General features: G+C 45.9%; 1 protein-coding gene across 3 annotated transcripts; it reads right to left on the bottom strand.

Moving 5' to 3' along the window:
- Window positions 1–4,049: 4,049 nt before the first annotated feature.
- On the bottom strand, window positions 4,050–45,539 carry LOC121544994 (fibronectin type III domain-containing protein 5-like). Of its 3 annotated transcripts, none has more exons than XM_041855299.1 (6): window positions 45,283–45,539; window positions 15,731–15,846; window positions 14,950–15,151; window positions 6,200–6,307; window positions 5,695–5,828; window positions 4,050–5,065 (listed from the first exon to the last, which is right to left on the bottom strand). In XM_041855299.1, exons 3-6 carry the CDS (start codon window positions 15,134–15,136, stop codon window positions 5,006–5,008), a joined length of 489 nt encoding a protein of 162 aa, XP_041711233.1. In that variant the 5' UTR covers window positions 15,137–15,151; window positions 15,731–15,846; window positions 45,283–45,539; the 3' UTR covers window positions 4,050–5,005. The 3 variants fall into 3 exon arrangements, with proteins under 3 accessions (XP_041711233.1, XP_041711234.1, XP_041711235.1); XM_041855300.1 differs by having other exon boundaries at window positions 6,224–6,307; XM_041855301.1 differs by lacking the exon at window positions 4,050–5,065 and having other exon boundaries at window positions 5,689–5,828; window positions 6,224–6,307.
- Between the last annotated feature and the right edge of the window lie 15,409 nt (window positions 45,540–60,948).

The following is a 60,948-nucleotide window of genomic DNA, read 5'->3' as shown; positions in this document are numbered from 1 at the left end:
AGTGGGTAAAATAATATGAACTGGGTGGTTCGAGCCCAGAATGCTGATTGGCTGAAAGCCGTGGTATATCAGACTGTATACCATGGGTATGACAAAACATTTATTTTTACTGCTCTAATTATTTTGGAAAACAGTTTATTTTTTTATTAGCAATAAGGCACCTCTGGGATTTGTGCTATATGGCCAATATACGTGATGCGTCGTGCATAAGAACAGTCCTTAGCCGTGGTATATTGGCTATATACCACACCCCCTCGTGCCTTATTGCTTAAATATTCCCCATGATTTAACTTCTAAGTAGTCTGTTTGTGAAATCAGGAAATGGTGTAGGAATGCGGCATAGCTACATGGTTCTCGTCACCTGAGATGGGGGAGAATGCGCTTATCGCATTTCATGATGGTTTTAAAACAATTACCTGCACTCCAGATCGCCGAATCAGCCAATAAATGGTATGGGCATACTAGTCTAGAACACATCCATCTGTTTATATCGTCATGACAAAGTATAGATTTCGCTTAGATGTGCTCAATCTAAACAGTGTACCAAATTATTAAACTCAGTTTCTCCTTCAAGTACCATCTCGCAATAGAACTCGCCAGCTTTTAGTCCTAAAAACCGGAAATGAGTTACCCCTGGTTCGTTTAGCCATTCCTATAGACAGGTTGGTTGTTTAGCAACAAAACTGACGCGTGCGCAACTATGGGGCAAAACAGACAGGGTTTGCTTAGATTGTTGATAAAATGTAAGCTATATTTCGTTTCCAATGTTTATTGAAAACATTAATACATTTGCACAATGAGCACTTGTTGTCTCTCAAATACATTGTTACAGTTGTTGGTTAGCTAGCTAGCCATATTAGCATTGACATTAAATCAGTCAAAACACCTCAAAACAAGACATGGTATCAAGAACAAGATGAAACGAGCCAGTTACGATTCCCCACATGGCAGTTTCTTGTCATTCTTGCTAGCAATCTGGCCATCCAGAATCGCAACAACATGCTGCCTTCTGCCCCATGGAGGCAAGCACATCGTGACGTTGTCAGCTAACCCATCTATGGGGAAAATGAATGGGGAAAGAATAGGGTTTTGGGATAAACGGCAAAAATAAGGTCTGAGGTTAACACAGGCTTAGGAGATCTTATACGTTTTTGTTACGTGAATTATTTAACAAACTATTTCAGTGTCTCTGTGCGTCTCCCAAAAGGTTGTAAGTCTTTTGGGATTTAAGTAACGGACAGAGTCTCGATCTGCATAGTCAGAGATTTATTCATTGAGAATTCTGCCATCACAATTTCAGAGTCCATCTTTTATACTCATACGTCATACAAAAAAATCCCTCCCCTCTATAGGCAGGCTGTAGTTTTCCACTCTAAAACCGCTCTCCTGACCATCAGTTCACACACACAAGCCTAACAGTTTCTCTACACCCTAAATTCCTCAGTTATCTTGGTTTCTCAGTTGCCTGTAGCCTTTCTCCTTGTCTTTTGTTGTCTGGCCTAACTCTTACTCACATTGCTAAATAGTAACACAATGTCATAATCAATTATGAAGCCTTTTATGTGCTTTTCTTTAATTACATAAATGCTTCAAAATTCTCATAGAACAAAACGTGTAAGATCTCCTAAGCCTGTGTTTATCCAAAACCCCTACAAAAATGCCATTCATTTCCCCATAGGCTTTGTCCAACGAACCATGGTGGAGTTAGTGCCTACAAAAAGACGCCATTAATATTTCTCTCTATGCTCCCTGTGTGTCTGTGGGAAAGGGCCGTTGTTGCCATAGCAACGTACTTGTCTGCACTCGCTTCATTGCAAGTTGAACTCGGTGAGATAGATCCTAAATTGATAGTACCGTTTGTTTAGGCAATTATACAGCTAACTAGCTACTTCACATGCTGATATTGACCTTGGTATTGTTATGTATAGCTATGTTTTCTGGCTAGCTAGCCAGCCAGTCCAGAAAGAGCATTGCATTGTGGGTTTTGTTGCAAGAGATTTCCACAATGATTTTCACATGATTCTACCAACCTTGTTGTAACGACAAAATGAAAAATGTGTTAAGAAAAAGAAATATTCACATATTAGTGTTATTTAACACTGTATAAGACTGTTAATCGTAGGAATTAGTCGTTTGGTGTGGATTATCCCTTTAAAGGCCCAGTGCAGTCAATGTGATTTTCCTGTGTTTTATATACATTGCCTTCGGAAAGTATTCAGACCCCTTTACTTTTTCCACATTTTGTTATGTTTACAGCCTTATTCTAAAATTGATTAAATTGTTTTTTTCCTCATCAATCTACACACAATACCCCATAATGACAAAGCAAAAACAGGTTTTTAGAAATGTTTGCTAATTTATAAAAAATTAAAAACTGAAATATGACATTTACATAAGTATTCAGACCCTTTACTCAGTACTTTGTTGAAGCACCTTTGGCAGCGATTACAGCATCGAGTCTTCTTGGGTATGATGCTATAAGCTTGGCACACCTGTATTTGGGGAGTTTCTCCCATTCTTCTCTGCAGATACTCTCAAGCTCTGTCAGGTTGGATGGGGAGCGTTGCTGCACAGCTATTTTCAGGTCTCTCCAGAGATGTTCGATCAGGTTCAAGTCCGGGCTCTGGCTGGGACACTCAAGGACATTCAGAGACTTGTCCCGAAGCCACTCCTGCATTGTCTTGGCTGTGTGCTTAGAGTTGTTGTCCTGTTGGAAGGTGAACCTTCGCCCCAGTCTGAGGTCCTGAGCGCTCTGGAGCAGGTTTTCATCAAGGATCTCTCTGTACTTTGCTCCGTTCATCTTTCCCTCGATCCTGACTAGTCTCCCAGTCCCTGCCGCTGAAAAACATCCTCATAGCATGGTGCTGCCACCACCATGCTTCACCGTGGAATGGTGCCAGGTTTCCTCCAGACGTGACGCTTGGCATTCAGGCCAAAGAGTTCAATCTTGGTTTCATCAGACTAGAGAATCTTGTTTCTCATGGTCTGAGAGTCTTTAGGTGCCTTTTGGCAAACTCCAAGCGGGCTGTCATGTGCCTTTTACTGAGGAATGGCTTCCGTCTTGCCACTCTACCATAAAGGCCTGATTGGTGGAGTGCTGCAGAGATGGTTGTCCTTCTGGAAGGTTCTCCCATCTCCACAGAGGATCTCTAAAATCTGTCAGAGTGAGCATCGGGTTGCTCTGTTTGGTCGGGCGGCCAGCTTTAGGAAGAGTCTTTGTGGTTCTAAACTTCTTCCATTTAAGAATGATGGAAGCCACTGTGTTCTTGGGGATCTTCAATGCTTCAAACATTTTTTGGTACTCTTCCCCAGATCTGTGCCTCGAGACAATCCTGTCTCGGACTCTACGGACAATTCCTTCGACCTCATGGCTTGGTTTTTGCTCTGACATTCACTGTCAACTGTGGGACCTTTTATATAGACAGGTGTGTGCCTTTCCAAATCATGTCCAATCAATTGAATTTACCACAGGTGGACTCCAATCAAGTTGTAGAAACATCTCAAGGATGATCAATGGAAACAGAATGCACCTGAGCTCAATTTCGAGTCTCATTTCAAAGGGTCTGAATACTTATGTAAATAAGATATTTCTGTTTTTGATTTGTAATACATTTGCAAAAATGTATAAAAACCTGTTTTTGCTTCGTCTTTATGGGGTATTGTGTGTAGATTGCTGAGGATATAAAAAAAAAATCCATTTTAGAATAAGGCTGTAAAGTAACAAAATGTAGAAAAAGTCAAGAGGTCTGAATACTTTCCAAAGGCACTGTATATTTACACACAGGTTAATAATACTGTGTAATTGTGAAAATTATGATAAAGCCCTTTTATTGTAAGAGCTGTTTTGGTGGGATGAAGCTTTGGGCTTTCCATGGTGACATCACCATGCGGTAAGTTAATAGTCCAATAAGAAAGATAGTACCTCTCTGCCAATAACAGACAGTCCTAGCAAAATTCTTGAGAAATTGCTCTTTGCTAAGAAGCTATTTTTGTTTATTTTTGATCATTTAATTGAAAATTGAAAACAATCACAGTAAGGTACTTAATTGTTGCCCAGAAATGATTTGATATTGAGATAAAAATGGCTGCATTGGACCTTTAAAGGAAAATGTTATATTTAAGGTAAATCAATGATAAATGTAGAGACCAGATTTGTTTATCAATGACAACGTTATTTTCTGCTGTCAGAGCTAACAAGCTTTAATTCTCCAGATAAATAGAGAATTCTGCCACACGGTTGTCTTGAGTGCTCTTTTTGATCCTGCTCTGACGTCATAGCCACCAGCTTGCTTCAGAAAGGCCTCCAAAATTAGCCTTGTATTGTCTGGATTCCCTGAGAGGGGAACTAGCTCTCTGATCGAATGAAAACATATCTCAGAGGAGGTTTCAGGGAGTTTAGCCAGAGGGAGATCTATAAAACTGGTACCTCAGCAATAAGAAGTTGTTGTGAATAGATTGATAAAAAATGAAACAGATTTTGATACAGTGATATAGTTTGAATAAGAGGTATAATATGTCAAAGGAGGTAAACAATAGTAAGGAGAGTACAGTATGTGCCTCACAGCAAATGAGCATAATAGGAGGCAAATAAATAAAGTTCATTTTCACACGGTGCTCCAGCCTTGGTTGCAGTACGATGAACAGGGGCCGGGACAGTGTGTTTCAGTTCATTAATAACAAGCTGAGAGAGAGGGTCTCTGGCCCTGGTTATATGCAGTCCCCTGGCCATGTTCATATCTCTACTGTCTCTCAGCTCACAGCTGAATCCATTTGGCAGTAATTAGAGCAGTGACAGCCACAGTCCAGCCACCACATCTAAAGCCTCTCCTCTGTGACCTGGACCCTGGAGTCCTGAGGGCCCAGTTCACACCCAGGCCCCGTGCCAAAGGACTGGGCACGACCCACAGTCCTAGCCTCATCCTAACAAACAGATGGGCATAAAGGGCCCTTTGGTTGCTCTGTTTAGAATGCACTGAATCCTTTGGATTAGAGAGTGTCCTGGCCGTCACACCTCGATGATGTTCACAGATGGCGCCCGGTTGTTGTTGTTGTTGTTTTTGGGGAACTGGAGGGGAAGGGAAACAGCAGTGATGAAAAAGATGAAGGCCAGTCTCTAAACCTGGAATAAAGTATCATTCTGCTATGAGCATGGAGCGCCTGGACAGAATGGGAGGATTATGATGCTTTCTCTCTGGAATGGAGATGGGGAGTATTTGATCATTTTAGTGTCAATTGGTTTAGTTGGCAGAGGGCATCAGCCAGTTGTTGAGGTAGATGGAGAGGAGCGAATGGACATGGGACAATCATGCCAGCGTATGGGCTGTGTATGCATTGATTGAAAGGCTTTGGATTTACAGTGCATTTGGAAAGCATTCAGGCCCCTTCACTTTTTCCACATTTTGTTATGTTACAGCCTTGTAACGTAACAAAATGTGGAAAAAAATCAATGGATCTGAATACTTTCCGAATGCACTGTATAGCACTGTTGTGGCTTATGTTTTGCATTTGAACTGTGTTTTTTTTAGGATGAAGTGCTGTCATAAATGAAGTGCTGTAAATCAATGCATATTCTGTTATGTGGTGGTCGTAGCTCCAATGGTGCTATGGGAGTGGTAACTGCCGGTGAAAGTGGAGGTTTTTAAGTCGCTGGGACGATTCACCCCAGTGGGGAGGAGAAGGGGGGGGGGGTTATACCTTACTGCGCAACAGCCCCCCCGTCGGGTGCTCCGGAGTACTGCACTCTGATGAGGTCTTGGCTTTGTCCTTGCTGGTGTTGGGCTCGTTGTCTTTGATGATGTCATACTGACGGCAGAAGAGAGCGATCACACCTGACAGAGAGAGGAGAAAAAGGCATACACAGAAATATCGTAAATAACAACCACATTACCGCAGTGAAGAGCAGACGGAAATTATTTAGCAAGGACAAATTAGTACAAATTGTGGGCCATATTTGTTTAAATATACCCTTATTTTTTTCTACATTCTTGAGAGTGTATGTGTGTGTGTGGTAGGGTTGCAAAATTCCAGTAACTTTTCACAAATTACCATGTTTTCCAGAAATCCTGATTGGAAGATTCCCGGAATCAGGAGGGAATAAGCAGGAAATCCAGAATCCTACAACCAGGATTTCTGGAAAACCTGGGAATTTGGGGAAACTTACTGGAATTATGCAACCCTAGTGTCTGGGTAGCACTCTGACCTTTTGGAACATTCCACCCCTCACCTGCCCACATGATCAGCACCACCACAATGATGATGAACTCCCCCGCCCTCAGCTGAGCTCCCACTTCCTCCATGGTCACCTCGTCTGGAGGGTCAAGATACAGCAGCACAATCAGTTCATCACCATGGCAACATTATCATCAGAGTTATTATTGGTAACTGGCAGTTTATTAAACCCAGGTTCTCCTGACAGGTCAGTCTAGTGAGGGGGGGGTTAGGGTGAAAGCCATCATCTGCTAAGTGAATATGCCAAGCATAACTTCAGTCCAGTAGACCTCGTCTCTACCACAGGAGGTTGGTGGCACCTTAATTGGGGAGAACGGGCTTGTGGTAATGACTGGAGCGGAATCAGTGGAATGGTATCAAATTAATCAAACACACACTTTCAAGGTGTTTGATGCCATTCCATTTGCTCTGTTCCAGCCATTATTATCAGCCGTTCTCCCCTCAGCAGCCTCCACTGGTCTCTACTGTAACTATATATACACAGGAGTAGGTCTGCTTCATGTCAGCTGGATAGAAGCATTTGCTCCTGACACCCCCTATTGTGTAGACTGATCTCTCTATTCCTCTTCAGTCCCAGGATGGCACCACTCACCACTGGCTTTCTGTCAGTTAGCACTACTTCAAACAGGCCACGTTTTTCATGATTCCAGGTGATTCTGACTCAGCGCTAACAACTCATGCACAGCCTCCACAATTATCTCCTCATTGAAGAGCGCTGCTATGTGGGAACTGCACAGTACATGCCTCAATTTGCCCACTCTGTCTGAGAGAGGCTGATAGCGTCAAAGGATTCAGTAGAAGCTGAGCATGAAGAGAATACATAAGGCTGAGGCAGGGTCGGTGGGGATCCCCACTCTGAAGGGGTTGGAGAGAGACAGTTAATCACAGCAGCTATGATCGATTGAGCTGGGCCTAGATAGAACTCAATAATCATTATTAATGTCCTAAGGACCAAAAAAGATCAGAGAAGTGTGTGTGTGTGTGTAGCTTATGTTTATGTGTGTTCAAGGTCCACTCATACAAAGCAACTGAAAGCAACATCAAATCTTGGACTATGTTTCTGAATTCAGCAGAGAGCTGGCTCAAGTTCAGCACACTGAGTGCCCCCATTTAAAGACCAAACAGAAGTAGGCAGTGACACTGAAATTCTGAGGGCCCTGGGTAGCTTCTCCACGCTCCAGCAGGTTCTCCCAATGACGGATTCAGCCAATCGATACGATTACGTATGTACCTTGGCATTAACCAATCAAATCTGGAAAGCCAGAGGCTCCTGACACCACCGCCAGATGGCCTCCATGTGGCTAATATTGGTCAGCTCTAATGTCACAGACACAGTCTCCAGTCCCAGAGACAGGTTGAGTCCCCTGCAGAGAGAGGCTGTACTGTATGTAGAGGAGGAAGTTTGCAGGTGGGAGCATTCAGGGACATGGTAAACTGTATGCTGTATAGCTGCAGGATTATACGAGTAAAGACATAGTCTTGGAGTGTTATACATCTATTTTACTGCAGCACTGTTTTGCAGACATCCATGAGGGAGTTGTCCCGTTGGTCCAGCTAGAAAACCTCCTTTATCAAGAGTCTTGGTCACAGACCACATACTGGTTCTATATCTATGGTATTGGGAGACAAACACATATCTTGTTATCTAGTTTTTGACTTTCCCATGGGTATCTATTTGGTGTGTGTGTGTCAGAGCAGTCTGTCAGTTATACAAGGGAGAATAATTGTGTTTTGTTTTGAACAGACAGGATTTCTAATTTTTTCTGATCACAGCTTTCTCTGTTTCCTCTCTTTATCTCCTGCTTTTCGATACAGTTACATATCACAATTTTATTTTTGGATGATATTATATCGATATTTAAATCCCAGTATTGGTTTGTAAACTAAATAAATAATAATAATTGTTTGCTACTCTAGGTAGTGTTAGCTAGTGCTAGTCGGCTGTACCTGCGCCCAGTGGCGATTTTAGCATTTCAATCTTGGTGGGGCAAACAAAACAAAAAAATTGGGGATGCATGCCAGCAAACCCACTACACAACACAAAACAATACATTAATTGCACCATAACGGTGACAAATGGTGCCCATAAACTGTTAGGGCCTACATAAAGCTGTCCCAACACCATGGAGTGAATCCTTACCACTGCTACACCTGGCTATCAGCGGAGACTTGTCTGGCAGCGAAACAGTTCATTCAGCCTCATTTACTGCCTTAAAAAAAACATAGCTGATATAATAATATAATATGCCATTTAGCAGACGCTTTTATCCAAAGCGACTTACAGTCATGTGTGCATAAATTTTTACGTATGGGTGGTCCCGGGGATCGAACCCACTACCCTGGCATTACAAGCGCCATGCTCTACCAATTGAGGTACAGAGGACCATATGGCTGACTTGCTTAAACAAATGTGGTTTCTACTGACAATTGAGATGTACAAAATATGGCATAAGGGGACGACGAGCGGATAAGAGGCAATCCGTAATTTCAATGAAGACATTAATGAGTGAGCTAGGACTGACGTAGTCAAGATAACTATTTGTTCAGCACTTTTGAAATGTACAGCGACAGAATTCAGAACATGGACCGTTCTTACAGTATTCTCCCTGTACACCAAGTCAGCAGACAATGAAAGCTCTTATAATATTTAATGATATCTCTAAAACAGGCTATAGGCTACATGTGCACCACCAAGTCAGAACAGTAGGCTAAGTTATGAGAGGGAAAGGGACCAAATTATTAGGGTGAGGCACATGGGCTACTAACAGCTTACTACACAACATACACTTAGTATTACTTTCTTATAGTAGACATATCTCGCTGGCATATTACATCATTTATGCAGCAGCATACAATACATTTTTGGACTCACCTTGTTGTGCTGTCCTCACTTGAACAGGAAGGTGGCGCGGTGGTCCTTCTTGTCGGCAAATTTAGTTATCAAACTTTGTCATCAAAGTCTGGCATTCTCTGGATTTATGGTGCTTTCTAGACAACTGGGAACTCTGAAAAAAATAAGGTTGAATCATGACGTCAGTGATCTTCAGGTCGGAGCTCTAGAATGAGGCCTGATTTCCCGACTTGGAATTCCGAGTCGGATGACCGTTCAAAACGTATTTTCCCAGTCGGAGCTAATTTTTTCCAGAGTTCCCAGTTGTCTTGAACTTACGAAAGTCTGAGATTTCCCAATTCCGAGTTGTTTTGAACGCGGCAGAAGTCATGCTGGATTGACAGCATGGCCAATGTATTCAACCTTTTCTGGCCCATGGTGTTGAATGTTTATCCTTTTAAGCTTGGAAAAGAGACCCTTAAAACCAGACTTGGACCACACACCCACTCCACTGAATATCAGGCTAGTGATTGCTTTGCAAGCTTGCAGTTAGCCACTGATTTCTTCCAAACCACTCATTGTTGAATTTACGATTTCCAAGTTGTTATGTAATGTTTACAGTGCCTTGCAAAAGTATTCATTCCCCTTGGAGTTTTTCCTATTTTGTTGCATTACAACCTGTCATTTAAATTGATTTTATTTGGATTTCATGTAATGGACATACAAAAAATAGTCCAGATTGGTGAAGTGAAATTTAAAAAATAACTAGTTAAAAAAATTATAAGAAATAAATAACGGAAAAGTGGTATGTGCATATACAGTGGGGGAAAAAAGTATTTAGTCAGCCACCAATTGTGCAAGTTCTCCCACTTAAAAATATGAGAGAGGCCTGTAATTTTCATCATAGGTACACGTCAACTATGACAGACAAATTGAGAAGAAAAAAAAGACTTCTTGGCGTGATGGAGGCCTCCGGCCCAGTTAATGGCAATGTCTGTCTGCTGTTTGTTTAGCTTCACAGCTCCAGCTAAAACACAGGGAAAGAGAAGCCAATCAGAGAGCATGAAACTATAGCTATATTCCTGTAATTGACAGCCCCAGAAGAGGACAAGTAAGCCAGAAAAATATTTGAACTTTCCAGGCAAAATGTGCCTCATCCAACGGGGTAGCCTACACATCAGGGTTTCCGCTAAGAAAATGTGGCGCCAGACAATGTGGCCGGGAACGTTTTAATTTGGGTGTCCACTCACGGTGCTCAGAATGACAAATCATACTTAGATGATGGTAATTCATCTTAACAGAACATGCAACTCCTGCCAATAAAATGTCATTTTGAAACATTTACCAAAATGCAATTCGCGGGGAAACACCATTCTAAACACTGCACCTGATGAGAGCAGTTCCATATGTAGATGACAATCTGTTAGAAAATTAGAAAGAGGGTGTATCTAAAGATGCAACAACTAAGATGGGTTGCTAATATGACTAGGATTGTGCCTTTGACTTCTGGACAACGAAAGAAAGTTGATATGAAAACCAATAGAACAGGAGAGAAATGGCATAGTGGTGGGTCCAATAGGGAAGTTAATTGAAATAAACTTGCCAAAATTATATAATTACTCATGTCTATACAGAAATAAATAAAATCATTTGAAATACTTCACCAGAAAGCATGACTTGTGTGGCAATATTCCTAGCTGATTATTGAGTTGCGGCTATCAGTGAAAAGCATCTCAAATGTGTGTGAAGATAATGTGTCTTGAGTATGTTGAGACAAGAAAGGGATGGGTGTGTGGTGAAGATATAGGAGTCTCTCTCCAGAATTCAGCTGTCTCCCGCCAATTCTTGCACATTCATTGATTCATTGTGTGAATTGTTCGCCCTTTGATTGTTTATTTTGATCAATTCTCCATTACATGTCACCAGCAGTAAATGTACCGTTAATCCCAATCATTTGGTTATATTAATTTCTGTAATTTACGATTCTCATTCGCGGAGTGTAAACGTTGTTTGCAGAGTTCACAACCTTCTACACTTGTGAGAAATACTTTTTGGTTCACTTCATAACCATCATTTACAAGATTTGTCAATGTTTTCATTGTCTTTTGTTTGGAGTGCTCTATGTGCACAATGAGCATGTGTCTGGTTTCTGTCTTGATAATGTTGAGGGAGTGTGCGCACCTGAGCACGCATAGAAGTACCCGGCCTGCTGCGCAGAAATGTAGGAAAGTGCCCATTTGGGGATGTCTGATTTCTGATAGTCTTAACTCACCACATCCACCACTAATAAGTGGAGCTTCTAAGTCATTTTCTTCACCTCACACAGTAAGTCCGTATATACAGTGGGGGAAAAAAGCCACCAATTGTGCAAGTTCTCCCACTTAAAAATATGAGAGAGGCCTGTAATTTTCATCATAGGTACACGTCAACTATGACAGACAAATTGAGATTTTTTTTCTCCAGAAAATCACATTGTAGGATTTTTAATGAATTTATTTGCAAATTATGGTGGAAAATAAGTATTTGGTCACCTACAAACAAGCAAGATTTCTGGCTCTCACAGACCTGTAACTTCTTCTTTAAGAGGCTCCTCCTCTCATTGTCATGCTGAAAGACCCAGCCACGTTTCATCTTCAATACCCTTGCTGATGGAAGGAGGTTTTCACTCAAAATCTCACGATACATGGCCCCATTCATTCTTTCCTTTACACGGATCAGTCGTCCTGGTCCCTTTGCAGAAAAACAGCCCCAAAGCATGATGTTTCCACCCCCATGCTTCACAGTAGGTATGGTGTTCTTTGGATGCAACTCAGCATTGTGGTTCTGGGATTTTTGCTCACCGTTCTTGTTATCATTTTGACCCCACGGGGTGAGATCTTGCGTGGAGCCCCAGATCGAGGGAGATTATCAGTGGTCTTGTATGTCTTCCATTTCCTCATAATTGCTCCCACAGTTGATTTCTTCAAACCAAGCTGCTTACCTATTGCAGATTCAGTCTTCCCAGCCTGGTGCAGGTCTACAATTTTGTTTCTGGTGTCCTTTGACAGCTCTTTGGTCTTGGCCATAGTGGAGTTTGGAGTGTGACTGTTTGAGGTTGTGGACAGGTGTCTTTTATACTGATAACAAGTTCAAACAGGTGCCATTAATACAGGTAACGAGTGGAGGACAGAGGAGCCTCTTAAAGAAGAAGTTACAGGTCTGTGAGAGCCAGAAATCTTGCTTGTTTGTAGGTGACCAAATACTTATTTTCCACCATAATTTGCAAATAAATTCATTAAAAACAATGTGATTTTCTGGATTTCTTTTTCTCAATTTGTCTGTCATAGTTGACGTGTACCTATGATGAAAATTACAGGCCTCTCTCATCTTTTTAAGTGGGAGAACTTGCACAATTGGTGGCTGACTAAATACTTTTTTCCCCCACTGTATGTGACACGTATTAATGCCAAAATAACATGCAACGTTTTTTATTATTATATATATACACACACAGTACATTCAGAAAGTAATCAGACCACTTACATTTTTCCACATTATGTTACGTTACAGCCTTATTCTAAAATTGATAAAATTGTTTTTTCCCCCCTCATCAATCTACACACAATACCCCATACTGACAAAGCAAAAACAGGTTTCTAGAAATGTTTGCTAATTTGTATAAAATAAAATGAAATATGACATTTACATAAGTATTCAGACCCTTCACTCAGTACTTTGTTGAAGCATGCTTGGCATTCAGGCGAAATAGTTAAATCTCGGTTTCATCAGACCAGAAAATCTTGTTTCTCATGGTCCGAGAGTTCTTTAGGTGCCTTTTGTCAAACTCCAAGCGGGCTGTCATGTGCCTTTTACTGAGGAGTGGATTCCATCTAGCCACTCTACCATAAAGGCCTGATTGGTGGAGTTCTGCAGAGATGGTTGTTCTTCTGGAAGGTTCTCCCATCTCCACAGAGGAACTCTGGAGCTCTGTCAGAGTGATCATTGGGTTCTTGGTCACCTCCCTGACCAAGGCCCTTCTCCCCCGATTGCTTAGTTTGGCCGGGTGGCCAGCTCTAGGAAGAGTCTTGGTGGTTCCAAACTTCTTCCATTGAAAAATTATGGAGGCCACTGTGTGGCAGAAATGCTGCAGACATTTTTTGGTACCCTTTCCCAGATCTGTGCCTCGACACAATCCTGTTTCTGAGCTCTACGGACAATTCCTTCTACCTCATGGCTTGGTTTTTGATCTGACATGCACTGTCAACTGTGGGACCTTATATAGACAGGCGTGTGCCTTTCCAAATCATGTCCAATCAATTGAATTTACCACAGGTGGACTCCAATCAAGTTGTAGAAACATCTCAAGGATGTTCAATGGAAACAGGATGCACCTGAGCTCAATTTCGAGTCGCATAGCAAAGGGTCTTAATACTTATGCAAATGTTACATTTCAGTTTTTTATGTTTAATACATCGGCTAAAATTTCTAAAAACCTGTTTTTGCTTTGTCATTATGGGGTATTTTGTGTAGATTGTGTGTAGATCGTGAGAAAAAAATATATTTAATCAATTTTGAATTCAGGCTGTAACACAACAAAATGTGGAATAAGTCAAGGGGTGTGATTACGTTTTGGAGGGGGAAAAAGGAAGAAAATGGAGTAAATGTATTTATTTGTTTCTTTTCATTTTCATAAGAGATTAAAATGTAATGAATTGAAGGTTATTTGTTGCTGTAAAAATCTAAATATACCGATTTTAAGGTTGTGTCAGTATATTTATGGTGGGGTTGCGTGAAATTCTTGTTAAAAAATGGGGTCCCAAGAAATTCCGGCTGAAAAAATGGGGTGCCCACTGAAAAAGTTTGAATACCACTGATGTAGAACGATATTTGGAGGCTGTATCATTATGCGACCGGCGCTGAGTCATGCCTCGACACTGCAGCCATTTATCACAGTGGCTGCCTGGCTGTACACAAGGAAACAAACACTTCTCTGAGACACGCACAAATCAGCCTCACATTTATCTCACCTCAGCCCAGCAATCACTCACATACTAACACCACTTTCACTGCACAGGTTCTCGTCTCATCTCATCCACCTATAGTGGTCTAGCTCTGGGTTGGTCTGGGCCTAAGGACTGTAGGTATATATGTGTCTGATGGGGCTGGTTGTAGCATTTTGAATCCTTTGTGCTAGTTTCTCATAGATGAGAATCCTGAGAATATCCCAGCTAAATTACCTGGGAGAAGTGTGTGTGTGTGTTCCCAAAGAGCCTTTGCTCCTGTGACTGAGAAGTGTTCCCAGAACAACAAGCCCCCTGCCTCTGCTTCCTGTGAGTGTCTGTGAGGAGTCAGTGAGTGAAGGAGCGAGGCTGTGAGTGTCTGTGAGTAGTAAAGGAGCGAGGGGGTGAGGGAACGGTGCGAGCCAAAAGCACATCGATTTGCATCGTGCTGCCCTGAATATCTCATCCCCACTTTGACAAACGCATTCCCTCAGCATTACCCCTTACTGTAGGTAGAGCAAAGGGCAGGCTCGGGCGGCAGTTGGGGGTGAAGGCACATCAATACACCACAAAGTATACCCTGAAGGTGTTATATTAATAAAGTGTGGTAAGAGCACTTGATGTTTAACTTAATTTCACGCTTTGTGTCCCCATTTATTTGTATTGGTCCTTACGGAATCAGTGAAAGATTGTCAACAGTCCAACTGCAAGCTTTACTCTCTGCACTGTATGTGTACACACTGCTGTGCACAGGGTTTCCTCTTCATTTTTTGGCACTGTACATGTATTACAGCAAGGTACAGGAACCTGGAGAAGTGCTTTGGACTTTGTTTTCTCCATTGGTACTCTATGTATTAGCTTCAGTCTTATACTAAAGTTGTGTGTGTGTGTGAGGTTTGTTGAGATTTTTACCTTTACTCTTGGAGGCTTGTGTCTCGGCCTCCTTGGTTGTGCGGAAGCGCAGGGGTTCGCTGTGCGGACTCATGGGCCCACTCACGCTGATGGACTGCACGTGCACAATGTAGTCGGTCTCCTCCTCCAAGTCCCATAATGCACAGGAGCGGGTGGTGGTGTTCACTTCCTGGATGAAGCGCAGCATGCGCACGTCCTTCTTCTGTTGGCACATTATCACAGAGGGGCTTTTAGTGAGCAGTGTATCACAAAACTATCCACTGATGTTGAATAGAAGTCTCTTCACTCCCAGTTATCACATACTGTACAGTAATGGTAGACAGAAATAGACTGTGTGGAGGAGCTGTATGTGGAGGAGTGGAGAGAGGGGGCATCAGTCAGGAGATGGGCAGGATCAGGGCTCTTAGCTGGGCCTCTGGGACCAGGAAATCATCTGCCTGATGGGCTAGAATGGAGCCTAACCATTGTGCAGGGTAGAGTGACTGTGTGCAAGTGGGAAATGTTATTGCTTTCCCTCTTTACACAGCTGCCATTGTCCACTGCTGTTGTCGAGGAGACAGGCGCTCTGACGGGATCGTTCCGGCAACACAACGTCCCGTGACACAACGGTTCCGCAAAACAAGCAGCTGGCCGGCAACGCAGGGACGCCATGGAGAGACGGTGGGTAACGATTGGTGAGAAGTACTATTTGATCTCCTGTTGGCGTGAGTGTGTGTGTGTGTGTGTGTGTGTCTGTGCGTGTGGGTCTCCTCCCACCCGCACTGCGCTCCCTCTCTCTCACCTGCTGTGTGATGGCGAAGCCGATGACGAGGTCCCCCTCGGGGATGTCCCATGTCACCACAGCAGAGTTGGCCTTCAGAGCCTTGATGGTCACATTGACAGGAGCCGCCAAGCTGTCTGCAAACACACAGTACAGACAGGGAGAGAGAAGATACACATGAATCAAATTAAGTTTACTGTCTAGTGGGTACTGGGTAGGATACAGTAGGTACAGTAATGGGTACATGTATTATTTACATGGACTCAATATAGTACTTCAGCATGGTCTAGACAGCATGGTCTACAGATTGGCCATCAGACTGTGCAGCCTGGTGCTTACTACAGACAGGGAAGCCTCTGATCATTGCAGCCCTCCACAGCTGGTTTCACTGTTCACTATTACTCACCCAGGGAGAGCTGTGGCCAGACTCATTATTCACATCCATTCAGCATAATTAGGACTCTGCAATACAACTGCAATTAAATCTAGAGTGGAGTGGTTTGTAGGGGTTGAATAGGTTCACATTTATCATCCGTTGAATATTCAGTGAAATTACACTCAACTCAAAATAATATACATGTACACAGAGGGTACAAAACATTAGGAACACCCTCCTGACATTGTGGTGCACCCCTTTTTGCCCTCAGAACAGACTCAATTCGTCTGGGCATGGACTCTACAAGGTGACGAAAGCGTTCCACAGGGATGTTGGCCCATGTTGACTCCAATGTTTCCCACAGTTGTGTCAAGTTGGCTGGATGTCTGTCACGCCCTGGCTCTGGGGACTTTTATATGTTGAGCCAGGGTGTTAGTTTCTATGTGTTAGTTTCTGGGTGTTAGGTTCTATGTTTCGTTTTCTATGTTCTTGTTCTAGTTTATGTGTTTCTATGTTGGCCGGGGTGGTTCCCAATTAGAGACAGCTGTGGCTCGTTGTCTCTGATTGGGAACCATACTTAGACAGCCTGTTGTGCACTTGTCTTTTGTGGGATCTTTTTCCGTGTAGGTTTGTGTTTATGTTATTGTTTTGTTATTGTTAATAGTACTCAGATGTACGCATTTCACGCTGCGCCTTGGTCCACTCATTACGACGATCGTGACAATGTATTTTGGGTGGTGGACCATTCTTGATACACACGGGAAACTGTTGAGCGTGAAAAACACAGCAGCGTTGCAGTTCTTGACACACTCAAACCGGTGTGCCTGGCACCTACTACCATACCCCATTCAAAGGCACTTAAATCGTTTGTCTTGCCCATTCACCCTCATAATGGCACACATACATAATCCATGTCTCAATTGTCTCAAGGCTTAAAAATCCTTCTTTAATCTGTCTCCTCCCCTTTATCTACATTGAAGTGGATTTAACAAGTGACATCAATAAGGGATCATAGTTCACCTGGATTCACCTGGTCAGTCTATATCATGGAAAGAGCAGGTGCTCCTAATGTTTTGTACACTCAGAGTTGGATTACTTTTTGTTATTCAGTGTAATGATAAGTTGTGCGTGCTGCAAACCTTGGCAGTTTAATTAGGGCTCATGGTACATGACTTCAAAGTAATGATTTGTTGCTGTGTAATACATTTACAGTTTTGTGTGTGTGCGTGCGTGCGTGCACATGCTAGGTGTGTGTGTGTGTGTGCATGCACTTGTGTGTGTGTGTATTCAGATGTTTAAACCTGGCGGCATACTTGATCAAATAAGTGAGCATACAAATTAATGAGAGATCCAAACCCTGCTGGAGTAGGGACATAACAACTGTTTTTCAAAGAGGCTTGAATGACATTTTCAATTCATACAATCCATATAGTGAATGGGAGAATCATTATCAGGGCTTACCTGAATGATCAGAGGGGTTTGGTGATGATGACTGATGCGATGGGGGAGTGTCTGCAGAGTAAATGAACATACAATCTTCCATGCTCCTTCACTGTCAGAGGGAGGGCCCCCTGTCTCTTAGCCCCGCCATGTCATACGTACAGTTCAGTATTATAAACAGTCTGAGACATTGAGGTTTGATGGGTTTGTGTGATGAGACACAGGAGGGATGGGAACAGATAAATGGGGCGGAGAGTGGACACTCATAATCATGTTATGTTATTCTGACGCATAAATCTATTTAGTGCTGCAGATGTATTCCGATGAGTTATTGAGCGTGTTAGCGCTCACTGTTGTCTTCAGCTAAGCAGTGTAAATCATGGCCTAGTAATTGTTGTGTTGACTAAAGGCCTGAGACAGAGACACACACCCAGTGGCTTTGTTGGGGATGTACTCCTTGGGGGACAGTTGCGATGACGGGAAGCTCTCATATATCCCCATGACGTGAAGTGTGAGTCAGGACTAATGAAACAGCACACAGATGTCTTCATAAACTCTCTCTCACACACACACACCACACCGCCAGGACCACAGGATGAGAGATCAAATCAAATCAAATTTTATTTGTCACATGCGCCGAATACAACAGGTGTAGACCTTACCGTGAAATGCCGGGGGCCAGTATGGAAATGTATGCACTCACTAACTGTAAGTCGCTCTGGATAAGAGCGTCTGCTAAATGACTAAAATGTAAATGTAAATGCTTACTTACAAGCTCTTAACCAACAATGCAGTTTTAAGAAAAATAAGTGTTAAGAAAAATATTTACTAAATAAACTAAAGTAAAAAATAAAATAAAAGAGCAACAATAAAATAACAATTATGAGGCTATATACAGGGGGTACCGGTACCGAGACAATGTGCGGCGATACAGGTTAGTCGAGGGAATTGAGGTAATATGTACACTACTGGTCAAAAGTTTTAGAACACCTACTCATTCAAAGGTTTTTCTTTATTTTTACTATTTTCTACATTGTAGAATATTAGTGAAGACATCACAACTATGAAATAACACATATGGAATCATGTAGTAACCAAAAAAGTGTTAAATAAATCAACATACATTTTATATTTGAGATTCTTCAAGTAGCCACCCTTTGACTTGATGACAGCTTTGCACACTCTTGGCATTCTCTCAACCAGATTCACCTGGAATGCTTTCCCAACAGTCTTGAAGGAGTTCCCACATATGCTGAGCACTTGTTGGCTGCTTTTCCTTCACTCTGCGGTCCGACTCATCCCAAACCATCTCAATTTGGTTGAGGTCGGGGGATTGTGGAGGCCAGGTCATCTGACGCAGCACTCCATCACTCTCCTTTGTAAAATAGCCCTTACACAGCCTGGAGATGTGTTGGGTCATTGTCCTGTTTAAAACAAATGATAGTCCCACTAAGCCCAAACCAGATGGGATGGCGAATCGCTGCAGAATGCTGTGGTAGCCATGCTGGTTAAGTGTGCCTTGAATTCTAAATAAATCCCAGACAGTGTCAACAGCAAAGCACCCCCACACCATAACACCTCCTCCTCGATGCTTTATGGTGGGAAATACACATGCAGAGATCATACGTTCACCCACACCGCGTCTCACAAAGACGCGGTGGTTGGAACCAAAAATCTCCAATTTGGACTCCAGACCAAAGGACAAATTTCCACCGGTCTAATGTCCATTGCTCGTGTTTCTTGGCCCAAGCAAGTCTCTTCTTCTTATTGGTGTCCTTTAGTTGTGGTTTCTTTGCAGCAATTCGACCATGAAGGCCTGATTCACACAGTCTCCGCTGAACATTTGATGTTGAGACGTGTCTGTTACTTGAACTCTGTGATGCATTTATTTGGGCTGCAATTTCTGAGGCTGGTAACTCTAAGGAACTTATCTGTCACGCCCTGGCTCTGGGGACTCTAAAATGTTGAGCCAGGGTGTGTAGTTTCTATGTTGTGTTTTCTATGTTTAGTTTCTAGATCGTTTAGATCTATGTTGGCCAGGGTGGTTCCCAATAAGAGGCAGCTGTAGCTCGTTGTCTCTGATTGGAGACCATACTTAGGTAGCCTGTTGGCACTAGTGGGTTGTGGGATCTTGTTCCGTGTAAGGTATGTTGTTTGTATGCTACCTTGGACTTCACGTTTCATTTGTTGTTTTGTCGTGTGTTTAGCCGTAAATAAATATGAATGCATATCATGCTACGCCTTGGTCCTTCTTGTCCGTAAACGATCGTGACATTATCCTCTGCAGCAGAGGTAACTCTGGGACTTCCTTTCCTGTGGCAGTCCTCATGAGAGCCAGTTTCATCATAGCGCTTGATGGTTTTTGCGACTTCACAAGTTCTTGAAATGTTCCGTATTGACTGACCTTCATGTCTTAAAGTAATGATGGACTGTCGTTTCTCTTTGCTTATTTGCGCTGTTCTTGCCATAATATGGACTTGGTCTTTTACCAAATAGGGCTATCTTCTGTATACCCCCCTACCTTGTCACATCACAACTGATTGGCTCAAACGCATTAAGAAGGAAAGAAATTCCACAAATTAACTTTTAACAAGGCACACCTGTTAATTGAAATGCATTCTACTTCATGAAGCTGGTTGAGAGAATGCCAAGAGTGTGCAAAGCTGTCATCAAGGCAAAGGTTGGCTATTTGAGGAATCTCAAATATAAAATATATTTTGATTTGTTTAACACTTTTTTGGTTACTACATGATTCCATATGTGTTGTTCCATAGTTTTGATGTCTTCACTATTATTCTACAATATAAAAATAAAGGAAAAACCCTTGAATGAGTAGGTGTTCTAAAACTTTTGACCGGTGGTGTAGATGTAGGTAGGGGTAAAGTAACAATGCATAGATAATAGTTTATAAACGGGGGGGTCGATGCAAATAGTCCGGGTAGCCATTTGATTAGCTGTTCAGCAGGCTTATGTCTTCGGGGTGGAAGCTGTTAAGAAGCCTTTTGGACCTAGACTTGGCGCTCCAGTACCGCTTGCCGTGTGGTAGCAGAGAGAACAGTCTATGACTAGGGTGGCTGGAGTCTTTGGCAATTTTTAGGGCCTTCCTCTGACACCGCCTGGTATAGAGGTCCTGGATGGCAGGAAGCTTGGCCCCAGTGATGTACTGGGCCGTATGCACTACCCTCTGTAGCGCCTTGCGGCGGAGTCCGACCAGTTGCCATACCAGGCGGTTATGCAACTAATCAGGATGCTCTCGATGGTGCAGCTGTATAACTTTTTGAGGATCTGAGGACCCATGCCAAATCATTTCAGTCTCCTGAGGGGGAATAGGCTTTGTCGTGCCCTCTTCACAACTGTCTTGGTGTGTTTGGACCATGATAGTTTGTTGTTGATGTGGACACCAAGGAACTTGAAGCTACAGCCTCGTCGATGAGAATGGGAGCGTGCCCAGTCCTCTTTTTTTTCCTGTAGTACACAATCATCTCCTTTGTCTTGATCACGTTGAGGGAGAGGTTGTTATCCTGGCACCACACGGCCAGGTCACTGACCTCCTTCCTATAGGCTGTCTCATCGTTGTCGGTGATCAGGCCTACCACTGTTGTGTCGTCAGCAAACTTAATGATGGTGTTGGAGTCATGCCTGGCCATGCAGTCATGGGTGAACAGGGAGTACAGGAGGGGACTGAGCACACAGTCCTGAGGGGCCCCCGTGTTGAGGATCAGTGTGGCAGATGTGTTGTTGCCTACCCTTACCACCTGGGGTTGCGGCCCGTCAGGATGTCCAGGATCCAGTTGCAGGGGGAGGTGTTTAGTCCCAGGGTCCTTAGCTTAGTGATGAGCTTTGAGGGCACTATGGTGTTGAACGCTGAGCTGTAGTCAATGAACAGCATTCTCACGTAGGTGTTCCTTTTGTCCAGGTGGGTAAGGGCAGTGTTAAGTGCAATAGAGATTGCGTCATCTGTGGATCTGTTGGGGCGGTATGCAAATTGGAATGGGTCTAGGGTTTCTGGGATGATGGTGTTGATGGTGTTGATGTGAGCCATAACCAGCCTTTCAAAGCACTTCATGGCTACAGACGTGAGTGCTATGGGTCGGTAGTCATTTAGGCAGGTTACCTTGGTGTTCTTGGGCACAGGGACTATGGTGGTCTGCTTGAAACATAGGTTTTACAGACTCGGCTAGGGACAGGTTGAAAATGTCAGTGAAAACACTTGCTTGTTGGTCAGCGCATGCTCCGAGTACACGTCCTGGTAATCCGTCTGGCCCTGCAGCCTTGTGAATGTTGACCTGTTTAAAGGTCTTGCTCACATCGGTTATGGTGAGCGTGATAACACAGTCGTCTGGAACAGCTGGTGCTGTCATGCATGCTTCAGTGTTGCTTGCCTCGAAGCACGCATATAAGTAATTTAGCTTGTCTGGTAGGCTTGTGTCACTGGGCAGCTCACGGCTGGGCTTCCCTTTGTAGTCCGTAATAGTTTGCAAGCCCTGCCACATCTGACGAGCGTCAGAGCCAGTGTAATAGGATTCAATCTTATTCCTGTATTTCCACTTTGCCTGTTTGATGGTTCGTCTGAGGGCATAGCAGGATTTCTTATAAGCATCCGGGTTAGAGTCCCGCTCCTTGAAAGTAGCAGCTCTACCCTTTAGCTCAGTGCGGATGTTGCCTGTAATCCATGGCTTCTGGTTGGGGTATGTACGTACGGTTACTGTGGGGACAACGTCATCGATGCACTTATTGATGAAGCCGGTGACTGATGTGGTATACTCCTCAATGCCATCGGATGAGTCATGGAACATATTCCAGTCTGTGCAAGCAAAACAATCCTGTAGCTTAGCATTTGTGTCATCTGACCACTTCCATATTAAGCGTGTCACTGGTACTTCCTGCTTTAGTTTTTGCTTGTAAGCAGGAATCAGGAGGATAGAATTATGGTCAGATTTGCCAAATGGAGGGTGAGGGAGAGCTTTGTACGCGTCTCTGTGTCAAGGTATATGTAGGTGGGTGTGGTGGTGGAATCAGGCGCAGGACGCAGAACGTTAGTCCAAAAGACTTTAGTAGAGCACAACAAAACAATCACGAATAAATGCCCTGAGGCAAAACTCCGCACGTAGGCGAAAACAACGGGCGCAAAACACTCCAAACAATATGGAGAAAATGCTCAACCGAGCAAACAGTGGAAATACAGCCTACCGGCACGACAGTAAAACAATCACACACAACACTAGACAAACACAACGAGAACTTATAGGACACTAATTACACTAAACGATAACAGGTGATACAACAATCAGACAAAAGCAAACGAACATAGAAACATGCAACGGTGGCAGCTAGTATTCCGGAGACGACGAACGCCGAAGCCTGCCCGAGCAAGGAAGAGAAGCAGCCTCGGCCGAAACCGTGACAGTACCCCCCCCTTGACGCGCGGCTCCAGACGTGCGCCGACTCCGGCCTCGGGGACGACCAGGAGGACGCGGAGCAGGGTGCGTCTGGTGCCCCCGATGGAATTCCGTCAGGAGAGACGGGTCCAAAATGTCTCTCCTCGGCACCCAGCACCGTTCCTCCGGGCCGTACCCCTCCCACTCCACTAGATATTGGAGACCCCCCATCCGACGTCTCGAATCCAAGATGGACCGCACGGAGTACGCCGGTGCCCCCTCGATGTCCAATGGGGGCGGAGGAGTCTCCCTGATCTCACTTTCTTGGAGTGGGCCAGCTACCACCGGCCTGAGAAGAGACACATGGAACGAGGGGTTAATACTTTTATACTCAACAGGTAGTTGTAATTTGTAACACACCTCGTTCAACCTTCTCAGGACTTTAAATGGCCCTACAAACCGCAGACCCAGTTTCCGACAGGGCAGGCGGAGGGGCAGGTTTCTGGTAGAGAGCCAGGCTCGATCACCAGGTGCGTACACCGGTCCCTCACTGCGGTGGAGATCGGCGCTCGCCTTATGACGACGGAGGGCCCGCTGCAGGTGGACGTGTGCAGCGTTCCATGTCTCCTCCGAGCCCCGCGCCCACCCATCCACCGCAGGAGCCTCGATCTGGCTCTGCTGCCAAGGTGCCAGAACCGGCTGGTAACCTAACACACATTGGAAAGGGGTTAGGTTAGTGGAGGAATGGCGTAGGGAATTTTGGGCCATTTCAGCCCAGGGAACGTACCTTGCCCACTCCTCCGGCCGGTCCTGGCAGTATGTTCTAAGAAACCTACCCACATCCTGGTTCATGCGTTCCACCTGCCCATTACTCTCCGGGTGGTAACCCGAGGTGAGGCTCACCGAGACCCCCAACCGCTCCATAAAAGCTCTCCAGACTCTGGAGGTAAATTGGGGACCTCGATCAGACACAATATCCTCGGGTACCCCGTAGTGCCGGAACAGATGGGTGAATAGTGCTTCGGCGGTTTGCAGGGCAGTAGGAAGGCCCGGCATAGGGAGCAAACGACAGGCCTTAGAAAACCGGTCCACAACGACCAGTATAGTGGTATTCCCCTGTGAAGGAGGAAGGTCAGTAAGGAAATCCACCGAGAGGTGAGACCATGGTCGTTGTGGAACGGGCAGGGGTAGTAACTTACCCCTAGGCAGATGTCTAGGCGCCTTACACTGGGCGCACACCGAGCAGGAGGAAACATAAACCCTCACATCCCTCGCCAACGTGGGCCACCAGTACTTGGCACTAAGACAGTGCACTGTCCGGCCGATACCAGGGTGTCCAGAGGAGGGTGACGTGTGAGCCCAATAGATCAATCGATCCCGAACCTCGAGCGGAACGTATCTCGACCCTCCGGGCATTGAGGTGGACTAGGGTCGGTGCGTAACGCCCGCTCGAGTTCAGCATCGACCTCCCACACTACCGGTGCCAACAGACAAGACTCCGGCAGTATGGGAGTGGGCTCCACGGACCTCTCCTCCGTGTCATACCGCCGAGACAGTGCGTCTGCCTTACCGTTCTGTGACCCAGGGATGTACGTGATCTTAAATGTGAACCGGGTCAAAAACATATTCCACCTCGCCTGGCGCAGGGTTCAGCCTCCTCGCTGCCCGGATGTACTCCAGGTTACGGTGGTCCGTCAAAATGAGGAAAGGGTGTTGAGCCCCCTCAAGCCAGTGCCTCCACACCTTTAGGGCCTGTACTACGGCTAACAGCTCCCTGTCCCCCACGTCATAGTTTCGCTCCGCCGGACTGAGCTTCTTGGAATAAAAGGCACAGGGGCGGAGTTTAGGTGGCGCGCCGGACCGTTGCGACAGCACGGCTCCTATACCGGCCTCTGACGCGTCCACCTCTACCTGAAATGGCAAAGAGGGATCCGGATGCGCCAGCACCGGGGCCGAGGTAAACAGGTCCTTCAGCCTCCCAAACGCCCTGTCCGCCTCGGCTGACCACTGCAGACGCACCGGACCCCCTTCAAAAGAGACGTTATGGGAGCTGCCACCTGTCCAAAACCCCGGATAAACCTCCGGTAATAATTCGCAAACCCCCAAAAACTGCTGCACCTCCTTCACAGTGGTTGGCGTTTGCCAATTACGCACGGCTGACACCCGGTCTACCTCCATCTTCACCCCTGACGCAGACAACTGATAACCCAAAAAGGAGACCGACTCCTGGAAGAACAGACACTTCTCTGCCTTGACATACAGGTCGTGCTCCAACAGCCTCCGCAACACTCGGCGTACCAGGGCCACATGCTCGACTCGGGTAGGCGAGTACACGAGAATGTCATCGATGTACACAACCACCCCCTGCCCCTGCATGTCCCTGAAGATCTCATCCACGAATGATTGGAAAACTGAAGGAGCGTTCATCAACCCGTATGGCATGACAAGATACTCGTAATGGCCCGAGGTAGTACTAAAGGCTGTCTTCCATTCATCGCCCCCTAATGCGCACCAAGTTGTACTGCGCTCCTGAGATCTAATTTAGTGAAGAAACGCGCCCCGTGCAATGATTCCGTCATGGTCGCAATCAGCGGGAGTGGATAACTGTACTTCACTGTGATCTGATTGAGACCACGGTAATCAATGCACGGGCGTAATCCTCCGTCCTTTTTCTTCACAAAAAAGAAACTCGAGGACGCAGGGGAAGTGGAGGGCCGTATGTATCCTTGTCTCAGAGATTCGTCTATGTACGTCTCCATAGCTCTCTTCTCCTCCTGAGACAGAGGATACACATGGCTCCGTGGGAGCGCAGCTCCTGCCTGGAGGTCTATCGCACAATCTCCCTGCCTATGGGGAGGCAACTGCGTCGCCCTCGACTTACTGAACACAATAGCCAAATCCCCATACTCAGGGGGAACGTGCAATGCGGGCACCTGGTTTGGACTCTCCACCGAGGTAGCCCCTACGGAAACGCCTAAACATCGACCCACACACTGGGCAGACCACTCCTGCCACGAAATAGATGGGTTATGGGTACTCAACCAGGGCATGCCCAGCACCACTGGATACGCAGGCGAGTCGATCAGAAATAGCTGGATCATCTCCTGATGACCCCCCTGCGCACACATCCTAAGTGGCGCAGTGACCTCCCTGATCAAGCCCGCACCCAACGGACGGCTATCTAGGGCATGGACGGGGAAGGGGACGTCAACAGGGAGAAGGGGAATCCCTAAGGCTAAACAAAACTTCTTATCAACAAAATTCCCAGCCGCGCCTGAATCTACCAGCACCTTATGCTGGGAATGAGGTGCTACCTGTGGAAAACGCACAGGTATACAGAAATGTGCAACAGAGAGCTCTGGGTGAGTGGGGCGCCTACTCACCTGGATGGACTCCCCAGTGCGGGACCTGTCGTCCTCTCCCCTAGGAGGCCATCCCCAGCACCTAGCCGCGGTGTGTCCTCCCCGACCACAGTTGGTGCAGGAGATGGACCCCCTCGTAAGCCGACCCCTCCTCTCTCTAGCGCCAGCGCCCCGAGCTCCATGGGGCACGGCTCGGAGGCGCTGGAGGGTGAAATGGACGGACCCCCCTCGGGACGTCCGCGGGTAGCTAGCAGGGTATCCAGCCTGATGGACATGTTGACCAACTGGTCGAACGAGAGGCTGGTGTCCCTACAGGCCAGCTCCCTACGGACGTCCTCGCGTAGACTACATCGGTAGTGATCGATGAGAGTCCGCTCATTCCACCCTGCATCCGCCGCTAGAGTACGGAATTCCAAGGCGAACTCCTGGGCACTCCTCTTCCCCTGCCGGAGACCAGACGCTCCCCCGCCGCTTTCCCCTCCGGGGGATGGTCAAACACCGCCCTGAAGCGGCGGGAGAACTCGTCGTAGGTGATGGTGTCAGCGTCGATTCTCCTCCACTCTGCGTTGGCCCATTCCAACGCCTTCCCGGAAAGGCAGGAGATCAGGGCGGACACGCTCTCGTGTCCCGAGGGTGCCGGGTGCACGGTGGCCAGGTAAAGCTCCACCTGGAGAAGGAATCCCTGACACCCGGCCGCGGTTCCATCGTAGGCCCTCGGGAGCGAGAGTCGAACTCCTCTGGGTTCCGGAGCGGGAATGGGCTGACTGGCCGATGGTGCGGGCAGGGAGGATGGCGGTGGAGGAGTCCCTCGGGTCTCCCAGCCCCGGATGGTGGTGATCACCTCCTGCAGTGCGGACCCCATCCGCAGGATCTGGTCATTCTGTTCGCGGACCCTGTCCTCCAACGTCGCCTGTGCTGCTGCAGCTCCTGCTGATTCCATCGAGTAAGGTGTGTGATTCTGTCAAGGTAGATGTAGGTGGGTGTGGTGGTGGAATCAGGCGCAGGACGCAGAACGTTAGTCCAAAAGACTTTAGTAGAGCACAACAAAACAATCACGAATAAATGCCCTGAGGCAAAACTCCGCACGTAGGCGAAAACAACGGGCGCACAAACAGGTGCGCCAAAACACTCCAAACAATATGGAGAAAATGCTCAACCGAGCAAACAGTGGAAATACAGCCTACCGGCACGACAGTAAAACAATCACACACAACACTAGACAAACACAACGAGAACTTATAGGACACTAATTACACTAAACGATAACAGGTGATACAACAATCAGACAAAAGCAAACGAACATAGAAACATGCAACGGTGGCAGCTAGTATTCCGGAGACGACGAACGCCGAAGCCTGCCCGAGCAAGGAAGAGAGGCAGCCTCGGCCGAAACCGTGACACTCTGTGTGTGGAGTAAAAGTGGTCTAGAGTTTTTTTCCCTATTGTTGCACATGCTGGTAGAAATGAGGATTTACGGATTTATGGGCCTAGGGTCTGGGGGAGGGGGCAGGTAGCTTAGTGGTTAAGAGCATTGTGCCAGTTACAGAAAGGTCGCTTGTTCTAATCCCCGAGCCGACTAGGTGAAAAATCTGTAGATGTGCCCTTGAGCAAGGCACTTAACCCTAATTGCTCCTGTAAGTTGCTCTGGATAAGAGCGTCTGCTAAATGACTAAAATGTAAATTCAAGTTTCCTTGCATTAAAGTCCCCGGCCACTAGGAGTGCCGCCTCTGGATGAGCATTTTCTTGTTTGCTTGTGGTTTTATACAGCTCGTTGAGTGCGGTCTTAGCGCTAGCATCGAGTTGTGGTAGTTAATGGACAGCTACGAAAAATATAGATAAACTCTCTTGGTAAATAGTATGGTCTACATCTTATCATGAGATACTCTACCTCAGGCGTGCAATTCCTTGAGACTTCCTTAATATTTGATTTCACGCAGCAGCTGTTATTGACAAATAGACACAGACCACCACCCCTTGTCTTACCGGAGGCAGCTGTTCTGTCTTGCCGATGCACACAAAAACCAGCCAACTGTATATTATCCATGTTGTCGTTCAGCCACGACTCGGTGAAACGTAAGATGTTCGTTTTTAGTGTGCCGTTGGTAGGATACTCTTGAACGGAGCTCATCCTGTTTTTTCTCCAATGATTGCAAGTTGGCCAATAGGACGGATGGTAGAGGCGGGTTACCCACTCGCCGACGAGTTCTCACAAGGCACCCGGACCTGCATCCCCTGTATCGGCGTCTTCTCTTCATGCGAATGACGGGGAATTGGGCCTGGTCGGGTATCTCGAGTAAATCCTTTGCGTCAGACTCGTTAAAGAAAAAATCTTAAACTCAGTACTCTGTCCCTGGTGTGTGCGCGTGCCTGTCTGCCTGCCTGCCTGCGTGCGTGAGAGGGAGCAGACACCAGCATGTCTTTGTTAGCGTAGTCATCAGAAGGACAGGAGGTAGTGTGTGGCGTGCTGGGCCGTGTCAAAATCAATCAAATCAAATGTATTGATCACATACATATGGTTAGCAGATGTTATTGCGAGTGTAGCGAAATGCTTGTGCTTCTCGTTCTGACAGTGCAGCAATATCTAGCAAGTCATATGTAACAGTTCCACAACAAAAACCTAATACACACAGATCTAAGTAAAGGAATGGAATAAGAATATATAAATATATGGATGAGCAATGTCATTATCAGAGTGGCATAGGCTAAGATGAAATATATAGTATAGAATACAGTATATACATATGAGATGGGTAATGCAAGAGGGTGTCATGAGGGTGTAATGAGGGTGACAGCTCGGCTGAAGTCCATACACAAGTACTGCAGTCTTTCAAGGAGAGAGGGGGATATAGAAAGAGTGAGGCAGTATGGGTGTTTGTGTGTGTGTTTGCTAGTAAACTAATTGTACAGTGCTAATTAAATTAGATTTTGTCCAGCCTACAGACCACAAACAAATAAAACACTCAAACTGTTGGCTTGCAGTTTGCACTCACTATTTCCCCTCGCCATTTTAAGAGCCTTTAATAACTTGCACACACACAAGCACGCACACACAAACCCTGTCTCCCGCCTAGTCTCATTGTCACAGTATTCCAGCTGCCCTTGATTAATAAAGCCTATCATTATTTAATGAACGTTCTTCTCTGGCCTCCACAGGCCCTTCTCTCTCAGCTCAGACCAGCTGTTCTCTCTATGTCTCTCGCTCTTCCCCTCTCTCTCAATTTCACTTTCTCTCTTTTTCTCCTCTCACTCAGCTCATACCTGCCTCTCTCTCTCTCGCTCCCCCCCTCCCCCAGCCCACCAGACCCTCTGACCTAGGAAAGACAGGAGCACTCCTCCTTCAACCTCTGTACTGTATATCTGTCACAGAGAGCTGCTCTCTCTGAGTGTTGAACCAAGGCTGATTCTGACTGAGTTGCTTTGCCTCTACCTGATCTAAGACCCTGGTCTGGTCCTGCAGCATTTCATCCTTTCATGCCTCTGTTTTCATACAGATCTTACTGCTCAGCAATCAAAGACAACCTTCTCATTTCATGGGTAAATATCACACAGACAGACAGATACTCTGCATGCTGGCAGTAATAGCCGGGGGGAGTAGAATATCAAAGTGGGCCAATACTGTGGCGCTTCTCTCTGGCATTAGCAATGAGAGACCATACTGTAGCTAGACTGTCAGGGCGTGTTGTAGGTGTAGTGTAGGAATCAAACGCAGGACGCAGACTGAATGTTCCAAATGCTGTAATACTGGCCCAACACAGGCAACAGGACAACTAAGCCCGACAGCAAAAACACGCACGAAGGCGAAAGGTAGATGCGCACTAAAAGGTGCGACAAAAAATGAAACGGTGCACACACAAGTGCAACTAAGCTCCAGCACAGTGGAGAAATACGCTCAACCGAGCAAAACACAACACTGACGGAAACAAACAGACAAAAGCAAACGAACATGAAACATCTATCGGTGGCAGCTAGAATTCCGGAGACGACGAACGCCGAAGCCTGCCCGAACAAGGGAGAGAGGCAGCCTCGGCCGAAACCGTGACAGTACCCCCCTTGACGCGCGGCTCCAGACGTGCGCCGACTCCGGCCTCGGGACGACCAGGGGACGCGGCGCAGGGCGCGTCGGATGCCTCGATGGAACTCCGTCAGGAGCGACGGGTCCAACACGTCTCTCCTCGGCACCCAGCACCGCTCCTCCGGACCCGTACCCCTCCCACTCCACTAGATACTGGAGACCCCCATCCGACGTCTCGAATCCAAGATGGATCTCACGGAGTACGCCGGTGCCCCTCGATGTCCAACGGGGCGGAGGAGTCTCCAAGATCTCATCTTCTTGGAGTGGGCCCGCTACCACCGGCCTGAGAAGGGACACATGGAACGAGGGGTTAATACACTTATACTCCACAGGTAGCTGTAATCTATAACATACCTCGTTCAACCTTCTCAGGACTTTAAATGGCCCTACAAACCGCCGACCCAGTTTCCGACAGGGCAGGCGGAGGGGCAGGTTTCTGGTAGAGAGCCAGACTCGATCACCAGGTGCGTACACCGGTGCCTCACTGCGGTGGAGATCAGCGCTCGCCTTCTGACGTCGGAGGGCCCGCTGCAGGTGGACGTGTGCAGCGTTCCAAGTCTCCTCCGAGCGCCGCGCCCACTCATCCACCGCAGGAGCCTCGATCTGGCTCTGCTGCCAGGGTGCCAGAACCGGCTGGTAACCTAACACACATTGAAATGGAGTTAGGTTAGTGGAGGAATGGCGTAGGGAATTCTGGGCCATCTCGGCCCAGGGAACGTACCTTGACCACTCCTCCGGCCGGTCCCGGCAGTATGTTCTGAGAAACCTACCCACATCCTGGTTTACGCGTTCCACCTGCCCATTGCTCTCCGGGTGGTAACCCGAGGTGAGGCTCACCGAGACCCCCAACCGCTCCATAAACGCTCTCCAGACTCTGGAGGTGAATTGGGGACCCCGATCAGCCACAATGTCCTCGGGTACCCGTAGTGCCGGAACACATGGGTAAACAGTGCCTCGGCAGTTTGCAGGGCCGTAGGAAGACCCGGCATGGGGAGCAAACGACAGGCCTTAGAGAACCGGTCCACAACGACCAGGATGGTAGTATTCCCTTGGGAGAGGGGAAGGTCTGTTATAAAGTCCACTGAGAGGTGGGACCATGGCCGTTGTGGAACGGGCAGGGGTAGCAACTTACCCCTAGGTAGATGTCTAGGCGCCTTACACTGGGCGCACACCGAGCAGGAGGAAACATAAACCCTCACATCCCTTGCCAACGTGGGCCACCAGTACTTGGCACTAAGACAGTGCACTGTCCGGCCGATACCCGGATGTCCAGAGGAGGGTGACGTGTGAGCCCAATAGATCAATCGATCCCGAACCTCGAGCGGAACGTACTTCCGACCCTCCGGGCACTGTGGTGGACTAGGGTCGGTGCGTAGCGCCCGCTCGAGTTCAGCATCGACCTCCCATACTACCGGTGCCACCAGACACGACTCAGGCAGTATGGGAGTGGGCTCCACGGACCTCTCCTCCGCGTCATACCGCCGAGACAGCGCATCTGCCTTGCCATTCTGTGACCCAGGGATGTACGTGATCTTAAAAGTAAACCTGGTCAAGAACATACTCCATCTTGCCTGGCGAGGGTTCAGCCTCCTCGCCGCCCGGATGTACTCCAGGTTACGGTGGTCCGTCAAAATGAGGAAAGGGTGTTGAGCCCCCTCAAGCCAGTGCCTCCACACCTTTAGAGCCTGTACCACGGCTAACAGCTCCCTGTCCCCTACGTCATAGTTCCGCTCCGCCGGACTGAGCTTCTTAGAATAAAAAGCACAGGGGCGGAGTTTAGGTAGCGCGCCAGATCGTTGTGAAAGCACGGCTCCTAAACCGGCCTCCGCCGCGTCCACCTCTACTTGGAACGGCAAAGAGGGATCCGGATGCGCCAGCACCGGGGCCAAGGTAAACAGGTCCTTCAGCCTCCCAAACGCCCTGTCCGCCTCGGCCGACCACTGCAGGCGCACGGACCCCCCTTCAACAGAGACGTGATGGGAGCTGCCACCTGTCCAAAACCCCGGATAAACCTCCTGTAGTAATTTGCAAACCCCAAAAACTGCTGCACCTCTTTCACAGTGGTTGGTGTTTGCCAATTACGCACGGCCCGACACCCGGTCTACCTCCATCTTCACCCCTGACGCAGACAACTGATAACCCAAAAAAGGAGACCGACTCCTGGAAAAACAGACACTTCTCTGCCTTCACATACAGGTCGTGCTCCACCAGCCTCCGCAACACCCTGCGCACCAGGGCCACATGCTCGACACGGGTAGGTGAGTACACGAGAATGTCATCAATGTACACCACCACCCCCTGCCCCTGCATGTCCCTGAAGATCTCATCCACAAATGATTGGAAAACTGATGGAGCGTTCATCAACCCGTATGGCATGACCAGATACTCGTAATGGCCCGAGGTGGTACTAAAGGCTGTTTTCCATTCATCACCCTCCCTGATGCGCACCAAGTTGTACGCGCTCCTGAGATCTAGTTTCGTGAAGAAAGCGCGCCCCATGCAACGACTCAGTCATGGTCGCAATCAGCGGGAGTGGATAACTATACTTCACCGTAATCTGATTGAGACCACGGTAATCGATGCATGGCGCAAACCACCATCCTTTTTCTTCACGAAAAAGAAACTCGAGGACGCGGGGAAGTGGACGGCCGTATGTATCCTTGTCTCAGCGATTCGTCTATGTAAATCTCCATAGCCTTCTTCTCCTCCTGAGACAGAGGATACACATGGCTCCGTGGGAGCGCAGCTCCTGCCTGGAGGTTTATCGCACAATCCCCCCTGCCTATGGGGTGGCAACTGCGTCGCCCTCGCCTTACTAAACGCAATAGCCAAATCCCCATACTCAGGTGGAACGTGCAATGCGGGCACCTGGTTTGGACTCTCCACCGAGGTAGCCCCTACGGAAACTCCCAAACATCTACCCACACACTGAGAAGACCACTCCATCAGAGCCCTCTCCTGCCACGAAATCACTGGGTTATGGGTACTCAACCAGGGCATGCCCAGCACCACCGGATACGCAGGAGAGTCAATCAGGAACAGCTGAATCATCTCCTGATGATCCCCCTGCGCACACATCCTAAGTGGCGCCGTGACCTCCCTGATTAAGCCCGTACCCAACGGACGACTATCTAGGGCGTGAACGGGAAAAGGAACATCAACAGGAATGAGGGGAATCCCTAACGCTAAACAAAACTTTTTATCAATAAAATTCCCAGCCGCGCCTGAATCTACCAGCGCCTTATGCTGGGAATGAGGTGCTACCTGTGGAAAACGTACAGGCATACAAAATGGGCAACAGAGAGCTCTGGGTGAGTGGGCGCCTACTCACCTGGAGGGAATCCCCAGTGCGGGACCTGTCGTCATCTCCCCTAGGAGGCCATCCCCAGCACCTAGCCGCGGTGTGTCCTCCCGACCACAGTTGGTGCAGTGGATGGACCCCCCTAGCCTGCCGACTCCTCCTCTCTCTAGCGCCAGCGCCCGAGCTCCATAGGACAAGGCTCGGAGGCGCTGGAGGGTGGGAATGGACGGACCCTCCGCAGGACGTCCGCGGGTAGCCAGCAGGGTATCCAGCCTGATGGACATATCAACCAGCTGGTCGAAAGTGAGGCTGGTGTCCCTACAAGCCAGCTCCCGACGGACGTCCTCTCGTAGGCTGCATCGGTATAGATCGATGAGGGCCCGATCATTCCACCCTGCATCTGCCGCTAGAGCACGGAATTCGAGCGCGAATTCCTGGGCACTTCTCCTCCCCTGCCGGAGGAAGACCAGACGCTCCCCCGCCGCTTTCCCCTCCGGGGATGGTCAAACACCGCCCTGAAGCGGCGGGAGAACTTCGGTGTACGTAATCGTCGTGGCGTCGATCTTCCTCCACTCCGCGTTGGCCCACTCCAACGCTTTTCCGGCCAGGCAGGAGATCAGGGCGGACACGCTCTCATGCCCTGAAGGTGCCGGGTGCACGGTGGCCAGGTATAGCTCTACCTGGAGCAGGAATCCCTGACACCCAGCCGCGGTCCCGTCGTAGGCCCTCGGGAGAGATAGTCGGACTCCTCGAGGTTCCGGCGCTGGACTGGGGCGGGCTGGCCGATGGTGCTGGCAGGGCGGGCGGCGGTGGAGGCGAACCCCAGCCTCGGAGTGTGGTAATCACCTCCTGCAGGGCGGTCCCCATCTGCAGGAGCTGCTCTTGCTGGTCCCGAACCTGGGCTTCCAGTCTCGTCTGGGCTGCTTCGGCTCCTGCTGATTCCATTGGTGGTGTATGATTCTGTCAGGGCGTGTTGTAGGTGTAGTGTAGGAATCAAACGCAGGACGCAGACTGAATGTTCCAAATGCTGTAATACTGGCCCAACACAGGCAACAGGACAACTAAGCCCGACAGCAAAAACACGCACGAAGGCGAAAGGTAGATGCGCACTAACAGGTGCGACAAAAAATGAAACGGTGCACACACAAGTGCAACTAAGCTCCAGCACAGTGGAGAAATACGCTCAACCGAGCAAAACACAACACTGACGGAAACAAACAGACAAAAGCAAACGAACATGAAACATCTATCGGTGGCAGCTAGAATTCCGGAGACGACGAACGCCGAAGCCTGCCCGAACAAGGGAGAGAGGCAGCCTCGGCCGAAACCGTGACATAGACAAATGAAGTGAACCTTGGGTTGCTGTCTCTAAGCGATAGCCGACCCTGCTGGCCAATAAATTAGCACATGTTCATTAACATGTCCTCGCCTGCCACTAACGAGCATGCTGGGGGAATCACAAGTGGCTTTTCAATACCCCCCCCAAACGTGTCATTGAGATTGCAAGGGCAACCACTTCTCCCTTTGTGCTTTCAGGTCATTCCTACTCTTCCTCAGGTTTACTGTACTGTGCAGTACACACACACACACACACACACACACACACACACACACACACACACACACACACACACACACACACACACCGTCATAAAGGTTAAATAAATAAATAAACACACACACACATACATATGCATGCAGACACACACACTGATTTGCAGGCACATATTCATGTTGTCATTCTCACACCCACAGCAGTTAAAGAAACAGCAGTAAAGCCTGAAGGAGAGTTTGAACAATAGACTTAATGTGTCTCATTTGGCATCTAAAGCAGCTGTTGAAAAATGTATGTATGCAATAGGCGTGCAGGGAGAGACTGGGAGCCATAACACGATGCATGTTCAATTATGAATGCACTATCATCTGTTTTATCACAGCCTTTATTGAGCCTCACTCTATTTTTCACTGCTTATTGCCCCTGCATGGGCGCAGAAAGCAATTCATTTTCCTGTTCTCTTGGTCACTGTAATGATGTCATGTCATAGTATTGTGAGGACAGAGGAAGAGTTAAGAGATGAGTGGTTTGGGGCCATGAAGTCTACATTCCATTATGTCAAGGTAGATTAGTGATGTTTAGAATAGCATGAGTGATGGGCAGGATACTGACTTGGGGTAAAGAGTGATGAACATCAAAGACAGGGAGTGCCCATGGAGACTTGCCAGATGTATGCCAGGAAGATGGTAATAAAGGCTATATAAGATAGAGTGTCTTCTTTGTTCAAGTTAGTTCAACTGACGAAGGGCAAAGCCATGTCCGTTTGTTAGATGAACCCACTAGCTCGTGATTCAATAAATACTTGGTATGAAATCTCCACAGAATGTCTAAGTATATCCTTGCATCCTTGATTCTTTGATACCTGAGAAACTCATCATAACAGTCACTCTTTCGCTTCCCCTCCATCTTTCTTATAGATGCTCTCTCTTTCCCTCCTCTTTCGTTCAGCCATTCTCTCTTTCCTTCTCTATCTGACTCTTTCAAATCTCTAAAACACTCTCTCTCTCTCTCTCTCTCTCTCTCTCTCTCTCTCTCTCTCTCTCTCTCTCTCTCTCTCTCTCTCTCTCTCTCTCTCTCTCTCTCTCTCTCTCGTGTCATCTCTACCTGTCTTCATCTATCTGGTTGTGTGTTTGTGCTCCAGTAGGACCTCTTCTGACAGGTGGGCTGCAGACAGTCTCCTAGTCCTCCTGAGTGTAAACGGTGCTCCGGCTGACTGACACTTCCGTGGGAGCTGCTCACTGCCTCCTCCACTTCAGACAATAGAAGAAAACTGTTCAGGCTTGGCACCCCCTACCCTTACTCCACCCCCTCATCATCTCTGCATCATCTCCCTCCAACACCTCCATATCAATCCACAGCCTCTACACTACAGCACGCTATGACTCACTTCATACTGTTAGTGCGGTTTGTACTATGCACCCTCTGGTTTTGATTGGCAGAACAAGTACAATATGGGAAGAGATACAGTCCAGGTTTACAGTACATTTAGAGTTATAGAGGCACAGAGGAGGTTGACATCTCCCATAAACAAAAAGGTGTCTCATAAAGCTTACTTCTTTATTCAATTTTGTAAATTATTTTCACTGCATCAGGAATAGCGTACACAGATGTTTCGGCTTTACCGCCTTCTTCAGCGTGTAGATACAATTTTCTTTTAATTCAGAACAACCGATGAGCAGCAGGTGCCTCTAATCAGGGTTGCCACTATAGTTAATCTAATCAGGGTCTATAGTTTACTGTGGAAATGTACAACCCAGAAAGCGAACCACTGGAGTGTGGCTTCCAACCCCTTGCCCAGAGCCCCAGAGAACAGTGTGTAGATGCATGAGTGTGTGTGTGTCTGTGTGTCTTTTCCCTGGCTTTTCACTCTCCATGCTCCGTGATAAACACACCTCCAGGCTTTCCTCTTTTGAGGAGAAATTAGTTATTTACTTTTGCCAAATGAATTCTCCAACCCGCTGGCCAAGAGAGCGGCAAAGACGCGAGCGCCGAAATAGCATCTCACTCTCACTCTCTCACCCCCTCACTTGTGTAATTAAATGTCAAAAGCCAGAGTATGAAAATCAATGCTGCGTTGTGCAGTATCGCGGCTGAGAATGCAGCTAATTTAAAAGCAAAGGAGCACGGGCGGCAGTGTTGATTATTTGACAAGCCTCCGTACTGCTCGTCTGTTAACTACAAATGAAATCTAGTTCCCATCCAGTCTCCTCGGGGCCAGGAAACCAAGGTAATATCTACACAATCAATATCCCAGTACAGCTGGCCACATTATACACACAGCACATAAATATGATAGGGTTTTTTACTATACTCCCTTTCTCCTTATTTCACTCTCTCCTACTCATCCCTTTCTCTCCCTGTTACCTACTCCACTCTCCCATCCACTCTCTCGCTCTCTTTCTCTCTCTCATCATCTCTCTCTCCATCCCTGTTTTATTCTCTCTCCTCATCCCTCTTTTCCTGTCTGTTTCATTCTGTCTTTTTCTCATCCCTCTCTTCCTTTAGAGTGTTAGCCAGTCTGTTGAGAAGTGAAGCAGCTGGTGGGGTAATGCCTAGCTGCCTGCTTGGAAGGATGGCACTGGGAGGGAGATGGTGGAGAGAGAGAGAGAAAGAGAGGTCAGCATTGGTGCTCTCTCTGTTGCTTTCTCTCTTTCCTTTGCTTTCTCTCTCCTTATCTCTCTCACTTTCCTTCTCTCAGTCTTTCTGCATTTTCTCTCTCACTTTTTTATCTTTCACACTCTTGGTCTCCCTCTCTTGTCCACTGGGCACACACTGGTTGAATCAACGTTGTTTCCACGTCTATTCTACGTCTATTCCATGTTGAACCAACGTGGAATAGACGTTGAATTGACGTCTGTGCCCAGTGGGTGTTTTCTCTTGCTCTGTGCCTCTTCTTTTGCTCTCTCACGCTCTCTCTCTCTCCTGGTGAGCGTGACAGTTCCGCTCTGAGAGGCACCTGTGGTGGCAAGAGGCACGCTTCTATCCCTCCTCCCTGTTGGAACGGCCTGAATGTCCCCAGGCCTGGAGCTCTTACACTGGATTTGGCCACAGCCACAGGAGACAGCACACACGCGCCACGTCAGTAGCACTGGGACGAGAGAGAGAGAGAGAGAGAGAGAGAGAGAGAGAGAGAGAGAGAGAGAGAGAGAGAGAGAGAGAGAGAGAGAGAGAGAGAGAGAGAGAGAGAGAGAGAGAGAGAGAGAGAGAGAGAGAGAGAGAGAGAGAGAGAGAGAGAGAGAGAGAGAGAGAGGTATACCTGTGTCTCCACAGCCAGTTCTATCATAACTCACACCATTTGGGTTATCCCCTAGGACGTTAACAGAGAGGAGAAAATAATAACAGTATTTTTACGCTCTAGTGAGCTGCCGAGGGCACTGTGTGTGTGTGTGTACGCTCCTGTGTTAGGGCCAGGAACATATACAGCACCATAACAGTCTCTGGCGCAACCACCCCTCCATTATCACTTTGCACTCATGGGTTCTAAATGGCAGATTGGACCCCCACCGCCCAACATCTTGGCCCCCCACCAATACCACCTGCAATCCTCCTCCCCACCTGCCACTCATGGTGTCAGAGCAGACTCCAGACTGCGTCAGAGACATGGCAGGGACACGTCAGTCTGTTGGCAGTGCCACCTCACAGGCCTGATGGCCAGGAGCTAGTTTCTGTCTGTCGTAGCCCTGCACATCGACTCGGTGCTGGTACCCTGTGTATATAGTTATTGTTACTCATTGTGTATTTATTCCTTGTGTTATTATTTTTCTACTATTTATCCCAAAGCATTTCACTGTTAGTCTACACCTGTTGTTTACCAAGCATGTGATACATACAATTTGATTTGATTAATGTGTTTTCTCAATTACAGCAACAAGGCCCCTCAGTCTCAGACAAGCACATCCATTCATCTCCATCGGTCTCAGCTCTCTGAGAGATCAGACGTGGAGAAAATATGGAGTGGTTGGAAAATAAGCTGTTAAGATGAGTTCCACTGTGAAAAGATGTTGAACAGATGCTGTTTGGTTGAGTTGTATTTCAGTTAACCTTACTCAACAGTTCCTAAATATACCCTCACAGTAGCCAGCAGGAAAGCAAGCAAGGCTTAGTCTTTTGTCTTAATCTGTGCATTCTAGGGCTGTGAGTCATGTGCAGGAGCAGGCAACAGAGCATCAGCAGCCCTGTGTGTGTGTGTGTGTCTGGTCTAAGGCCTCTCTCTGTCTACAGTGTCTGAGTTCAGGCAAAACCAACTACCGGTACACTCATCCTGAGGAAGATTACACTTGTCTCTTTTTCTGCTGTTGGCTGGTGCTGCAGCACTGCTCGTGCTCGCTGACATTTTGTCTTGTCTTTATTGTGTTTGCCTACTGTGTTTGAAAATACCATCAGCCTGTCATTAAGGCTGTTCTGTTTGATTAATGGGGAACATGGCTTTATTAGTGTGTGTTAGTGCTGGTAATGGCTGTAGCTTATGTGTGTGCTGAGCTTCAAGTGCCATTTTGAGAGAATTCTGTGCCTTTGTCTGTTCTCTGCTTTTGTCTACAGATCTACTGCCAAATAACTAATTGAACATTTCAATAATACAGCCAGCCAATGAATGGATACTATTAAACTGTTTCCACTCACACATAAACTAACACACACACACATTTTTACATTTTAGTCATTTAGCAGACGCTCTTATCCAGAGCGACTTACAGTTAGTGAGTGCATACATTTTCATACTGGCCCCCCGTGGGAATCGAACCCACAACCCTGGCGTTGCAAACACCATGCTCTACCAACTGAGCTACACGGGACTACACACATGCACGTAATACATGCACAAACCCGTATGAACATACACAAGCACACACTCCATTACTCATATCATAATGTCCTGCTTCCAAACACCCATTTCTCTTTGCCATTCTGATTGGAGCAGACCTTATACATGTAGTTAGTGTAGGATCTCCTCCCTCTGCTGTGTAACCCCGTGCATGTTCTGTTTCCTGCTTTATTGGTTGCGTCTGTCTGCTGGGTAAACTCTCTAAGTCTAAACAGCCTGATCTTTTGAAATTGTGATGATTCATCCAACAATAAGTGGCTGGCCTACATAAGAACCAGGCCTTTAGAGAAAGCACTTAAGCCAGATGACATCCAAAACAGGTAGCTATGGGCTGGTTTTGTTGTCACATAATATTTCAAAAGATTCACAGAATCTAACGGATGAAACATGTATATTTAGCATAAAGGAGAACAATGGTAGACTAAAGTAAAGAAAGAAAAGGTGGCATCAAGGAAATACTGTTGGTCCATGAATACAGACCTTCAGGAACCACAGTGTATATCCCCCTAGTTTGTTTAACATACTATGAAATTAGGTGTTTTTCTGATGAAACCACCTCCCAGTAAATATTCCACAGAAGAGCTTTTGAGCCAGCTAGTGATTTGGCAGTAGACTGGAGATGATGAGTCTGTTTAACGACCTTTGGCTCCTCTGTCTGGGTGCTGTAACTCCTACAGGTGGATGGTGTGATGACTTGACACTTGACAGTTAATATACTGCTGCTACTGAGAATCAGTTGGGGAGTGCCAAGACTCCTCTGGTTCGCCAGTGTTAGAATCCTCATAGGGGGAGTGTAATAGTCATGTTGCATTTTACAGTAAAAAAACAAGGCTTTTTAGAATAGCTACTCGTTTCATCAGAACTTGAAAGGCTCTCAAAGGATATGCTGGGCTTTTCTATTGGTTACTGTTTATTACTTGATTGATTGGTTGATTTGATGGGTTGATTGACTGATTTATTGTGTTTCATGGCAAGTCTGTCTAGGAGCAGGGACTGGCTGGTGGAATTTACAACCTCGCTAAGATGGTGTTGAAGTTAATTTACATTTTAAATGGTAACATTAGCTTTACATTCCTCATCCAGGGTGACTGATACTTCATGACTCACCATAAACAGAAACAGATTAAAGGACGTCACAAATGTAAAGTTTACAGCGTGTTGACGTACACCCACACGCTTCTGTCAATCTATCTGTCCTACTCAGGACCTTGGAGCTTCTCTCCTCTGATTGTCATGCTTTCCTTTGTTTCTATGTTCTCTATGTTGGCTCTCTGAAGATTATTTTAAGAGTACCTTAGACAAGTGCAAGTCTACTTCAATCCACTCCAATCAAATATCCATCCACAAGTGCCCTTGACTCTCTCCAGTCAACAGTTTTACTAAGGACATGGAAGAGGAAGAGGTTTAATGGTCTCTCTGATTGTCTGAGTGTTCTTCAAACCTGGTCCTGGAAACCCACCGGGTGTTAGTACTGGGCTGGAACAAAAGCCTGCACACACTGTATATCCCTAGGTCCACTGGATTGAAGAACACCATTAGATCCATGATCTGGCTGCATTGCTACAATATGTGTGTTGGCTCTCTAGTACAGTACTGTCTTGTGAGATGACATCATACAATAGGCGTATATTGCTGTGGCTATAAGGAGGTTGATGTAGATGGTGGAGGGATTAGAAGCACATTCTCTCTGCACTGCCTGCAGGACTGGCTCATTAATCAATGTTTTATTCAATCGCCCCCGCACAATCAGAATGTATGAAACAATTATGAGCCCATGCCACCCATATGTGCACTCCCCTTTCTACGAAATGTGATGTGCCTACACATTTAGGGTGTGTGTAGCCTACGTGCAAGTGTGCATGTATGTGTGTCTAGGCTATGTCTAAGGTCGTGTCTAGACTTGACAGTTCATGCAGCTTTATTATTCTGATCATAGAGTTCTGTTCATGGAATTCCAAATGTGTCATGCATCTACACCTACATAAATGTGTCTACCGTGTCCACAGTGTGTCCAGATTCCCTATTCCCGCGCTATATTCAAATGCCAGTATGCATTTTACAAACAGTGGAATAGGCTAAATATGATAACACAACAACAACTGATGGCAGTAGCCAACTACTGTAGCTAACTAGCCAGCTAATCTCTGCAGCTAGCATGCAACGCTAAAGGGATTGCAAATGGGTTAGCATAACTCTAGCCAAACAACAAATATTTTTCTAAATATTAGCTAGCTGGCTAGCATTTATGAGGCCAGCAAACACGTTCCTCACATGCTAGGAACGTATTTCCTCCAACGTTATAATGAAAAGGTGCCTCTCGGTCCCAAAACACACGTTTTCTGGAGACTTGTGGGAGGAGTGCTGATGACATCGCCCACTATATGCGCTTTCGGTAGCCTGATTGCGTCCAGACTGAGGAGAAAACCGCACACATTGCATCCCTGACCACCTTCTGAAGTGGTCAGCCAGATCTGAACACAATCAGACCACAAATAATGTTTTGTATTCTGACAGCAGATGTCGCATGTAGGTGTCAAGTGTAGACACAACCTAAGTGTCTGTGTGCATTTATGAGAGAGAGAGAGAGAGAGAGAGAGAGAGAGAGAGAGAGAGAGAGAGAGAGAGAGAGAGAGAGAGAGAGAGAGAGAGAGAGAGAGAGAGAGAGAGAGAGATACAATCCAGCTGAAATGCAAACACTGTAGAGGGGGAGGCGGTGAATTCTGATTGCAGTAGTGTGTCAGTGTGATGAGCAGTGAAAGCTACAGCACTCAAGTGTTTAGGGAACGTACATTACGGGGTAATAGATTCCGCTGGGGTTCTCTTCAGTCTATTCCCAGGGTTCACTCCCACGCATAGATGAGCCAGCAGCCTTCCAAGGAACAATTTTAAATGGTTGTTTTCCTCCACAGATTTTATAGCAAGCTGTGCCAATGGTACATTCACTGTAATGCCATGATCCTAATGGATATTAGTTTGGTCCCTGCTGTATAGATATTACATATTACTGTGAATATCCTACTCCATCATTCTGTGATAACAGTACATGTGAATCAGCCTGGAAAATGATATTTCTGTGAACTAATTAGGTTAATTACAGATTTTAAAGTTTTAAATTGTTTTAATATTATTAAAGCTATTTCATTTCAGAGATAGTGGGGTTGTACCTGTACCATTTACTACTTAATTAAATTCAAAGGTCAGCTTTACTTGGAACACACACACTGTTGGTTATCTATAAACCTGTTTTGGTTAAGTCAGTTTAACGTCATATCAGTCTAAATCTTATGAATGCAAGCACTTGGCAACTGCTTGGATGAAAGGATACTGTTATTCTTGCTTATATGGTAGTAAATATAAAATAGGCCACAGTAATAAAACATACTGGAAACGATTGGTGCTGAATTATTGCAAATGTATTTGTTTAGCCTTTAAATCCGAAAACATAACTGCTCTTGTTCCATGGCCTGTTTAGAGTGTTTCTTTACCAGTATAGATCAGTACCAGTATAACATGTCTGGAGCATTTTATCAATACAGATTCTTACACACACACACAGGCTTCCTCATTCATTACACAGAATATAGCCTAAATGCAAATTAGGAACAAATTAGCACAAACATTCACTTTTTCCCATTGTTTTATTTACACGGAAACCAATGCAGTCCCCCTAATGCTCGCACATTAACCTTAGAGTTCTCACTACAAGGCAAATACGTGAATGCATGGGTGAGTAAATGCTGATACATAAACATTAACTTACCCGCTAAGACGCGAGAGACACCGAGACAGCTGATAATTAGCAATGGCACGGTTGACAGGAAAAATCTCTCCATCCTTTAATTAGAGGACGTGAGATCCCATTTACACTGACTAGAGCTATGTTAACCGACTTGCTATTGTTCAACAGTCACGTCAGGCCATGCATATTGCCTCGACCAAAAATCGTTTACTGTCTCGCAAGCTTGCCGCAGATCGACTGACGAGAGCTTTCAGCACCTGGGACAGCGACAGCGCTCCGCCACCTACATTCAACAGTAGCTTAACATGCGGCGAACATTGTTCCTGTGTGTCGCCCACGACCGCTCTTCCTCTCTCCAACTCAGCTACGAGAGATATTTATAGACATTGAACTCGACGACCAGACATAAATGAAGTCCTGGTGATGAGTTTTGGTCCATTGCGGTGGCTCTGGCTGTGGCCGAGGTTCGCACCGTGTACATCTGTGCCACTTAAGTCGGGTGGTGTTTAGGGGCACTCCGCTACTGCAGACAGAAACGTGATCGCGCTCACTGCCCGTGCCACTCTGCCATTGACTCTCGCGTGCGTATAGTCATGGGCTACAGAGAAGAGATGCACATACACAGGCATACACTCTAGGCTCCAGTTATTATTCATATGCGCTGCAATTATACCTCTGCACACAATGTCCACATGGAGAGTTTGTTAATTATGATTAAATGAGGTATGAAAGTATCTCATAGACTGCTATTGGCTACACTAAACAGGATAACTTTGACTTTTGCTCCAAGTGCATGTATATTTTTCTCAGCTATAGACAAAGTGTCTCTGGTATATTTCGGCTATGAAATTATTTTTAACAATTTGATATTGAGTTCAGTTGTTGAAGCTTGAATATTCAGACATTTCAGACTTGCATTTTGGTATAAAGCAGTGGGTGGGGTAATCTATGTGGCATATGTCAAGTTTGCATAAGAGCACCAACAGTAGCCTACTTATTGCTCTATAGGCAATTATCATAGTGCATTAAAGGCTAGGACAAAATGCCAGGCCTGTAGAATAGAATACAAATGCATTCCAATGCAGTGTAAACTTTTGATTTAATAATTTCCATTTCATTTAGTTACACATGGGCTGAATCTCTCAATCTGACTTCCCATTTGTCTCTGACCATTGGTCAAGTTCAAGGTTCTGAGCCTTTATGTCACCCTCCTCCGTGATTTGTTTGAGTGCACTGTGTCACCGACACCCGGTCGCATCCAGTTCTCAGAATGATTTTCAGCCCACACCACTATCAAAGATTCATGTACAAGTCCATGCAAAAAAACTGCCGCCTGTGCATAGATTCGCGTCATAAATTATGTTGTCCTCGAACACCACTTTGAACCGCAGAAATCCGTCCATACACTATAGTTAAAGCAGCCACATCACCACACCCTCTGACTATTTGAACAGATAGTTTACTGCATCAAAATAAAACAGCAGATAATGATTTTATACATACAAGTTACAAGAAAGCCTCTCTTACCTGAGCTGCCTGTATGTAGTCTATATCAGTCGGCGCTGCAAGATGTGTGCGGTCTTGACCGGGCTGGTTCACTTGAAGAAAGCTTCGTCACGAGTTTAGAGCGCGCCCGTCCGGAGCCGGGCTACTGTCCCAACTGAGAAGCAACGTTAGTGAATGCCCTCTGTGTCCCCAAGAACAGTTTTCCGCACCGCACCACACCGACTCCCACACTACACCCACTGCTTCAGCTTCACAGTATCTGGCTGGGTGATGGCGTGTTTGTGAGAGAGAATGAGTGAACGAAGGTGTGCTTGCGAGTGTGTGTGTGTGTGTCATTGTCCTTTACAGCTCTGCAGTAATGTCATGACAGCAGGTGTTTCCTAGCCAATTCCATAGAGGTTTCTACCTCACACATTTAAGGCAAGATACTCTCCTAAGAAATTAGCTGCATTTTTATGAGTTGCAACATAAAAATGTTAAAACTCTGTCACTGTGGCCAAGGTTTTAAGAGGGTAGATGTACAATGTACAGTTGTGATCAAAGGTTTTGAGAATGACACAAATACTAATTTTCACAAAGTCTGCTGCCTCAGTTTTGATGATGGCAATTTGCATGTACTCCAGAATGTCATGAAGAGTGATCAGATGAATTGCAATTAATTGCTAAGTCCCTCTTTGCCATGAAACTTAATCCCCAAAAAACATTTCCACTGCATTTCAGCCCTGCCACAAAAGGACCAGCTGCCATCGTGTCAGTGATTCTCTCGTTAACACAGGTGAGAGTGTTGACGAGGACAAGGCTGGAGATCACTCTGTCATGCTGATTGAGTTAGAATAACAGACTGGAAGCTTTAAAAGGAGGGTGGTGCTTGAAATCATTGTTCTTCCTCTGTTAACCATGGTTACCTGCAAGGAAACACGTGCCGTCATCATTGCTTTGCACAAAAAGGCAAGGATATTGCTGCTAGTAAGATTGCACCTAAATCAACCATTTATCGGATCATCAAGAACTTCAAGGAGAGAGGTTCAATTGTTGTGAAGAAGGCGTCAGGGCGCCCAAGAAAGTCCAGCAAGCGCCAGGACCGTCTCCTAAAGTTGATTCAGCTGCGGGATTGGGGCACCACCAGTGCAGAGCTTGCTCAGGAATGGCAGCAGGCAGGTGTGAGTGCATCTGCACGCACAGTGAGGCAAAGACTTTTGGAGGATGGCCTGGTGTCAAGAAGGGCAGCAAAGAAGCCACTTCTCTCCAGGAAAAACATCAGGGACAGACTGATATTCTGCAAAAGGTACAGGGATTGGACTGCTGAGGAATGGGGTAAAGTCATTTTCTCTGATGAATCCCCTTTCCGATTGTTTGGGGCATCCGGAAAACACCTTGTCCGGAGAAGACAAGGTGAGCGCTACTATCAGTCCTGTGTCATGCCAACAGTAAAGCATCCTGAGACCATTCATGTGTGGGGTTGCTTCTCAGCCAAGGGAGTGGGCTCACTCACAATTTTGCCTAAGAACACAGCCATGAATAAAGAATGGTACCAACACATCCAAGAACAGTTTGGTGACGACCAATGTCTTTTCCAGCATGATGGAGCACCTTGCCATAAGGCAAAAGTGATAACTAAGTGGCTCGGGGAACAAAACATCAACATTTTGGGTCCATGGCCAGGAAACTTCCCAGACCTTAATCCCATTGAGAACTTGTGGTCAATCCTCAAATGGCGGGTGGACAAACAAAAACCCACAAATTCTGACAAACTCCAAGCATTGATTATGCAAGAATGGGCTGCCATCAGTCAGGATGTGGCCCAGAAGTTAATTGACAGCATGCCAGGGCGGATTGCAGAGGTCTTGAAAAAGAAGGGTCAACACTGCAAATATTGTCTCTTTGCATAAACTTAATGTAATTGTCAATAAAAGCCTTTGACACTTATGGAATGCTTGTAGTTATACTTCCGTATACCATAGTAACATCTGACAAAAATATCTCATAACACTGAAGCAGCGAACTTTGTGAAGACCAATACTTTCTCAAAACTTTTGACCACGACTGTACACCAGTGCAAATATGCAAACATTGCTCTGGTGCTAAGGCCTCAGTGAGTCACTTGTGTGTAGGGTTGCAAAGGGATGGAAAACTTTCGAAGTTTACCAGTAAACTACCAGAATTTAGGGCACTTTCAAGTTTGTATATTTGTTTTGGGGGGGTACTTCAGATTATCACAGGTGTCTGTAATTTTCTCTGGCCCTCTGTGTGGCCTTAACACTTGTAGAATATATAAAATAATGAAATAAAATGATATCTAAATAATACAAAATATGACAAAGCTGTAAAACATTATCCTAAATATAAACCATAACCGTATTTAATACCATTGATGTTTAATATGAGGGTTTCAGCATTACATATTCTTTATATGTGTATTTACACACTCGTTTTTTTATTATATGTATATGTCTTTGTTGTAAATGTTTTGGTGCCAAACTGGTGCCATTTGTGAAAAAAGTCAATAGTTGGAAGAGTTGCAGAGTTAATTGAAAATAATGCCATTGTGATGAGTGTGATGGAAAGGAGTCAGGCGTAGGAGGGTAATCACCGAATACAGAGTTTATTCCTTCGTAGACACACAAATGCGCTCAAATAGCGATCAACGAAACAGGCACAGGGGAAACTATCATCCCTGGCAAATACACTGTAACAATATCCAATAATACATAGGAACAGGGGAAAATCTATCCTGGCAACACAATGTTATGAGTAGCTCCACCGAGCTACCCTACTCTCACAAATAACAATCACCCACAAGGACAAGGGGGCAGAGGGAACACTTATACACGGACTAATGAGGGGATTAGAACCATGTGTGTGTGATTGACAAGACAAGACAAATGTGATGATGATAATTGGGGCGGCAGTGGTTATTAAGCCGGTGATGACGAACGCCGAAGCCTGCCCGAACAAGGAGGGGAGGCAGCCTCGGCCGATGTCGTGACAGCCAGCCTCGGCCGAAGTCATGACAGCCATTGTTGATTAGAGGCTTTTTAAATAAATTAGGCTATTTTCTCTTGATCCATATGGTCTATCCACTAGAAAGTCATGGACAACATGGACACATATATTTTTTATACTATATATAAATACATTTTTTTTAAAGTGAGTAAAAATTATATAAATTACCAAAGTTACCATAGATTGCCATAGAATACCTGTTAATTACCAAAATTACTGAAGATTCTGGTAACTTTAGTAAATTACCGGTAGCTTTGCTACCCTACTCGTGTATATACTGTCTGCTACTCAGTCCAGCATGGGTCAGGTGTGTTGCATTTTAACAATCCCATTAGCAAAACACTCTGCTCCACAGCCATAGTTGACTGAGATTTATTTCATTCAATAGAAGCATGGACAGCACAAAGACAGCACAGTGGATTGTTGACCGGACCCAAACAGAGGAATTACAAAGATATCTCTCAAGTCTACGGCCGATAGAATATTAATGGGCTTTAAATTTACCACTCGGCAAACACTTAAAGGACTCAGCCCAAGCGCGTAATTTGCTTTTGGAAAGGGCTTCACTGATACCTCAAAGTGCACCACATTAAACACAGATCAAGCAGAAAATCACTAATAAATCAGAGCTGTTTTTATGGACGTTCTGGTGTATCCATCCTCTCTGAGGTTCCACTTTGACGGAAGATGTTGAACGTTCACACTGTCTGGGTTTGTTTTGGTGTGAGTGTGTGTGTGTGTGTGAGTGAGTGTGTGTGTGGATTGCTATGGTCATTGTAATCATCTCACAGTAAACAGAGGGCAATAGAGAGGACCATTAGACATGGAGTTAATGAGGATACAGTGTGGATTTTCCCACCCTTTGAAGTTTTCCAATCTGACGGGAACCCAGCTGCCCCTGTGTTTGCGTACAGAATGAATTGGCCCAATCATTCCTGACAGATAGCAATATGGTAGGGACATTGAAAACAACAGCTGAGGGACTATTGATTTGGTGACATGGCGTTTCTCTGGGTTGATCGGAGAGCTTGATTTTGATTATCATTAGTAGGTGGATATAGATCAGTGCATTTACCCTGGTAAAGACCTGCAGCTATTTTCAGGTGCTGAGGCAGAACTCATATTTCGTAACATTCAAGGAGGACAAAACGTTATCTACAGTATACAGTATCTATCTATCTGTTCTGAATGAACATGAGTCATGATGAGGATTATAAATCCCCCAGCAAACTTGACTCCCAAACTTTATGTTGAAATTCATAACCTGAATCAGCATTTTTACGGGGAAGGGGAAAGCAAACAAGTAACCTGAGCATGAATATTTCACACACAAGTATCTCCTGATATTACATTTTGACTTACCTGGGACTATCCTGCAGTTTAAAATTAGCTTTGGATGAGCTGTAAAATCTAATCCCCTTGAGGTCATGGGGAGGTGAGGGTTGGGCCAGGAGTCCTGGGGGGATTGGAGGGCTGGTGGTGGAGGGGAGACAGAGTGGCAGGGGTACTGTGGTTGGAGGTCCAGCGGAGGCAGCAGCAGGACAGGAGGCCTTTGTTCCTGTCCCAGGCTGACAGGATTGGGATGCTGGCCCTGGAGATGTGGGGCTAGCTGGCCAGAGCACCAGGAGAAAATGGTCTGGGAGATAAGGCCATGACAGGAGAGGAGAGGGAAGAGGATAGGAAGAGAAGGGGGATAGGGAAGGGAAAAAACTAGGAAGGGAAAAGGATAGGAGATTGCCAGCTTCTGGGTCACTAAAACAGATGCAGGGGTTTGGTGTGGTGGTGATGATGATAATGATGATGACGATGATGTTGACGACAATGACTCAAACAAAGAAAGGAGTTCACAGGAAGGTAGCCTAAATTACCTCAAATCCTTATGTCACGTTTACTCCTTGTGACAGACCCTTTACTCAGTACATTTTAGATTTAGAATTGTGTTTTTATTTCTCTATGATTTCTGAACAGTTTCAAAATAACACCTGCAAATGTATGATATGAGCTCAAATATTTTCATCCTGTGCTCTCATGTTCACATGCAGCGCACCTGTGGCTTGTGTTTTCTTGGCCAGGACACTGTTTTTGCACAAATGGATGAGCTCGCTCTGCTCACATGTAAAGTATGCTGCTGAATGATTGACTTCCCGGTCCTAATCTCATTACGACTCAGTTGAATTCAGAGTTAATTTGCCGCTTTGTGCTGAGACACGCTCCCTTCGGAATAGTGGAAAATCTGAACTGGCAGTCGCACACCGCCTCAAAGCCTCTGACAGCAGAACACGAGAGATGAGGCCGTTTTATACATAAATTAAACAAAACAAATTTGAAAGGTCGCAGAAACACTGTTAGCAATGCAACTCATTATCCAAAAGCAAAGCTATTTTGGGCCCCATATATCAAAATATCTGTATCTCCTTGAGTGATCACTGCTTTGGGATAGATATCTTCTTGAGGGAAACTTATTTTAGTCAATTATTATTATGTCTGATGTCATCAGGGGTGAAAGTAAGACGGTACGGTCCGGGACGGCATCCGGTCGAAATAAACAGTGGGGGCACGGCGTACCGGTAAAACGTGAGCCTATCACAAGTAATACAACATGCACCAAAAACGATAGGCTATTACAGCATTATTTAACATTACTGCATGTCAGCCGCATGAAAAATTAGCTAATTGACTGGAAACCGGGTGGTATACAGTGGGGAAAAAAAGTATTTAGTCAGCCACCAATTGTGCAAGTTCTCCCACTTAAAAAGATGAGAGAGGCCTGTAATTTTCATCATAGGTACACGTCAACTATGACAGACAAAATGAGCAAAAAAATTCCAGAAAATCACATTGTAGGATTTTTAATGAATTTATTTGCAAATTATGGTGGAAAATAAGTATTTGGTCAATAACAAAAGTTTCTCAATACTTTGTTATATACCCTTTGTTGGCAATGACACAGGTCAAACGTTTTCTGTAAGTCTTCACAAGGTTTTCACACACTGTTGCTGGTATTTTGGCCCATTCCTCCATGCAGATCTCCTCTAGAGCAGTGATGTTTTGGGGCTGTTGCTGGGCAACACAGACTTTCAACTCCCTCCAAAGATTTTCTATGGGGTTGAGATCTGGAGACTGGCTAGGCCACTCCAGGACCTTGAAATGCTTCTTACGAAGCCACTCCTTCGTTGCCCGGGCTGTGTGTTTGGGATCATTGTCATGCTGAAAGACCCAGCCACGTTTCATCTTCAATGCCCTTGCTGATGGAAGGAGGTTTTCACTCAAAATCTCACGATACATGGCCCCATTCATTCTTTCCTTTACACAGATCAGTCGTCCTGGTCCCTTTGCAGAAAAACAGCCCCAAAGCATGATGTTTCCACCCCCATGCTTCACAGTAGGTATGGTGTTCTTTGGACGCAACACAGCATTCTTTGTCCTCCAAACACAAAAAGTTCTATTTTGGTTTCATCTGACCATATGACATTCTCCCAATCCTCTTCTGGATCATCCAAATGCACTCTAGCAAACTTCAGACGGGCCTGGACATGTACTGGCTTAAGCAGGGGGACACGTCTGGCACTGCAGGATTTGAGTCCCTGGCGGCGTAGTGTGTTACTGATGGTAGGCTTTGTTACTTTGGTCCCAGCTCTCTGCAGGTCATTCACTAGGTCCCCCCTTGTGGTTCTGGGATTTTTGCTCACCGTTCTTGTGATCATTTTGACCCCACGGGGTGAGATCTTGCGTGGAGCCCCAGATCGAGGGAGATTATCGGTGGTCTTGTATGTCTTCCATTTCCTAATAATTGCTCCCACAGTTGATTTCTTCAAACCAAGCTGCTTACCTATTGCAGATTCAGTCTTCCCAGCCTGGTGCAGGTCTACAATTTTGTTTCTGGTGTCCTTTGACAGCTCTTTGGTCTTGGCCATAGTGGAGTTTGGAGTGTGACTGTTTGAGGTTGTGGACAGGTGTCTTTTATACTGATAACAAGTTCAAACAGATGCCATTAATACAGGTAACGAGTGGAGGACAGAGGAGCCTCTTAAAGAAGAAGTTACAGGTCTGTGAGAGCCAGAAATCTTGCTTGTTTGTAGGTGACCAAATACTTATTTTCCACCATAATTTGCAAATAAATTCATGAAAAATCCTACAATGTGATTTTCTGAAAAAATACATCTCAATTTGTCTGTCATAGTTGACGTGTACCTATGATGAAAATTACAGGCCTCTCTCATCTTTTTAAGTGGGAGAACTTGCACAATTGGTGGCTGACTAAATACTTTTTTTCCCCACTGTACGCTCCAATTTGCTCTGTGTTTTGGGAGAACACTTACATTTTGTCAAGGCGGAGATGAGTTGCCGAGACGCTCGAGTACAAGGCAGAGATGAGTGTCCGCGACCGAGGCGTGCATGGACAACAGCGGATGCATCAATTCAAATCAAATCAAATTTTATTGACCACATGCGCCGAATACAACAGGTGCAGACATTACAGTGAAATGCTTACTTACAGCACTTAACCAACAGTGCATTTATTTTTAATAAAAAAGTAAAATAAAACAACAACAAAAAAGTGTTGAGAAAAAGAGATCAGAAGTAAAATAAAATAACAGTAGGGAGGCTATATATACAGGGGGGTACTGGTGCAGAGTCAGTGTGCGGGGGCACTGGCTAGTTGAGGTAGTTGAAGTAATATGTACATGTGGGTAGAGTTAAAGTGACTATGCATAAATAATTAACAGAGTAGCAGCAGCGTAAAAAGGATGGGGTGGGGGGGCAGTGCAAATAGTCCGGGTAGCCATGATTAGCTGTTCAGGAGTCTTATGGCTTGGGGGTAGAAGCTGTTGAGAAGTCTTTTGGACCTAGACTTGGCACTCCGGTACCGCTTGCCGTGCAGTAGCAGAGAGAACAGTCTATGACTAGGGTGGCTGGAGTCTTTGACAATTTTGAGGGCCTTCCTCTAACACCGCCTGATATAGAGGTCCTGGATGGCAGGCCCCAGGGATGTACTGGGCCGTACGCACTACCCTCTGTAGTGCCTTGCGGTCAGAGGCCAAGCAGTTGCCATACCAGGCAGTGATGCAACCAGTCAGGATGCTCTTGATGGTGCAGCTGTATAATTTTTTGAGGATCTGAGGACCCATGCCAAATCTTTTCAGTCTCCTGAGGGGGAATAGGCTTTGTCGTGCCCTCTTCACGACTGTCTTGGTGTGTTTGGACCATGATAGTTCGTTGGTGATGTGGACACCAAGGAACTTCAGGCTACAAGTGTAGGCCTAATGACAATTGCAGAATGTCAATACAATACATGTAGGTGTTTTGTAACAGATGTCTCTTTCATTCATCAAATTGGGGGTGGACAGTGCACTGTTGGGGTTTGGATGCTGAAATTATTTTGTAAGTGGACGAATGTGCGCGGGTAGCCTACATGAGCGCCTTTGTTAAGTGATTGTATGACAATCAGATGAAAACATAATGACTTGTTGTGTCCATAAGGCTAGGGAAAGCTAAGCTTTCCCTAAAGTAAATTGAATTAAACAGCCAAAATTATATAGCCTAATTAGCATACTCCTGTCTATACAGAAATAAATAAAATCATTCAAAATAGGCTACTACATTAGAAGTCATGATTTGACCACAGAGGATCATTAGCTTATTTTTTTGTTGTTGCTGTGGATTGTTTTAAATCACATAGCCTAGTCGGAAGGGCCCGCAATTTGGGCAGAGCGTACGGCAAATACCAAATAGATGATTGTTGAGTTGTGACTGTCAGTGAAAAGAGACCCACCCAGGCATATTGCAATATTTAAAAATACAATCGCGGAAAAACTGTTTGGAAAGCAAATGACTATTGCTGTAGAGATGACAATGAAAATACTCCAGTCTGTCTTTTAGTTATCAAAATTCTCACCTTAATTGAGCGAACAGTAGCCTAGTATCTTATTGTCACCAGCGGAGAACCGGCCATATCCCGGGTGAGTGGGCTAATTCACTGTCTTCATCATTGGGTCAGTGCCACTTTAGTTTATTTTTGGACAATAATTTCCTCCTCCAGGTTAGATGGACTGCATATTGTATTTGTGTCTCCCCTTTTCGTAGGCTGATTATATGGATCAGACAACAACGTATTTATTGATCTGTTTGTCAGTGTCAGCAGAGTAATCTTTTTTAGTATTAATTAAGATTCTGCTGATGTCGCCATTCATATAAAGTGTAGTAGAATTGCATGAAATGTGTTTATAAAAGGCCAATAAGAAATTGATCTGATAAGGCTATAGCCTATAACCTAGGCCTACTCTACGCCGCTATGCACTGCATTGAACAGTCTTTTTTGCGAACAGTGATTGAGTCATATTATTAGCCTAAATTATGACCATCTAATCTAATTATCACATTAGGAATAATCTTACATAAGTCTGCAAATGCGAGGATGCATGGAATGCTTTATTTTAAAGGTTTATGGTGAAGATAAGCTTTTTGCCGCCTATGTTAAAAGGTATTACATGTTAAAAGTGATATGACAAATCTTTACTAGGCCTAGGTTACTAGGCCCACAGACATCATATATTAAATTAATAGTGATTCTATATGTAATTCTATGATTACACCCCTAGGCTATAAAAAAATTTGTGCGCGCACTTGGGTGTCCCAAACCGGTAAGAAATTAAATCTCCTTTCACCTCTGGATGCCATTGATAGCAGAAATGAAAGCACAGGCTTGGGAATTCAACATAAAACCCAAGCGAGCCAGCAGCACATTTTCCTTGCATAAGGTCAATGTCTTGTTCTTGAAATTGACTGTGTAAGGGTGAACATAATGCCATTTTAGTGCAGGGTCACTCAAGTGCTTCAGTTTAGTGGATCCACTCCACTCCTCTGTGTGTGTGTGTGCGCGCGGTTGTGTGCATGTGTGCGTGTGTGTGCCAGTGTGTGCCCACACCAGATGCTCTGGATGAGGGTTAAGGCCGGTGGACCCTAAATCTGTGGAGGTAGGCAGCAGATATGACCCTTCTTTTATGGAGGAGACTGCATCCCATGGGACAGATGGAGCCTGGCCAAGAATAGAACCAGAGTTATCTGCTCTGTGATTGGTAGCCCACCTCAGCTCCCAGCCACCCTCACTCCACCACCCCATGTCTCCCCCACCACTAGGCCTACATCCAGAGCAATTGATTTTTCAGACATTGAGAAATTACCAGTAAATGAATTTCAATGTTTTTAAAATTCTCTCCTTGATCATTTGCAGGACATTCTAGGACTAATCTCTCTCTCTCTCTCTCTCTCTCTCTCTCTCTCTCTCTCTCTGGTATTGGGGGGGGGGCCAAGATGTTGGGCGGTGGGGGTCCAATCTGCCATTTAGAACCCATGAGTGCAAAGTGATAATGGAGGGGTGGTTGCGCCAGAGACTGTTATGGTGCTGTATATGTTCCTGGCCCAACACAGGAGCGTACACACACACATACAGTGCCCTCGGCAGCTCACTAGAGCGTAAAAATACTGTTATTATTTTCTCCTCTCTGTTAACGTCCTAGGGGATAACCCAAATGGTGTGAGTTATGATAGAACTGGCTGTGGAGACACAGGTATCTCTCTCTCTCTCTCTCTCTCTCTCTCTCTCTCTCTCTCACAACTAAATATGCTACCTATTAGAGAGTGTCAGGCGCAATCTCAATGGTCTTTATGGATGTCCATGCTTGGTCCCACAATAGGAAGGGTCTCAATGAAGTAGGATTTAGAGCTATCCCTCAGTCAGAGCTAATTCATCCAGGCAAGGAGACAGTCCACCCAAATAATTTCATCAATTAATCAGGTAATGATTGAGCCACATTGGTGTGACAGTGCATTCTTACAACTGAATGTGACAAAAACCAAAGATGTGTGTTAATTTCAGGCATCAACCCCTCAGAACACTATCATCAAGGGCCAGGTGGTAGACACTGTAGACAACTACAAGTATCTTGGCACAATGATTGATAATACATTGACATTTGAGTGTAACAGTGAGATGTTGTGTAAGAAGGGCCAGCAATGCCTTTTTTGTCTCGGAAACTGGAAAGTTCCAGGTAGACAGGACCTTGATTACTGTATTTTATAAGTCGTACATAGAGTCTGTCTTAACATTGTCTTTGATTTGCTGGTACGGCAACCTTGGTGTAAAAGCAAACAATGCACTAGCTAGAATAGTGATAGTTGGCAGTAAGATCACATGAGTAGTCTGTCTGACCTGTACAACAGACAACGAAGGATGCACTTTTCATACCAAATGAAAGGCAGTGCTTTGTAGCAGATGGTCAAGGAAAATCAGTAAAGCTTAGTGCTGCTTTGCATGAAATGCCCAGTTAATCTAAATCAATCACAGTATGTGAGTGTTATTCTATTTTAGTTTTTCAAGCATAAATACCTCCTTTTAGATCCATGATGTAGCAATTCCTTAAGGACATCGGAAGCTTGCACAGGAATGCATTGTGTTAAAATACCTCACTGAAATCCCTGAAATAACACAAATCCATAAAAGAGCAAATGAATCTGCTCTAGGGGGTTGAATGTGGTGAATGGTGCGATTCCTAGATTATTTACTGTAAAACTTGCTCAGTCAGTTTATCAAGCCAGTCTCTTCTTTTGCCCAGTCTTGGTGAATCTCATTCACACTACCACACACACGCCTTATTTTGACAAGTTTCCTATATTTTTCTGCATCAGTCATCAAAGTAGAAAGCTCTAAATCCACCTCCTCTAAGACCTCATTGCAAGATGTGTATAGATCAGTTCAGATGAATGAGAGCGATTGATTTAGAGAGAAATCCCAGGGCTGCAATGTCATTGAAGTTCCATGCATCGCTCCAGGAAACCACTGTGGAAAACCACTGCAGGGAAAACGGCTGACACTACCTTTCCCGGAACCATGAATATTCATGATATGGTTGTGATGCTGCATGGTGCTGGTGACCTCGTTGTTGGACATGGTGTCCGAGAGGTGGGCGGTCATGCATGTCCTCTCTGCAGCGGGATTACCTTTTTCTCCTTGTGCCTTTAGAGAGAGAGACCAGGAGATCAGGGTAGGGAGGGGATGGGGGAGGAAAGGGTAGAGGGGAGAAAGGAGATGTGCTAGGAGAGGAGTGCACATTTCACAAGTTGTACACACATTGGCACAGTGACAGAGGTCACCTCCTTGGCAAAGAGAGGGCTGTCAGAATCGCTGTGGCAGAAGGAGTACAGACTGACGTAGCCTTGCAGGGGAGAGGACACACATTTGTTATGTGGGAGGACTAATTGCTGATTAAGTTTGTATTTGCATACATCTGCGCTCATTGGCCTGTCTCATACTATAGCTTTAAAAAAGTTACATGTTTTGTAGACAGGATGTGTGAGTTTTCCTATATGATACTCTGCCTCTTCCCAATCTAAAGTGACCAGCAGCGCTAATAGAGCAGTAACATGTGTTGCTGTCCGATGAAAATAGCTTTTTTATGGTAAGCCCAAGGACACACCTCAGTCCATGCTTTTGCCTGGCCATTCCATCCTCTTCTTTTCCCCTCTTCCCTTCCACTCCCTCCCCTCTCTCCCCTGCTGAACGTGAAGAGCCCGGTGAATGAGCTGGCAGTGCTGTTGAACCCTCACACACAATAATGCACAGTATCTGAGTCCGTGGTTGACTTCACGCTCTATTGTTGCCCGTGTTGGAGTGAGTCTGCAGCTCCTGTTGTGTCTGTTATCTATCAGCCAGGCTGAATATGGATGTGCATCCATGGGAGCGGTGCTGGAGCAGGGTAGAGGTGAATGCTTGGTCAGAGTAGAATTGACTTGAAACATCAACATAAATAACGTAGTAGTAATGATGATACTATTTGAGACAACTATCTTGTCAATTTGACATTATAGTCTTACCTACTTTTATTTTTTCCATGTCAAAATTATACGTTAACAGAGAGGCAGTTGGGAATTGTCCAAAACGCAAAACACATTTGACATCAGCGACAACATCATATTAATATTTCAAATAAAATCAAATCAAATCAAATTTTATTGGTCACATGCGCCGAATACAACAGGTGCAGACATTACAGTGAAATGCTTACTTACAGCCCTTAACCAACAGTGCATTTATTTTTTACAAAAAAAGTAAAAAATAAAACAACAACAAAAAAAGTGTTGAGAAAAAAAAGAGCAGAAGTAAAATAAAATAACAGTAGGGAGGCTGTATATACAGGGGGGTACCGTTGCAGAGTCAATGTGCGGGGGCACCGGCTAGTTGAGGTAGTTGAGGTAATATGTACATGTGGGTAGAGTTAAAGTGACTATGCATAAATAATTAACAGAGTAGCAGCAGCGTAAAAAGGATGGGGTGGGGGGGCAGTGCAAATAGTCCGGGTAGCCATGATTAGCTGTTCAAGAGTCTTATGGCTTGGGGGTAGAAGCTGTTGAGAAGTCTTTTGGACCTAGACTTGGCACTCCGGTACCGCTTGCCGTGCGGTAGCAGAGAGAACAGTCTATGACTAGGGTGGCTGGAGTCTTTGACAATTTTGAGGGCCTTCCTCTGACACCGCCTGGTATAGAGGTCCTGGATGGCAGGAAGCTTGGCCCCAGGGATGTACTGGGCCGTACGCACTACCCTCTGTAGTGCCTTGCGGTCGGAGGCCAAGCAGTTGCCATACCAGGCGGTGATGCAACCAGTCAGGATGCTCTCGATGGTGCAGCTGTAGAATTTTTTGAGGATCTGAGGACCCATGCCAAATCTTTTCAGTCTCCTGAGGGGGAATAGGCTTTGTCGTGCCCTCTTCACGACTGTCTTGGTGCGTTTGGACCATGATAGTTCGTTGGTGATGTGGACACCAAGGAACTTGAAGCTCTCAACCTGTTCCACTATAGCCCCGTCGATGAGAATGGGGGCGTGCTCAGTCCTCTTTTTTTTCCTGTAGTCCACAATCATCTCCTTTGTCTTGGTCACGTTGAGGGAGAGGTTGTTGTCCTGGCACCACACGGCCAGGTCTCTGACCTCCTCCCTATAGGCTGTCTCATCGTTGTTGGTGATCAGGCCTACCACTGTTGTGTCGTCGGCAAACTTAATGATGGTGTTGGAGTCGTGCCTGGCCATGCAGTCATGGGTGAACAGAGAGTACAGGAGGGGACTGAGCACGCACCCCTGAGGGGCCCCCGTGTTGAGGATCAGTGTGGCAGATGTGTTGTTACCTACCCTTACCACCTGGGGGGCGGCCCGTCAGGAAGTCCAGGATCCAGTTGCAGAGGGAGGTGTTTAGTCCCAGGATCCTTAGCTTAGTGATGAGCTTAGAGGGCACTATGGTGTTGAATGCTGAGCTGTAGTCAATGAATAGCATTCTCACGTAGGTGTTCCTCTTGTCCAGGTGGGAAAGGGCAGTGTGGAGTGCAATAGAGATTGCATCATCTGTGGATCTGTTGGGGCGGTATGCAAATTGGAGTGGGTCTAGGGTTTCTGGGATAATGCTGTTGATGTGAGCCATGACCAGCCTTTCAAAGCACTTCATGGCTACAGACGTCTTCATGAGATGGACGCAAGAACAGCAGACTCACGCTATTTGGCTGTTCCTTCCTCTTCCCCATAGCATCTGTTTCTGCAGTGACAGGAAGGCTTGGGCGGTATCCAGATTGTCATACCTTCATACCGACCTTGTGCCATACCGGTATATACGGTAATACCGGCACTGAACACAAGGGGGCGCTTTTTCAAACCCCACTCTGCCTCTGTAATCCGAATGTTAGCAATGCTACAAAGTACATGTAAAATCCCATAGATAATGCTAACTAAATGCTATCGAGCGCATTGCGAACGTTTGTTACAGTCTCTGACCTAAACTTTTTTCAGGACTGACATCCCAGCTCATAAAGTTATTCAAGTAACTCAAACAAGCTACTCACAGTTTGCTGCACACACAAAACAAATATTAGCCAGCAAGGCTCTGCTGTTACCAAGCAAAGCTTGATTTTGGAAGAAGCCATTTAGCTATATTAAGAGATTAAGATCACTTTATTGGTCAATTGTACACAAGATCCAACCAAAATGTTACTTCCGCTTTTAACTCAACCCCTCCAAAAGACACACGTAGATATACAGGTTTTTGGGAAGGTGCGTATGAAAATGTATGCACTCACTAACTGTAAGTCGCTCTGGACAAGAGCGTCTGCTAAAATGACTAAAATGTAAATGCGTGGGGCTGCCACACTAGGTGCCTGGGGAGCTGTTGTTGTGGGGGTTTAAGTGCCTTGCTCAAGGGCACAACGGCAGGCAATTGCATCTAGGATTTGATACCAGCAACCCTCTAGTTGCCTGCTCATTTCCCAACAGATTTCTCCAGTCAGACCCGTGATTCAAACTGGCAACCCTCCGGTTGCTGGCTCGCATCTCTAATCGCTAGGCTACCTGCCGCTACTAAATTAGAAAACCAAATGCACAACTGCAGAGCATTTAGCACATTTTAGACTGTTAACTTAATAGTTATAAGACATCTATCTGGCAAACATTTAGTTGTGAATTCCATACTCTAATTAGGTCACCTGGCACGTGCTGAACAACAGTGAGTGACTCACAAGGCTCCGGTCTCTTGTCGTTGTGTGCTTGTAAACAAACACCACGTGACTGGGGACTACCGGTAAGCTTCATAATGAAAAATTTGGTGACAGGTGAAATTAAGAACGCAATCTTCTTTATCTCCTAACGTATTGCAC

This window comes from Coregonus clupeaformis, chromosome 29 (genome assembly GCF_020615455.1).
Source record: "Coregonus clupeaformis isolate EN_2021a chromosome 29, ASM2061545v1, whole genome shotgun sequence".
In the NCBI taxonomy this organism is placed as follows: Eukaryota; Metazoa; Chordata; class Actinopteri; order Salmoniformes; family Salmonidae; genus Coregonus; species Coregonus clupeaformis.
Note: the sequence above shows the minus strand (reverse complement) of the source record. Positions and strands in the feature narration are given on the sequence as shown.

Bases quoted from the DNA above. Each gene is read 5' to 3' on its own strand.
- LOC121544994 (XM_041855299.1), bottom strand. From the start codon at position 15,136: ATGCTGCGCTTCATCCAGGAAGTGAACACCACCACCCGCTCCTGTGCA. The intron at 6,308-14,949 runs GTAAAAATCTCA...TTGACCCTCCAG, and splicing joins ACAAGCCTCCAAGAGTAAAG to ACGAGGTGACCATGGAGGAA. The intron at 5,066-5,694 runs GTATAACCCCCC...CTTCCCCTCCAG, and splicing joins GGGGGCTGTTGCGCAGTAAG to TTCCCCAAAAACAACAACAA.